The following is a 72089-nucleotide window of genomic DNA, read 5'->3' as shown; positions in this document are numbered from 1 at the left end:
GGAAGCGTTGGAGTCACGGGGTAACTGCGGTGGCGCAGGGACGCGACGGGGCGACGGTGGCGGAGCTCCGGCTGCACAAGAACCGCTCCGGTGAGCGCGGGCCTAGCAAACCAGAGAGGGGGAGGGCACACCGAAGGGTGTCCCGAGCAGCTAACGGCGAGGCGGGACTCACCGAGGCAAAGGACGGGGCGCGGGCGCGACGGTGATCGCAAAACGGGCAGCGGGTGACGGTGAGCGGTGGCGGAGCTCTCTGTTCGCGCGGGCAGAGCGAGAGAGAGGGCGAGGGGGTTTGGCTGAGGGCGCGAGTGAGCGAGGAAAGGTGGGCGAGCAGGGCGCGGTGATCAAAAGGGGCACGGGCGCGGGGTCGTGGTCGGAGAACGCGCGGACGTGGGCCCGTCCACGGTGGGGGTCGTGGGCGAGAGGTTAGGGACGTCTAACAGGTGGGGTCGGCGGGACAGAGAGGGAAGCGAGCGAGCGGGCGAGATAAACGGCGCCGACAGGCCTAGCCCACGGGGCAGAGAGAGAGGGGGAGTGAGGGCTCGCTGGAGTTGGCGCCGACAGGCGGGGCCCGCCTATCAGGCACCGAGGTCATGCGGGCGCGGGCACGTGCGCGCTAGGCTTAGTGGGCCAACTTGGGCAGAATTAGGTTTTCCATTTTCCAGGGAATTTCTAATTGCTTTTCTATTTATTTTTGCTAGGGTTTTTAATTCAAATCCAAATCAAGTTTCAAATTCAAACCAAATCAAACATGTGCAACAATTCAAAGAATATTTGGGGTTCAACATGATGCAACATTTCATGACTCACTTGTTTTGCCAAAAATAAAGTAAATACTCCCTCACTAATTAAGTTAACCCTAACCAAAAGAGAAATAGAGAGAGAAACTAGAGTGAGATGGAGAAGAGTAACACCTGAATTTGGATGATAATGAGAAAAAAAATTATACCCCCAAATTCAGGGTGTTACAGTAGACTGGGAGACGACGACCTAGACCACTCACGAACTTATCACAACATCATTCATGCGCCTCATCATGTGGTCCTTGTTCTTGACCTGGGAGGATGTGAGTACAACAAGGGTGAGCTCACATGCGTTCATCGCTCAACAAGTTGTGGGGAATAATGTGCATGAACTCACCAAAGGTGGGAGCTCATGTGAAGTGTAAGGCCTACCAAAGGAGATGGTTAAAGCTGAGCATTGCTTTTAAAGTTGGCCAAAATTTTATTAGCAGTTACTAAGTATAAGTAGATATCAACTCGATTAAATAAGAGATCAAAATTAATAATAACACCCACAATGCAATGCATATGACAAATTAAGTTTAGTTCCATAAATTACTCATGTGAGGGTCCGAGCTGCTCATGATCGTGAGCACGTCTGATATACCAGTTTTACACTCTACAGAGGTTGCACATCTTTACCCACAAGTCGTGTTACTCATTTACCAAGGGATCGCGACTTCGCATTCATCTCTACCAAGGAGACGAGGTAGGGTACCACTACGAGGCCTTTACAAAGTTCCACTAGCTTCCAAAAACCCGCTACGGTTTTTGAGAAGGGCAATATAGGAATCCCTCGTCCAAAAAGTCATCGCAACATGATCGACCCGAGAAACTCCCTATACGAAGCTCCTCTACCGCCCTTGCCTCTTTCAGGTAAGTTAGTCTTCCACTAGCTTTCCTAATTAGTCAGCCAATGGCGTCTCATACCACCCTTGTGGTAGCACTGTTTTCTCGGGTGGTTCTCCATGTTCCGATTAACATGATGACCTTATCATGAACAGTAATTAAAATAACAACATAATTGGAACATGATCTTAAAAAACATTAATTTCCCAAAACCAGATAAAGCAATAGCAAATCTACCCAATAGTTCATTTGTTTGCAAGGTGTGGGATAACAATGCTAGGGAAACCTATTAGGTCCCATCAAATTAATTCGAGTATGTCATAGTGTCACTATTAACAGGAACATTATTAGGTAAAGAAAAGTGATCAAGGACACAACTTGCCTTAGACTCGAGATTCCTAGGTATCAACTTGGTCTTGGGATTCTCGTGACCTCACCGCTATTCGTAGCAATACATACAAATAGACAAGGATCACATAAAAATAACAGTACATCAAACATGAGAACAAACAGCGTAAAAAATATTCTACGCGATGCTACGAGAGCGTAGGTTCGAGAACCATTAAAATCGGAGCTAAAACAAAGAATTTATGGATAAAACAATATTTTAGATGCAATAAGCTAATAGATGAGATCTAACAGATATTGCATTTAAACTAAGCTGGTATTAAATTAAAATATTTGAGTTGGTATTAATCATTAACAATTATTTATAAGATGCGTAGATTAGAACTATAAATTAGATTAACTAGATTATCTAGCTAATTAACATTAATTAAATAAGTAATTAATCAATTAATTAAAACATGTGGCATAATTAAAACAAAGTTATTACTACGTACGCAAAATTAATATGAACCTAACATAACTTGAACAGATTAAAATAAATTATTTGACTTAGAAGATATCACATTTATAATAAATTAGTTGAGATGTCAAGAAATAAATAACATGACACGATCTGATTGGTTAGATCGAGGTCACGTAAAGAATTACATGATAAATAGACGTAATATATGGGATCTTGGTGTGGCCATATTCTACCTTTTTCGTATGTGATCTGTTGACGCAGGCATCCCTCCTCGCCTACAGTAGCTCTACTTGGGCGCGCAGCGAGAAGTGCCCATGGCAGTGTCCATCATCCTCCGCGGCTTCTCTCTCTCTTCTCTAGGCTCACAGCGTTTGACGTCGATCTCTTGACCGTGGCGGCCCCGCTCTTAGCTACGCTCGTTCTACTACTTCGATGCCCCACGACGCTGGCACAGATGGCTGAACAGAGGGTAGCGGCGAACATATATAGTGCCAAGACCATCAAGGGCGAGGAAAATCTGATCGGACCGCAATGGATTCGGCCGACGGCGGTTATGAAAACGAGTCTGTTGACAAACTCGAGCGATCATCCGGGAAAGAAGATAGCCAATCCGGCCCACTACACAGCGAGCCAGCGTCCAGCGACATAGAAAAAAAAATTGGATGATTACATTAGGTGACCCAAATTGAGGCTAGAAATAGAAAAAAATAAAAAGGAACGTGGGCTACCTTTGGGGTTGGATGGGCTGGTCCGGTAAGCTTCGGTCACTTTTTTTTATTCTTTTACTTATTTATGTTTTCCTTTGTTCAAGTTTGAATCCCAAATTCAGTTTCGAACTTCAAACTCAGGCTGAATGCGCAAACAAAAATCTCAGAATGCGATGCAGGGTTTATTTTTATTTTTGTTTATTTATTATCTTATCTATTTGAATAATTGCTTCAAATATATAATGCGCGCACACACAAAAACAATCTATTTAAGAAAACACTCTTTTGAATGCATAGTCTAATTAAAGGCACACTCAAAATTCAATGTCTTATTACCTACTTATTTTAAGAGAACATAATCTCCATAAAGAATATTTTAGTTTTAAAGCTTTAGAAAATATTTCAAAGTATAATTTATATGAGAATCTTTCTAATTCGCTTACAAGAAAAATATATTTACCAAAGATTTTGAAAGAGTTTTACCAAAATCCCAAATTTGGGGTCCAAAACCCGGGCGCGAACTTCACTAAGTGTGCTGGGATCAAGTCTCACACATATGATAACACATGGTACATAAACGAATGTCACATCTTTAATATATAAAGAAGTTGTGTACAAAATAGTTAAATAATTACATCATACGAAGACAACAATCCAGCAACCATAGTTGACTGGGAGACGACGACCTAGACCACTCACGAACTCATCACAGCATCATTCATGCGTCTCATCCTGTGGTCCCTGTTCTTGACCTAGGAGGATATGAGTACAACAAGGGTGAGCTCACATGCGTTCATGGCTCAACAAGTTGTGGAAAATAATGTGCATGAACTTACCAAAGGTGGGAGCTCATGTGAAGTGTAAGGCTTACCAAAGAAGATGGTTAAAGCTGAGTGTTGCTTTTAAAGTTGGTCAAAATTTTATTAGCAGTTACTAAGTATAAGTAGATACCAACCCAATTAAATAAGAGATCAAAATTAATAATAACACCCACAATGCAATGCATATGACAAATTAAGTTTAGTTCCATAAATTACTCATGTGAGGGTCCGAGCTGCTCATGACCGTGAGCACGGCCGATATACCAGTTTTACACTCTGCAGAGATCACGCATCTTTACCCACAAGCCGTGTTACTCATTTGCCAAGGGATTGCGACTTCCCATTCATCTCTGCTGAGGAGAAGAGGCAGGGTACCAATACGAGGCATTTATAAAGTTCTACTAGCTTTCAAAAACTTGCTACGATTTTTGAGAAGGGAAATATAGGAATCCCTCGTCCGAAAAGTCATCGCAGCGTGATCGACCCGAGAAACTCCCTATACGCAGCTCCTCTACCACCATTGCCCCTTTTAGGTAAGGTAGTCTTCCACTAGCTTTCCTAATTAGTCAGCTAATGGCGTCTCATACCACCCTTGTGGTAGCACTGTTTTCCCGGGTGGTTCTCCATGTTCCAATTAACATGATGATCTTATCATGAACAATAATTAAAATAACATAATTGGAACATGATCATAATAAAACGTTAATTTCTCAAAACAAGGTAGAGCAATAGCAAATCTACCCAAAAGTTCATCTGTTTGCAAGGTGGAGGATAACAATGCTAGGGAAACCTATTAGGTCCCATCAAATTAACATGAGCATGTCACAGTGATTAAAAGGAACATTATTAGGTAAAGAAAAGTGATCAAGGGCACAACTTGCCTTAGACTCGAGATTCCCAGACATCAACTTGGTCTTCGGATTCTTGTGACCTCACCGCTATTCGTAGCAATACATACAAATAGACAAGGATCACATAAAATAACAGTACATCAAACATGAGAACAAACAACGTAAAAAATATTCTACGCGATGGTACGAGAGCGTAGGTTCGAGAACCATTAAAATCGGAGCTAAAACAAAGAATTTATGGATAAAACGATATTTTAGGCGCAATAAATCTAATAAATGGGATCTAATAGATATTGCATTTAAACTAAGCTGGTATTAAATTAAAATATTTGAGTTGGTATTAATCATTAACAATTATTTATAAGATGCGTAGGTTAGAACTATAAATTAGATTAACTAGATTATCTAGTTAATTAACATTAAATAAATAAGTAATTAATTAATTAAAACATGTGGCATAATTAAAACAAAGTTATTACTACGTACGCAAAATTAATATAATCCTAACACAATTTGAACAGATTAAAACAAATTATTTGACCTAAAAAACATCATATTTTTAATAAATTAGTTGGGTTGCCCAGAAATAGGTGACATGATACGATCTGATTGGTTAGATCGAGGTCACGTAAAGAATTACAGGGTAAATGGACATAATATATGGGATCTTGGTGTGGCCATATTCTACCTTCCTCGTATGTGATCTGTTGACGCATGCATCCCTCCTCGCCCACACGTAGCTCTCTACTTGGGCGCGCAGCGAGAAGTGCCCATGGCGGTGTCCATCATCCTCCACGGCTTCTCTATTCTCTCTAGGCTCGCAGCGTTTGACGTCGATCTCTTGACCGTGGCGGCCTCGCTCTTAGCTACGCTCGCTCTGCTACTTCGATGCCCCACAATGCTGGCACAAATGGCTGAACGGAGGGTAGCGGCCAGCATATATTGTCGGCGTTTGGAACCCGACCGCACACCCGGGGTTACCCCTCACGGTGCTTTTGGGTAGGACGGTGTTGTTGACTGTAACTCAATGGTTCGTGCGATATGCACGAGAGACGATGGGTGATTTTCTACAGGTTCGGGCTGCTTTGAGATGCATAATACCCTACTTCCTGGTGTGGATCTCTATGTGGTAGGTTCCAAGGAAAGTCTCCTGTGTGGAGAAAGGCTAATGAGTTGAGTAGATGGTCGATGGAAATGATGGGGTACCCCTAGGTCTTATATACTCGACCATGGGGCACTACATGCGTGTATGATGATGATGTGTATCTAAACAATAGTGAATCGACTGAACTTATCTTCCTATAATCTTACCGACTTATCCCTGGTTTGCTCCGATATTCAAGGTCACTACACGCGAGAAAGTCGGATCGACGCTGTGGATAGTGATTAAGTCCGACGAGCCGCTTGGGCCTGAGTCTGCTTCTTTCTCGTGTCGGCCCATTCCACCAGCAGTTCTCCCATGGCCCACGAAGGGATGGCCTTGCGAGATAATAGGCCCAAATTCTTTCGCGAGGCCTTCTTGCCTTCTAGTAGACCCGGGGGATATTTGTCTCCCACAAGCCCCCAATCTTTGAGTTGATTTTGAAATAATCAGCCCAAAGATTCTAGGTCCAGCTCGCGAGTCTGTGGCTTGATTTCCATTCTGGTAATGGGCACGCCGAAGGTGCACCAATTGAGCGTTGCTTCTAACACTTTGAGTGACTTAGTAAAAACATTCTTCTCAAAGGTCTTCATTTGATGCTTTGGAGATCAGCGTCTTGTCATCATATCGTGCTTTGGAAGTCAGCATTTGGAACTTTGAGTGGGTTTTTGAAAACAAACCACTCAAAAGTCTTCATTTCGTGCCTTAGAAATCAGCATTCTATCATCAACTTATGCTTTACAAATCAGCATTCTGTCATCAGCTTATGCTTTAGAAATCAACATTCTGTCCTCTGGGATTAAAAATCTATTGGGTGCACCGAAGGTGCACCCAATGGGTGTAGCCCCCGAGCTTTGAGTGGATTTTTGAAAATAATCCACTCAAAGATCTTCATCTTATGCTTTAGAAATCAACATTTTGTCATCATCTTGCGTTCTTGCGAATTCAAATAACATTATCTGCCCATACCTTGTTAGGTCTGAAATTTATTTGATCAGTGACAGATTTGACGTTTGGTAGATGGCTCTTGGCTGGTCTTCACCCCGCTCTGCGCTTCAATGCCTCTGCTGACTAGACTTGTGGTTCAGTAGCTATATTTGGATTTCCTTCGATCTCTACCGATCTCTTCCTTCTGTCTCAGTACATTCATTGCGTATACTGTATGGATATGACTTGTTCAGAAAATATATTGAAAATTCCTGGTTACCCCTCCCCAATGGGTGTGACCAAGGGGTGTCTTGGTACGCAGAGAGTTTAGCACACTGTCCTAGAGTAGTAACTTGATGTGACCGCGGGGTGTAATCATATCGCCCGAGCAGTTGACCTTGGTCCAAATGGTGTCGTGTTACGTGAAGCAGCGTCTGTTGCCTGACTCATTTTTAGGCAGCTTGGATTGCTTATTGAATACTTGCGACTGTTCGGCGAGCGTGGTAGGAAGTGGACGGTCACTCCCGGCCTCTATAAATAGCCTGCTTGCACCGTTGTTCTCTTCACTCATCCTTCGATCATCTGTTACTTTCTTCTCCCTTTATCCTCTTCTCTATCCGACCATGGGCAAAGGCAAGAGAGGTCGAGGCTCGCCTCGTCGTGCCGGTGACAAGCAGAAGCGCGATCCAAGTCCTCCCTCAATGGACTTCGTCGATTCTGAGTACTCGGAGAAGGAGGTTTCCTCCGAGTTCGAGGGATCGCTGGCTCTCGCCTCTCCCCCGACATTGTCCGATGACTCGGACGACTCTCAGGGGCTGGCCGCTGAGGTGTGGACGTACATCCGCTCCGTCGAGCGCGCCGGACTCGAGGGGTCAGATGAGTCGGAGGTCTCCTCGGATGAGGAGAACTCCTTTGGCTCGTCCGAGGACCAAAGCAGCAACGACATCGACGATGAGGGCGATGGCGGCGGCGATGACAGCGGCGACGGCGACGACGACGGCGGCAAGGGCGGTAACGGCGACAACGGCGGTGACGGCGATGGTGGCGACGGTGGCGGCAAGGACGGCAGTGGCGGCGGCAAGGCCAGTGGCAAAGCGCCACTGGTTTAAATATTAGTATAGATAATTAGTAGTAGTAGAATAATAATGTAGTAGTAGTTAGTAGTATAGTGTAGTGTAAGTAGTGAAGTAATGTAATGTAATGTAGTAGAAAAAAGGGGGAAGAAGGCCGACTCATAATGAGTCAGCCTTTGAGTTTGTGTAACCCCCTCCAATATTAATGAAAAACTTTAGATGCTTCAAGTGACTTTTGCTTTTGCTGCCTTTTCTGTTTACACGCTTGATAGTTCACCCATATGCCTAATGATGCCGGCGTTTTTAGAGGTAACCGCCGAGTGATAGCTTATACTGCCGGCGTTTTAGAGGTAACTGCCGAGTAATGTCTGACATTGTTGGCGTTTTAGAGGTAACCACCAAGTGATGCCTGAAACTTTGCTTTCCCGAGTAGTGAACTCGCACTTTTAGAAATAGTGCCTGACCCAGGAACCCCCATTTATACTCGCGCCGACGTGCTTTTTTGATTTCTAAGCCCTAACTTTACTTTTTCACCTCGAACCACTCCTCTGCTTCCCTGAGATCTCGATCCTGCTCGTTCCACCGGAAAGATTGCGATGGCGCCGAAGCGGAAGAGGCAGAGCACCGTTGCTGCGATCATCCCGCTTATCGACCCCAACAGCTAGCTGCCATTCGCTGGTAACCATATGTCTATCATTTTGGAATCCGACCTCCTTCATCTCGTTGACGTTGGGGTTTTGCTTCCAAAAGAGCTCTACTCTTGGCAGATTTCCCGCGGCGTCACCGTTCCGACAGAGGATACCCATGAATCTGTCATTTACGTTCCTTTTCTTATTGGTGGTCTTGCTCTTCCTGTCTCCCTCTTTTTTTCCGCGGTCTCCTTGATTTCTACAAATTGAACTTGACGTATCTGAACCCTAATTCCATTCTGCAAATTTCCATTTTCGTACATCTGTGTGAGGCCTTTCTTAGGATTCTCCCCCATTTCGGTCTCTGGAAATACCTTTATCATTGTCAGCCTAGGATGGCTGGGGGACAACACCAGCTTGTTGGCGACGCAAGTCTGGAGCTTCGCCAGGGGAGGAAAGCAGAGTACCTCGACATTCCTCTCAAGGACAACATCAAGGGGTGGCGCCTTGAGTGGTTTATTATGGAGAACCACTGCAAGTCCCTCCCCCTCGGTCAGGGAGCCAGCCAGATATCCGCACACCGAGCTGGATAGAATCTTCGACCCCTTCGGAGATAACAGAGGCTAAAGTACTGCTTGCCGAGATCTGCTTGCTGAAGGATAGAGGTCTGACTCTGAAGCTGTAGTTGCTGACTTCGTTTTCAAGAACATTCAACCATTAAAGGATAGGGCCTGCCCTGCTTATTTGTACAGCGGTGTCAACGATTCTACCCGGGTCACGAACAGAAAAATTTCCACTGAAGATCTGATGAGTCGACTGTACATGATCCTGAGGGGTAGAGTTTCAAATGCTGGTGCTCCTGTGGCCTATTATGCATGGAACCTGCCACCACTTAGGCCATTCTCTGAGTTTGTGTCCAACCCTCCTTCTCGTGACGGTAGCCTGGGTCTTAGAGTGCGACTCTCTTCTGAGGACATTGAGGCTTTGATTGCCCCACTTCGGAGTCTTCCTAAGGGTGAGAGGTAGACTCATTTTGAGATGCCGGCTAGCACTGATGACGTGGAGATAGATGATGTGCTTAGCTTGCTGGCTGGGGAATCATCCGACTTAGCCCACACTGAGCCAATGGCCATCACAGCTGGGCAAGAACTTGGTGAAGAGGTGGAAACTCGGAAACCCAAAGGTGCCCGCCCAAAGCGTCCATGCCGAGTGAGCCGCCCGACTGCACCTGTCGAGGAGAAAAGGAAGAAGAGGCGACTGTCGTGCTTGGACCAGGGTGCAGGCCCTTCTGCACTGGTTCCTGATGATGTACCGGCAGAGGCCATTCCTGAGGTTGATGCCAAGGGTTGTGATCGTGCACAGGTTGTTGTCTACCTGTTTAACGAGGACGAAGAGGAAGAAGAAGAGGAAGTTCCGCAGATCCGCAAGAACAGCCGGCACTATAGAGGTAGCGAGGGGGGTAGTGATATTCCCTCTCCAGCTCTGTCGGCCCTTGTCAGTCTTCAGGGGCTTTCAATATCAGATTTTGATTAAGTACTGGAGGAGGTCATACCCAAAGACATGCTATTAGAGCCTCCTGAAGACAATATCCTGGCCGTCTGTTCAGAGGTCCCACACGGTGGGCTTTCCTTGCTCGATTCCGCTGGGCAAGAGGTAACTCGAGCAGTGTCTTGTGCATCGTCGACTTTGGAGGGCAGCCTTCCATGCCGAGTTGCTGATCTGAGTCATCCGACTCCCATGGAGGTGGCTGAGGGGCCTTCAGCCTTAGAGGTGGCAACAGCAGAAGACCCAGCCCCCGAGGGTGGTGCCGGCAGCTACCCAGCCCCCGAGGGTGTTGCTAGTAGTGATCCAGCTCTTGTGGGTAGTGCAAGCTACAACCCAGCCCCCGAGGGTGTTCAGGTGTGCTCTCTTTCCCATGCCTCCATGGGTGTCCACGTCGGGTCGTCCCCACCTCGGTCCGATGGAGCGATGGCAGTATGTGCTTCCACAGTTTTAACTGGACAAGTCGCCTTAGAGGTCGGTGAGCTAGATGCAAGGAGCCTGCTGTCTGCTGGTGGGGCTGAGGTCACCCCAGATAGTGCTTTCAGATCGTTCCTGCTAACCTTCCCTCGTCAAGCCATGCCTCAGTTCCTCCTGCCCTAGGTCTACCAATGTTCCTCTCCAATCTTTAGGTGAGTCGGTCTCTTGCTCTATGTTGTACATGTTAGCGAATTATCTTTCTTCTGCTTATCTGTCTATGATCATAGGATTTTGTTGATGGAATATCTGCCTAGCTGAAATCCTATGGCGCCACTGTTCCCGATGACCTGATGCAGTGGAATCCATTGCTGCTCCAGAAACAGATCGATGACCTGAAAGCGTCGAATGCTGGTTAGTGATCTTACAGCTTCCCTAGTTATTTTTTTTGATCAACTTGTTCTCAGTCATGCATTCCCTTTCAGCTGTGTTGTCGGATATGGCCCAATGATGCTCTGAACTTGAGGAGAAGTATTCTCAAAGTCAAGCCGACTTGGCTCAGACTTCTGCTTTTTTGGACAGTGCACGTTCTTTGAATTTCTCACTTAATGCCCAGCTTGACTCTGAAAAAATGGTGCATGAGGTAAACTTCCTTGGTTGACCCTTCCATGCTATTGTTGCCTTGGTACTGAATGTTGCTTTCTGTTCGTAGGAGGAGAAACGAGCACTCACGGCCTCTCGTGACAATCTGGACAGGTTGTACCGTGATGCTAGTAACTCCCTGACAATATTGGAGAGGATCCACTGCTTCACCATGTCTGACCTGGATCATCACCTCCACAAGCTGCAAGTATCCCAAGATGAGGTTCTACGACTTGGACAGCTATTATCGACTAAGGATTCCACCATCAAGGACCTGCGTGCTTCCAAGAAGCTTGTCGCGCAGGAGCTAGAGGCCACTCGATTGGCTGTCAAAGCTTTAGAGGACAACTGCGCCGTCTTGAAGGCTCAGCGCGATAAGGCTATGGACAAAGCCGTTCGCGCTGGACGGATCCTGATGAGGAGGCCCGACGTCGTGGTGCCTGACGATATTGTCGCCGATGTCAAGGCTGCGCCCGATGCTTCAAGTCGTCCTTCTTCTTCTGTCGCTCCTATGAAAGACATTGCTAGCAAAGATGTTTCGATGCAGTGATGTCCTGCAAAACACTCGATGTAATATGAATTCTATGTGCATGTGATGGTTGTGTTAGAACTCGAATATTTTGTGGACAGGGCGCCAGAACATGCCCCTGGTGCCAACAAGTAAAACGTTCTTTTTTCTAAAGGGCTAATTGTTTCGTTGTTAGGGTATAGTAGTCACCCTAAACAATCGTGAAAGCAAGTGTGCCATGCTGCTTTTAAGGCATTTTCCGACTGAAGCCGATCGCTTGGCTGGTAGGGCATAGTGGTCACCCTAAGATAAGTAGACGTGAGCATGTCGCACTGTCTTAAGTCATTGTCGACTTAAGCCGATTGCTCCATTAGTGGGGTATAGTGGTCACCCTAAGTCAGGTTAGCGTGAGCATGTCGCATCGACTTAAGTCGTCGCCGACTTAAGCCGGTTGCTCCATTAGTAGGGTATAGTGGTCACCCAAAGTCCAGTAAGCGTGAGCATGTCGCACCGACTTAAGTTGTCGTCGACTTAAGCTGATTGCTCCGTTAGTAGGGTTTAGTGGTCACCCAAAGTCGAGTAAGCATGAGCATGTCACACCGACTTAAGTCGTCGCCGACTTAAGCCGATTGCTCTGTTAGTAGGGTATAGTGGTCACCCTAGGTCAGGTTAGGGTGAGCATGTCGCACCAACTTAAGTCGTCGCCAACTTAAGCCGATTGCTCCGTTAGTAGGGTATAGTGGTCACCCTAAGTCGAATAAGCGTGCTGATTTCAAGTCCAATCCAATCGAAGTCTGCTGAAAGTCAAGAGTCTGAACGCCTTTGAAAACGAAAACTTTATTGATGATGAAGTCCCCAAATTACAGAGTACGATGTTTCTTCGAGAATTTTTGAGGCGTCGCTAGGGATAGAACTTTCTGAGGTGCTCTATGTTCCATGAGTTCCCCACTTCCGTGTCATTCATTTGAGTAAGCCGGTATGATCCTGGCCGAGTGACCTCTGATACGATGAATGGCCCTTCCCATAGTGGTGATAGCTTGTGCTGTCCTTCCCCCGTTAGAATTCAGCGAAGGACCAAGTCTCCCACTGCAAAGGACCGGTGTCGCACGACTTTGTCATGATAGCGCCTCAAGGTCTGCTGGTACCTAGCCAACTGAATTACTGTGTTCAATCGTTCTTCCTCTAGCACATCAATATCTTCTATCCTGGTAGCTTCTGCTTCAACTATGCTTTCAAAAGTCAACCTCGGCGCCCCGAATATTAGGTCAGCGGACAGCACTGCTTCTGACCCATAAACCATGAAGAACGGGGTATTTCCATGTAGAGCTCAACTGGGTTGAGTTCTTAGGCTCCAAACCACGTATGACAGCTCTTTGATCCATTTTCCTGCAAGCTTTTCATTCTTGTCAAATACTTTCTTCCTGAGTGCTTCTAGTATCATCCCGTTGGCTCTTTCTACTTGGCCATTGGCTCTTGGATGTGCTATTGATGCATACTTAATCTGGATGCTCCGCTGCTCGCAGAAGTCGAAGAATTCAGAGCTGGTGAAGTTGGATCCTAACTCGGTTATAATGCTATTTGGTATCCTTAACCTGAATATTATGTCTTGTATAAAATCCACTGCTTTGGCTGAGGTCAAAGAGGCAATGGGCTTGTACTCTATCCATTTTGTGAATTTGTCAATGGCAACCAGCACGTGAGTATAGCCTCCCTGAGCTTTCTTGAAAGGTCCGATCATGTCCAGCCCCCAGCATGCAAATGGCCATGTTACAGGAATGGTCTACAGCTGCTGTGCAGGTAAATGTTGTTGCTTTGATAAGAATTGGCAAGCTTCACATCTCTAGACTAACTCAGCAGCATCACTCTTCGCTGTTGGCCAATAGAAACCAGATCTGAAAGCCTTCCCGACCAGAGTTGTGGATGCTGCAAGTACTCCGCACTGCCCGGCATGGATTTCATCTAACGGATGCTTCCCAATAACCAAGTGAATGCATTTCATGAGGACTCCCGTCGCACCTCTTCTGTACAGTGTGCCCCCTATGAGGGTGTAGTGGGTTGACTGCCTTGCGATGCGTTCCGCTGCTGCCTTGTCATCCTGTTCTTCTTCATTTTTTATGTACCTGATGATAGGCTCTCTCCAGTCATTAGGGTCTGTCTCTGGTTGGCTCAAGGTGTTGCACTCTTCCGTCTGATCTAAGAGTGTTGGTGACTTGTTCTCAAATGCTATGAATTAAGAACAAGGCAACATAAAATGTTAAATGTTAATGCCCTTCGTCCGCTGAAGCATTATTTCCTTAAGGATTTAATGAACTTCGGACGAAGGTTAAAAACGGTACAATTACGAATGTTGAATCTTCGTAATTAAACTCTCAGAAATTATATAAAATAATGCAAGATATGAAGCATTAAAGACAAGTAAATTATATAAACTTGATGTATTCAAATATTAGATACATTTATACCTCTGCCTTGGCAAAGGATAATTTCCGAGTGAAGCGATTGCAATTACAGGAATGCGTGAACAGTAAAGGAATACTGTTCACTATTTATAGGCACAGGACACAGCCTATGAGGAATTACAATCATGCCCCTCATAAAAGTTTACAACATTGACTCAGACCTTTATGGACTAAAAGGTCATTCTATCTTTAAGTCGGTTCGACCGTTCATCTTCGGATACGTTGCAATTCCGAAGCTTTATGAACGGTACCCTTCGGCATTACGTACAGACAGCTTCAGCCGAAGCTGTTTCTTCCTGCAGGACCTTCGGCGACGAAGCATGGTCCCAACAGTAGCCCCTTCGCGGTGCTAGATCGTTTTTCGTAACGAGCTTGATCCGTGAAAAAAGTCTCTTAGGATTCAGGAAGCCGAAGGTCCGAAAAACACCTTCCCTGAGCTCGTTGTCGAGAAACGATACAGTTTCCGAGCGCTTAGCGGTCCCACCCTGCAGGGTTACTATTTGGTCTCTGCGGTCCACCGCGCAGCGGGTGTGAGCAGCTGTTTGCCTAGTGTAAAAATCCTGACGATTCACCTTCTTACCTGCAGTACTATATAAACAGACGGGTAGGTGTGAAGTTACCACAGCATTCATTGCTATTGCACTGTTTTGCTACCAAAATTTTTAACCATAGCCGAAGCTTGACTCTCGCAATCAGACGAAGCTCCAGTTTAAAGCCTACTTCATCAGAAGAAAAGCTTCGGAAGAGGAAGTTATTTAGTTCCCAAGAAATTCAGAATTAAATGGCCAGAGTGCGCTCTACCGCTAGAGTTGAGCGTGAGGGAGGCGAAGCCGAAGGAGCGGAGACTGTTCCTATCTCCGAAGCAATGCGACGATCCGGATTGATGTCCTCGGAAGGAATCCCCTCCGCCGAAACAGAACAGACTGTTGCCGATACAGAACAAGTTGCTACCGAAGCGGAGGAAGGAGATATTGAGGAAGCTGCTTCCGATGATGATTACCATATCGCCGTACCGAGCAAGCCCAGCCATTTGGACTTCGGAAAGTCGACTGTCTCCAAGGCTGATTTCTCCAAAATGGTAAAGTCGGGCTATTTCAGTGAAAATGAGAAGAAGCTGCTTCGCTTCGGGGGGGAAACTACCCCGAAGCCAGAAAAGGATGAAATAGTTATTTTCAAGAGTTTTCTGAAAGCTGGGTTAAGGTTTCCTTTGAATAGAATGATTTCTGATGTGCTGTAAAGGTTTGGGATCTATTTTCATCAGCTGACACCTAACGCCATTGTCAGGCTTAGTGTTTATATCTGGGCTCTCCGAAGCCAGGCAGTGGAGCCGTTTGCCGACAGCTTCTGTCGAGTTCATGAGCTGCATTACCAGACTAAGGCCAGAAAAGATGGATTGCATGAAAATTTTGGTTGCTATAATTTTGCTTATCGGAAGACCATGAAGTTTCCTGTGATCAGCTACCGAAGCAAATGGCCGGCAGGCTGGAAATCAGAATGGTTTTATGTCAAAGTTGACAAAGACAAAGAGAAGCTGGTACAGAGCCCTCTTGAACTGATCTTCGAAGAAACAAGACCCCGATGCAAAATGGCAGTAGAAGGTCCAACTTGGGCTGCACTGGCTGAATTCAAAATTATTGCAGAACATATTGGCACTAGAGATTTAGTGCAGGAATTCCTGGCCTTCAGGGTTTTTCCAACTATGAAAGAGTGGACCATGCCGAAGCTTAAAGGGGAAAAGAAAGAAGGGGAACTTGTCAGACTGCCTTATTATTATAAGTTTAAAAAATATTTTAAAGCACCCTGCCAAGAATGGCTCGATACAATTGAAACAATGAGTAATGAAATTCTTGGAAATTACTCCAAAAAAGAGGACCAGCTGATGACAGCAGCCTTCGACACTCGGCCGAAGCGAAGGCTGAACAGGGTACTTGATGCTATAGGTTTTGAATATGCTGACTATGGTCGAGTGGGCGGGGATGCTAGAGGCCCAAAGCGAAAAAGAATTGCCAGCGCTACTGACGAAGAGGTCGCCAAGGTAGCAAAAAAGAAAAAGAAAGATTCTGACAAACCTAGCCTTGAAGAGTTAAACTCTGAGCCGAAGGTGGCCACTACAAGAAAGAGAAAAAGCGCATCTCCAGGGCCGGAAACGCTGGTTCGAGAAGAAGATACTCCTGTTACTCCTTCTGCTGCTGAAGTAGAAGAGATTATGAAGGTAATGACTGAACCCTTGCCTATCAGGCTAAGTCCGCTGGCACTGGAACTGACGAAGTTTTTTCAGAAGGACAAGGTAGCTTCGGCAGCAGAAAGTCCTGCGAAGCCGAAAAAACGGAGAATTATTCAAGTGACAGATGTGATCCATCAGACGCCGCCACCGGCAACGGTGTCAAAAATTGTCTTTGCCGAGTCTGCCGAAGCCGAAGGCGCCGCAGCCGAAGCTACCGGAGTGGAAACCACTGAAGCTGAAACCGGCGAAGCCGAAGCTACTGGGGCCGAAGCCGGGACCACCGAAGAGTCGAACCTGGAAACCACACTTGAGGTTATTGATAATATACTCATGAAAATGGCTGAAGAAGAAGCTACTGTGGCTGCGGTGAACACAACAACTGAAAAGGGGAAAGAACAAATTGATGAAATTTCGGAAGAAGGAAATTTTAACTTTCAAGATTTGCTTGGACAAGAGTTAACAGACGCCGAGAAAAAGGAATTGAAAAAATATGCTATATCTTGCGGATATAAATCAGGGGATGTGCTATTTGGTGGGGTCAACGAAGGGAAACTAAGATGCCTTCGGAACCGCACCGAGGCCAAAATTGTTAGAACCCTATCCAAAAGCATTGGCTTGCCGAAGCTGGAAGCGGACTTGTGCCGTTATCAGCGACACCACATCGCCGGAAGCTTGCTTTATGCTAACTTCAAGGTAACGAATATTTTTGTTATTTTATTACTATTATTATTATCTTTTAGGTCGTGTTCTAATGAAGATCGTTTCGACAGAGCATATTAATAAGCAAGGTTCTAAAAATGCAACAAGATCTTGAAGAAGAGAAAAACAAAGCTGTCATTCAAGATTTGGCTAAAAAAGTTGAAAATCACGAAGCCAATCTGAAAAAGAAAGACTTCACAATCCAAGACCTTGAAATCATGGTCAAAGAGCACGAAGGTGCATTAGAAAAGAAGGATTTTGTTATTCAGACCATGGAGGGTTCTTTGGCTGAAGTCCAAACGGAGAATGACAAATTAAAGAATGAATTGCTCCGACAATCAGAAAAATTCGAGCAAGAAAAGAAATATCTTGAAGCAAGCCTGAAAACTGAAGTGGATAAATACTCAAATTTGCAGAAATCCTTTAAAGAACTTCAGGAGAAATGCTTAAGCTTTGGCAGCCGATGTGTGCAGCGGCTGAAGGATGTGTTTCACTCTGTCGGAGGTAGCTCTTCGAAATTTACACCTTCAGCTGAAAATATGCCGAGAACATTAGAATATATTGAAGGCGAAGTTGATGCCCTTGACGAAGTTATTGGTGGGCACGCCGACTTATGCGCCCTGGTAGCTTCTCGGGGCACAGCTACTGCTTTTTTGAAGGCTGGCTGCACGCATGGAAACATTGTGAACAGACCAAACTTCAGCTTGTCAGCTTCATATTTGATTGATATCCCAAGCTTAGCCAGAAGCATCGGAAATAGATTCATGACCCAGATCTGGGTAAGTGGCGGGCGAAAAATGGCAGGCGACGAAGCTCGAAGCCATCTTAAGCCGGTAAGAAACTTATGTTTGTTACTTTTACCTACTCCTTTGAAATTTGCACCTTTCTTACTCTGCTGTTTGGTATGCACAGGATGACGAAGCTGAAGAATGACAACGCTGAAGTTTAACGAAGCTGAAGACGAAGCCTTAGCTGAAGCTTAAAGTTGTTTACAATATGCTTTCCTGCAAAAATTCTGGAGAAACTCTTGTAATATAGCTATGAAACAATTCATGTAAATTTGTACATACCTTGTAATATATTCTGTCTCCCTTATCCGTATACAGTCTGCTTTGCTGTGAACGAAACTTCTCTTTTGAGCCGGAGGCGAAAAACACCTTCCCTTCTTTTCGTGCACAACGAAGCATAAAAATTTTCCTTCGATTTTCCCTCATTGCCGAAGCATCTTTGTTTTTTGTGCGGTATAATGATGATTCTATATATGTCTAAATGCATGTTTTATGAATGCAAATGACATGATGGGATGTATTGTGCAAATGAATATCAAAACACATAATCATAGTCCTTCAGCGTTGACTTTTCGCTGTAAGCCTCCCTTAGGAGCTTCTTCGCCTTTTACTTTCAGCGGAATCAGCGCTTATTTTTCGCTGTAAGCCTCCCTTAGGAGCTTCTTCGCCTTTTACTTTCGGCGGAATCAGCGCTTATTTTTCGCTGTAAGCCTCCCTTAGGAGCTTCTTCGCCTTTTACTTTCGGCGGAATCAGCGTTTATTTTTCGCTGTAAGCTCTGCATTCCCTTAGGAACGACTTTTGAGCTTCTCCCTGTTTCCTTTTCTTTTTTTTTGCATTTACATTTACATTTTTGGGGGGATATCACTCTCATAAAATTGAAATAGGAAAAATTATATGTTGTGGCCCCATTAAAAACCTTTCTCCCCCTTTGGAAAGGAAAAGGGTGCCACAAAAAAGAATATAAAAAATTACATCGAACTAAACATAATATCGCCGAAGCTCATCCGCATTCCACGATCTAGGAATGTTGTTGTCGTCCATATCCTTCAATCTGTAGGAACCGGGTCTCGACGAAGATACTACTAAAAAGGGGTCTTCCCACTTCAGCTGTAGTTTGCCTACTGTCTCAGGATTAGCTACTCTTCGAAGCACCAAGTGTCCTGGTTCAATGTTCTTCAGCTTGACCTATGTCACGCCATTTTATTGTTTCAGCTTGATATTTATTGATGTTTTCCACAGCTTGAAGTCTGATCCCTTCAATAGCATCTTTTTCTACAGAGGAATCAGCTTCGTCTTCGCCTTCTGCCGAAGCTACTGTCCTTATTGATCCTGCTTTGGCTTCTTCTGGAGTTATTGCTTCGTCACCGAACAATAGTTTAAAGGGCGTAAAGCCTGTTGACCTTGATATAGTTGTATTATGGCTCCACACCACTTTGATTAACTCATCTGGCCACTTTCCCCTAGGCTGATTGAAGATTGACTTCATTATTCCTGTCATTATGATTCCATTGGCTCTTTCGACAAGTCCATTTGACTCTGGGTGTTGGACTGATGCAAAATGAATCTTCGTGCTGATTTGATCACAAAATTCTCTGAAGGCCTCAGAATCAAACTGTGTCCCATTATCCACAGTAATAGCCTTCGGCACTCCGAAGCGACAAACAATGTTTTGCCAGAAAAACTTTTGAATAGTAAATGAAGTTATTGTGGCTAAAGGCTTTGCCTCAATCCATTTGGAAAAATATTCCACTGCCACTACCACATATCTTAAGTTCCCCTATGCTGGTGGTAATGGACCTAACAAGTCAAGACCCCACCTTTGCAACGGCCAAGTGGGTTGTATTAATTGAGTTAAAGACGAAGGTTGTTTTTGATCTCTTGCACATTTCTGACAACCTTCGCACTTTTGGACTATATCCGCTGCATCCGAAGCTGCCTTTGGCCAATAAAATCCTTGGCGAAAAACTTTCTCAAGCAAGGGCCTAGATCCAATGTGAGATCCACACAGGCCTGCATGTATTTCCTTCATTAATTCTATACCTTCGGATCTGGATAAACACTTGAGCAATGGGGAACAGACCCCACGCTTGTATAACTCCCCTTCTATTATGACATATGGTCGAGCTCTTGCTTCTATTCTCCTGTTATAAGCTTCGTCATCTGAAAGAAAATTACCCTGAAGGAAAGAGACGATCTCAGTTCTCCAATCTTCGCTGTGAACAGGGGATATATTAAGGATTGCTCTTTCAAGAAGCTCGACCGAAGGTGCTTTTATTGTTTCAAAAAATACTTCCGAAGGTATGGGCAGCCCCTGGGCTGCTGACTTAGCCAATAGATCAGCGTATTCGTTTTCTCCACGAGGAATATTTTTGACAGAGAAACCTTCGAAGGAAGCCTCAATCCTTCGGACTGTATCTAGATATTTTTCAAGCTTCGGGTCTCTTGCTTTGTAACTCTTGTCAATATGACCAGAGATAACTTGAGAATCAGTTTTAAGAATGGCCCTTCTGATTCCCATTGCCTTTAATTTTAGAAGACCCAAGAGCAAAGCTTCATACTCAGCGATATTATTTGTGCAACTAAAATCAAGTTTTGTCGCATAACAAGTTTTAACTTTGAAAGGTGAAACCAACACAGCAGCCGCTCCTGCTCCGAAGGTTCCCTAAGACCCATCGCAAAACACTGTCCATGCTTCGACATCTTTATTTGTTTCTTCCTCCTGAGCCCCTGGCGTCCAGTCAGCAATGAAGTCTGCTAACGCCTGGGACTGAATCGAAGATCTATGAACATAATCGATACAAAATTCATTGAGCTCTGCAGCCCATTTTCCAATCCTTCCAGTAGCTTCTCGGTTTCTCATAATATCCTTCAAGGGTTGTGAAGAAGGAACAATTATGTTGTAAGCTTGAAAATAGTGCCGAAGCTTCCTGGAGGCCATCAAAACAGCATATAGTACCTTCTCCAATTCTGTATAATTTTTCTTTGATAAACTAAGAACCTCGGATACAAAATATATTGGGGCCTGCCTCTTAACTTGGCCTTCAAGCTTCTCCTGAACAAGTGCTGCACTTACCGCTGAGTGCGAAGCTGCCACATATAATAACAAAGGAGCCCCTGGCGTAGGTGGAGTTAATGTTGTTAGATCTATCAAATACTGCTTCAGCTCTTCGAAGGCTTTCTGCTGGATTGGTCTCCATTGAAAGACTTCGGCTGACTTCAGCACTTCGAAGAATGGTAAGTTTCTCTCTGCTGATCTGGATATGAATCTATTGAGAGATGCCAGCCTTCCTGTCAATCTTTGAGCCCCCTTTTTTGTACTTGGTGGCTCCATTCGAAGTATAGCTTCGATTTTACTTGGGTTGGCCTCAATTCCCTTTGTTGAAACTAGGCAACCAAGAAATTTCCCCTTCTTTACTCCGAAGACACATTTTTCTGGATTCAGCTTTAGACCAGCCTGTCTAAAATTAGCGAAGGTCTCCTGTAAATCAGCAATGTGGTTATCTTGCTTCGTGCTTTTTACAATGATATCATCAACATAAGTTAGTACATTCCTGCCTATCTGAGAATGGAGAACCTTCGCTGTCATTCTGTTGAAGCTTCCTCCAGCATTTTTAAGCCCCTCGGGCATCCGAAGGTAACAATATGTCCCACTAGGGGTTATGAAGCTGGTTTTCGGTTCATCCTCTTTCTTCATCCAAATTTGATGATAGCCTGAATAGCAATCCAGCAAACTCATAAGCTCCGATGAAGCTGCTGCATTAACTAAAGAGTCTATCCTTGGTAGTGGAAACTCGTCCTTCGGACAGGCCTTATTGAGGTCAGTAAAATCGATACACATTCTCCATTTACCATTGGCCTTCTTCACCATAACAGTGTTAGCCAACCATTCTGGGTATTTTACCTCTCTAATAACTTCGGCACTGAGGAGTCTTTTCACTTCATTCCGAGCACCTTCGGCCTTGTCATCAAACATCTTCCGAAGCCTCTGCTTCCTAGGTCTGAAGGATGGATCAACATTGAGCGAGTGCTCAATAACATCCCTATTAACTCCACAAAGATCATTAGCTGACCAAGCAAAAACATCTTTATTTTTGAACAAAAACCTTATCAAGGTTTTCTCCTGCTCTTCGGACAATTGAGATCCCAATAGCACCTTCTGCTCTGCTATATCCTCACATAAGAGCATGGGTTTCGGCTGATCAGCCGAAGCAGCTTTTTCCCTTCTGAACTTGTATTGCTCACAAGCTTCAGTTCCATCTATATTATGGATTGCTTTTGAGTCTGTCCAATTTCCTTCGGCCCTTCTGGCAGCTTCTTGACTTCCATGAATAGCAATGGGGCCTTGGTCCGAAGGTATCTTCATGCAAAGATAAGCTGGATGCAGAATTGCTTCGAAGGCATTAAGAGTACCACGACCAATGATTGCATTGTAAGGGTATTCCATGTCAACAATATTAAACATAACTTGTTCAGTCCTTGTGTTGTTGATAAATCCGAAGGCCACTGACATTGAGATCTTGTCGAGTGCTACAATCTGCCTTCCTCCGAAGCCGCAAAGGGGATGTGTGGCATCAAGAATTTTATCTTCGGGCTCTTGCATCTGTCTGAAGGCTTTAGCAAATATGATATCAGCTGCACTGCCTGTATCAACCAAAACATTGTGAACCAGAAATCCTTTGATAACACAAGAGATAACCATAGCATCGTTGTGTGGGTAATCTTTGAGTTGAAGGTCCTCTTGGGAGAAGGTAATAGGAATGTGAGACCATCTTGACTTGATGAAGGGTCCTTGCACCCCGACATGCTGTACCCTTCTCTGTGCCTCCTTCTTCTGCTTCTTGTTGGCTGGCTCTGAACATGAACCGCCTGTTATCGGGAGTACCAGCTTCGGAGCCGAAGCAGCTTTAGCTTGAATGTTGAACGAAGCCATCAGCTCAGAAAAGTGGAAGTGAGTTCACTGGAGGTGGGCGCCAATGTTGGGGACTTGTTCTCAAATGCTATGAATTAAGAACAAGGCAACATAAAATGTTAAATGTTAATGCCCTTCGTCCGCTGAAGCATTATTTCCTTAAGGATTTAATGAACTTCGGACGAAGGTTAAAAACGGTACAATTACGAATGTTGAATCTTCGTAATTAAACTCTCAGAAATTATATAAAATAATGCGAGATATGAAGCATTAAAGACAAGTAAATTATATAAACTTGATGTATTCAAATATTAGATACTTTTATACCTCTGCCTTGGCAAAGGATAATTTCCGAGTGAAGCGATTGCAATTACAGGAATGTGTGAACAGTAAAGGAATACTGTTCACTATTTATAGGCACAGGACACAGCCTGTGAGGAATTACAATCATGCCCCTCATAAAAGTTTACAACATTGACTCAGACCTTTATGGACTAAAAGGTCATTCTATCTTTAAGTCGGTTCGACCCTTCATCTTCGGATACGTTGCAATTCCGAAGCTTGATGAACGGTACCCTTCGGCATTACGTACAGATAGCTTCAGCCGAAGCTGTTTCTTCCTGCAGGACCTTCAGCGACGAAGCATGGTCCCAACAAAGAGGATACTCGGTTGTGATATTTCTTGGACGAAGATCCCGGGTGGAGCCTGAGCCCGACTGGATCCCAGCTTCGACAACGCGTTCGCTGCCGTGTTGCGGTCTCTTTCCATGTGATGGAACTCCAACCCTTCGAATTTGTCCTCCAATTTCTGGACGGCTGCATAGTACTTGCCCATGGAATCAGTCGAGCAATCCCAGACTTTGTTTATCTGGCTTATGACCACTAGCGAATCTCCATATACCATCAGCTTCTTCATGCTGAGTGATACGGCGATGTTTAATCCATGGATCAGTGCTTCATATTCTACCGCATTATTTGGTGCTGGAAATAATAGCTGGAGTGCATACTTGAGTTGTTCACCTCCAGGAGCAATGAAGAGAATCCCTGCAACTTCAGCAAGCCATCAAAGTACATTCTCCATACTTCGGTAGTCTCCGGGTTGTCTGGGACCTGATGCTCAGTCCACTCTGATACGAAGTCAACCAGTGCTTGAGTCTTTATTGCCGTGCGAGGTTGGAACTCTATGTCGTGAGCTCCCAGCTCACATGCCCACTTGGCTATCCTTCCGATAGCTTCTTTGTTCTGAAGAATGTCCCCTATTGGAAATCATGTGACTACTATGACTTTGTGGTCGTCAAAGTAGTGATGGAGCTTGCGAGTGGTTAAAAGTACCGCGTATAGCAGTTTCTAGACTTGGGGATACTTCATCTTTGAGGGCCCGAGAACTTTGCTGATGAAGTAGACCAGATGCTTGCACTGAGTATGTATGTCCTTCCTCCACCCGCTTGACTACTAACGTGGTGCTTACCACGTGAGTCGTGCAGGATATGTATAACAACAGATCTTCTGTTGGCTGATTCGGCGTGGCTCGACGTGGTGGCTTGAGTATTGGTGGTGTAGTCAGGAACTTTTTCAGTGCCTCTAGAGCTTCCTGTGCCTCTGTGGTCCACTGAACCTTATCCACCTTTTTGAGCAGTTTGTAGAATGGCATGCCTTTCTCGCCTAGCCTTGATATGAACCTGCTCAGGGGTGCCATACATCCAGTAAGCCTCTATACCTTTTTTTATGATCGTGGCGCTTCCATTCTCATGATGGCCTCAATTTTTCTAGGTTGGCTTCAATCCCTCGGTGGCTGACAATGAATCTTAGTAACTTCCCTACCGGTACTCCGAAGACACACTTTTCTGGATTGAGCTTCCACCGGTATCGCCTCAAGCTGTTGAAGACCAGCTGCAAATCTTTGATGAAGTTTTCTGAGTTTTCTATTTTGATCACCACATCGTCGATGTAGGCTTCCAGCCACTTGCCCTAGTGATTGGCTAAGCATGTTTCAATGGCTCTCTGGTAGGTCGCTCTTGCGTTCTTGAGGCCGAACGACACGGAGGTATAGCAGAAAGCTCCAAACGGGGTGATGAATGCAATTTTCTCCTCATCTTCTTTTGCTAAGCTAATCTGATGATATCCAGAATAACAGTCAAGGAAGGACAACATAGAACAGCCAGCGGTTGAGTCAACCACCTGATCTATTCTAGGGAGCCCAAAGGAATCCTTCGAACAGTGTTTGTTGAGATCAGTATAGTCGACGCACATGCGCCAATCCACTTTATTCATTTTGAGTACAAGAACAGGATTTGCTAGCCACTCAGGATGTAGCACTTCTCTAATGAATCCTACAGCCACTAAGCGAGCTAACTCGGCGTGAATAGCTTCTCTCTTGTCAGGAGCGAAACGATGCAGCTTCTATCGAATCGGCCTTGCTTGAGGATAGACCTTCAATTTGTGCTCGGCCAATTCTCTCGGGACTCTCGACATATCCGCAGGTTGCCATGCGAATACGTCTCGGTTATCTTGCAGGAACTGGACGAGCGTTCTTTCCTATTTGTCATCGAGGCTGTAACTAATGATGGCGGTCTTGCATTCATCAGCGAATCCTAGGTTGATCCTCTTGGTCTCCTTAGTCGGCCGCATAGAGGTCACAGCTTGAGCATCATTTGTGGGTATTGCGAGGTCTTCCTTAGGCTTTGTGTTCGCCTGCGTGGAGGAAGTCGTCGGCGGTCTAGTAGTAAGGGTCGTCTGGATGGCTCCTCGAAAGCATTCTGCGGCGCCTTGGAAGTCAGTGCGCACGGTGAGGATTCCTTGTGGTCCTAGCATCTTTTAATATCATGTACGAGTAGTGCGGAATGGCCATGAATTTTTCCAGTCCCGGCCTGCCGATGAGGGCGTTGTACCCGTAGTCGAAACTCGCCACCTCGAACCTTAGGAACTCAGTTCTGTAGTTTTTCGGAGTTCCAAAGGTGATGGACATGTGCATGAGCGGGTACTCTCCTTTGGTCGGCACAATGCCGAAGAAAGGGGTGTCTGACTCGGTGAGGTCTTTGAGTGCGACCCCAAGCCTAGGAGCGTCCGGGGGAAGGTAACGTTGATGTTGCTTCCCCCATCCAGTAGTACTTTCTTTACTCTGCTCTCTCGGATCACCGGATCAACGAGGAGTGGGTACTTTCTAGGATGGTCAAAGTTGAGCCATTGATCCACTCGGCTGGGGCACTGGTGGTTGCCACCAGGACCTGCTGGTCGTTGAGCTTTTGCTGCCTTCTGTTCTCCTGCGACCCGTGTCATCCAAAGATGACGTTGACCTCCCCGTCGACGCGTGGGAATGCTCCACCCCCTCCCCCTTCCTATTGCTGAGGTTGCCTGGGCTCGCCAGGCCATCCTCGTGGTGGGGGAGGTGGTAGAGGCTGGAACGGTTGGCCATTCCCAACGGAGTGCTTGAAATCCCCGCAGTTCCGCAAGGTGTGGCGCATGTCCTTGTGGTACGGGCACTAGGCATCGAGGATGTTGTCCAGTGTCCGCTCGCCTCCATAAGGTGCCCCTAGGGCATGAGCGACGGGTGGTCCGGCAGCGTGGACCTCCTCACGAGGCCTCTTCTCCCAACGCCTGTCGGGTTGCGGGTTCGCGTCGTGCTGCGGTGCCGATGGTGCAGTTTTTGTTCCTCCGATGAGGTCCTAGGCCCACTCGTTAGCGGTGATGTAGAAGTCCGCCTCTCAACACAGTTGTTCGGATATGGTCAGCGCTTTCTGCAGTATGGCTCGGACGAAGGCCGAATCATTAGATCCCTGATAGAAGTCTTCAATCACTGCTGCCTCAGTGACCTCAGGGATACGATTTCTCATGGTCTAAAACCTCTTGAGGTATGTGAAAGTGCATTCATCCCTTTTGTGAGTTTTGGTGATTTGGATGACAACACATTTAAAAGACTAACAAGTTTGCTAAGTGTTGAACAGGAAATTCAGTATGATGAACATACTTGAATAGTGTATAATGACAGTGAACAAAGGTTCAACACAAGGTTAAATAACCAATGAGACAATGCAAATAGATATTATATGATCTCTATATTGGTTTGAATATATGGACAAGACCCGAGAAATCACTACATACATATGATCAAAATAGAGGATGAAGTGATTAAGAGGATAGGTCAAGCCAAAGTGAATAAGATATGAGGAATCATGAATTGGCTTGACCATATTACTATCAGTCCATATATGCTTCTATGAGAATCAAACTAGAGCTTGATTGATCTTAACGGTTATATCTAGAAGACATTCAAGCAAGGTTCACAATATTGAAGAAATGATTCTCTCAATGGATGCTCAATATGATGTGACTCAAGAATGGCTTGATAGGGTGAAGATAGCAAGAAAAGGGCTTCGAGGAACTAAGCGAAGGTGAAGGCCAAGCGACGGCTTGTGGACCGAGGTACCATGGCTAAGGTGAAGAAGGGAGTACTTGCACTAAGTCGATGAACTAATCAGCTATGAAGAGTTATAACATGTTGATGCATTAGTACAGTGACTTGAAGCCATGATTTGAACTCACATATGGTGATATGGTACAAGTCACATGGTTTGATTTATGTTTGCTTCAAAAGGTGAGACAAAGATGTTTGTGATCCTTATGAAGCAACGCCATGGAGAAATCTCACATGAGACACCAATGACTCAAGGAGTTTACTTAATTATATTTTATTTAACTTGAGTATAGGAATCGTCGTACTATAAAGAGGGATCCAAAAAGAAGGTAGGTGTTTGCCAAAGCTCAAGCCTCTATATTCAAAAGCTATTTTTTGAAAACCAAAATCTCTTTAAAATTCTATGGTTGACCATGGTTAGGTTTGAGAAACCTAGAGTGTTCTTGTTGAAAAACAGCTGAACTTCTTAAACTGCAGCTGAGCTTTTTAGCTGAGCTGAACTTCAGCTGAGCTAAGCTTCTTCAGCTGCAGCTGAGCTTTTCAGCTGAGCTTTTCAGCTGAGCTGAACTTCAGCTGAGTTGAGCTTTCTCAACTCCAGCTGAACTTCAACTTCAACCGGGGTCCAGGGCAAGTTCAACCGGGGTCCAGAGAGGTTCAACCGGGGTCCAGGGCAAGTTCAACCGGGGTCCAGAGAGGTTCAACCGGTGTCCAGGGAAAGTTTAGCCGGGGTATTTTCCCCGGACCTCACTGGTCAAAACCGATTGAACCGGTCCTAGGGGAGGTTCAACCGGTGTCAGGGTCACCTGACCGGTCTGACCTCCTGACTGGCAGACTGACTGCCAGTGTAACCCCCAGGCGGTTGAACCGGCCCTAGGGCGGTTCAACTGGTGTCAGGACCTGTTTTTGCAGTCTGACCTACAGTCTACCAGTCTGACTGGCAGACTGTTTGTCAGCCTGCCCCAGGCGGTTGAACCGGTCTTAGGGGCGGTTCAACCGGTCTTGGTCAACTTGACCAGTCTGTAGGTCAGTCTGCCAGTCAGTCTGACAGTCAGACTGGCAGACAGTGTGCCTGACCTGCTAGGGGCGGTTCAACCGTCCTAGGGGCGGTTCAACCGGTCTCAGACAGAAAAATCTGCCCAACGGCTAGTTTTGAGCTCCACCTATATATACTCACTCCTACCACTCTCCCCATACACAAGAGCACGACCCAAACTCCATTTCTAACTTGAAGAACACCTCCCACTCTCTCTCACACATCTCTTGCCTCTCCCATTTCAAATCTTTGGAGAGAAATCTTTGAGTGAGTTTGAGAGCTGCGGTTTTTGTGCTTCATCTCCAAATCTCTCTTGCTCTTCTTCATTCGAGCTTTGGTACTACATCGAGTTCTTTGTGGATTCATTACTCTTGGAGCTTCTAGCTCCTAGACGACTAGGTGTCTCTTGTGAGTCTCCAAATCTTGTGGAAGACCACAAGAAAGTTTGTATTACCCGCTCGTTTGAGCAAAGATTATTGTGTGGGCTTGACCTTTGTGGTCGGCAAAGGGAGGATTAGGGTTGAAAGAGACCCAGCTCTTTGTGGGCGCCTCAACGAGGAAGTAGGGCACCTTTTGTGGTGTGACCGAACCTCGGGATAAATCTTGTGTCTCTTGTGTTCTTGCTCATTGTGTTTATTCGTGTTATTCGTTCTCTCACCATTCCGTGAAAGATTTGTTTATATCCTTTTGGTGTGTGGATTTTGAGAAGTGCCCTTCTCAGATCTACTACTTTGAACCTTGTGGATCATTTAGAACATCTCATTTCCAAAGTTAACTGGGTGAATTTCGAGATCAATTCAGTTTTACCCAGTTTGCTTCTAGTTTTTTGTTGAAAAAGTTTTAACTTGCCTATTCACCCCCCTCTAGGCAACTTTCAATTGGTATCAGAGTCTAATCCTCGTTCTAACGCTTAACCGCGTGAGGAAAAGATCATGTTGGGGGGACTAAGAAACGAAAGTGCTTCTAAGCTTGAAAAAGTTGAGATTGCCTCGACTTCATCTTTTTGTGCAGATGTTGATCCTAGGGCAATAGATCTTGCCATGAGAATCGCCGAAAGGATGTTCCTCAAAATGAAGGAAGATGAGGCAAAGAACAAAATTGAAGAAGAAAATGATCGATGGAGACCAAACGACGAATCCACCTCTTCACAAGGTTCGTCTTTCAAATCCACTTCTCATATGTGCTTTGTCGGTAATGGGAGTGACAGTGAAAGCGAAAGTGAGGATGAGGAGGAGCAAGAAAGTGATAGTGAAGATGAGGATTATCTTCAACAATTCTTCGCTTAGCTAAGCAAGAAACATCGGATGAGCTTGCTCAAACTCATGAAAAGAGCGGAAGAACAAAAAGAAATGCTTCATAAGCAAGAAGACTTCCTCATCAGAAAAATCGAAGACTTAGAGAAGTTGACCAAAGAGCATGAGAAGCTAAAGTGCTCTCATGATGATTTGGTCCAAAGGTATGAAGACATTTCAATTGAGCAAATTAAAGCTGTTAATCATTCATCATATATTGCTCAATTAGAAAATAAAAATGTTATGTTCAAGAACACGATAGAAAGGCTAAATATTGAAAATCTAGCTTTGCAAGAAAAACATGATATGCTTGTGTGCTCTCATAATAAATTTATGGATTCACATATCATGTTAGAAATGGCTCATGAGGTTGTGTTAACTAATTTGAAATCATACCAACCTCACATATGCACATGTACTCAAGTAGAAACTATATTATCATGTGCTAACAAATGTTGCTCTCAAGAAAGCCAATCTTCCATTGAGCTAGAAATTTTAGGAATTAGTGATATTTCTATCACACAAGAAAATAAAGAGCTCAACGAAGAAGTTGGAAGGCTAAGAAGGAGCTTAACTCTTTTGAAGGGAAAGTGTCATGCTCAACCTTCTCAAGATAACCGTGATAATATGGTGAAAAAGCTTGAGAAGGGGACAACCGTAGCATGCACAAAACCCCTTCAAAAGAATACCAAGCTTTCCAAGAAGGGCATGAGCAAAATTCATGGTAAGAAAATTAATGCTCATACTATTTGCTCTAACAATGTACCTATGTGCTTCAACAAAGAAAGATCAAAGAGAAGCGATAGAAGGTGCTATGGATGCAAGGAGAAGGGTCATGAAATTGATTCATGCCCCCACATGAAGAACCAAGATCTTGCACGATCAAGAAAGATGACCATCAAAAAGGATGAAAACAAAAGGCAAATGCATTGCAAGGATAAGCACCGCATTTGCTACAATTGCCGTGAAAAAGGTCATCTATTCAAGGTTTGTCCAAAGGGTAAAACTCTTAAGCCTAACTTGTCAATACATTCAAATATGCTTAGGAGACCCAAATTTGACTCTTGTGCTAGAAAGGTGATGAGTTCACCACATTCTAGGACCAAGGCTATTTGGGTGCCTAAGTCCTTATTGGCTAACCTTGATGGACCCATCATGAGATGGGTACCAAAATGTACTTAATAAGTTTTGCAGGTACCTAGAGATGATATGAAGCTTTGGGGTGCTTGAGCAGTTTAACTCAATCCTTATCTCAAGCTATCAATCTTACATTGTCTATCCTTTAAGATTGACCCAAAGATAAATTTAGTTGTTATATCACTAACTTCATATTCATCTCTAGCAAAAAGTTGTGTTGTAGGGAATAAGGATTAACCTTTGTGGGAATCAAGCAAAAGGCCTACAACTAAGGGATATCCAAAGGATGGTAAAAAAATTAAATCTTAGGTGCACATTGCTTTTAATTATTATATTCCTTTATGTCTTTTGTAGCCACATAGGAAAAATGAAGCACATGAGAATGAACTTAAAATATTTTACCTTGGTTTGGAAAGGATCAAATTATATGGTAGATTGCATATTTGTTATTCTTATATGTGGCAATCTGAGAGCACCTAGAGGGGGGGTGAATAGGTGATCCTGTAAAAACTTAAACTTATAGCCACAAAACTTGATTAGGCGTTAGCACAGTTTATGCCAAGTGGCTAGAGAGGAGTCAAAACACAATAACCACAAGAATCCAATCACAGAGATGACACAGTGGTTATCCCGTGGTTCGGCCAAGTACAAAACTTGCCTACTCCACGTTGTGGCGTCCCAACGGACGAGAGTTGCACTCAACTCCTCTCAAGTGATCCAATGATCAACTTGAATACCACGGTGTTCTTGCTTTTCTTTTCTCAATCCCGTTTGCGAGGAATCTCCACAACTTGGAGCCTCTCGCCCTTACAAAAGATGTTCACAGAGAATCACAGAGCAAGGGAGGGATTAGCAACTCACACACGACACAAAGATCACAGCGAATACGCACACACAAGACCCAGACTTGAGCTCAAAAGACTAGCACACTAGAACGGAGCTCAAATCACTAGAATGTCGAACAAGTGCGCGAGATTGATGTGTGAGTGATCAAGAGTGCTCAAGGAATGCTTGGTGTTCTTCTCCATGCGCCTAGGGGTCCCTTTTATAGCCCCAAGGCAGCTAGGAGCCGTTGAGAACACATCTGGAAGGCTATCCTTGCCTTCTGTCGTTGGGCGCACCGGACAGTCCGGTGCACACCGGACACTGTCCGGTGCCCGATTTATTTCCATAAACAGCGCATCCGACCGTTGCTGTCTGTTGCAGATCCGGGCGCCGTTGGCGCACCGGACATGTCCGGTGCACACCGGACAGTCCGGTGCCCCATTCCGACCGTTGGCTCGGCCACGTGTCGCGCGCCGATCGCGCGGCCGACCGTTGGCCCGGCCGACCGTTGGCTCACCGGACAGTCCGGTGCACACCGGACAGTCCGGTGAATTTTAGCCGAAGTCGCCGGAGAAAAACCCGAGAGCGGCTGGTTTGCTCCGCGCTGGTCTGGCGCACCGGACACTGTCCGGTGCACACCGGACAGTCCGGTGCCCCAGCCCGAAGCAGCCCTCCACTCCTCTTCTTCTTCCTGTTTCTAACACTTAGACAAGAATATTAGTACACAAAACCAATGTACTAAGGCTTAGAAACATACCTTAACTTGTGATTTGCACTTTGTTCATCCATGGGCATATTTTCACATTTAAGCACTTGTGTTTGCACTCAATCACCAAAATACTTAGAAATGGCCCAAAGGCACATTTCCCTTTCAATCTCCCCCTTTTTGGTGATTTATGCCAACACAACATAAAGCAAGTGGAACAAGTGCAAAACTACTTCAAATAAAAACTAACTTTGAGTTTTATTCAATTTTGGCATATATGGATCATCCTTTGCCACCACTTGGTTTGTTTTTGCAAATCAAACTCAAATCTCTATCTCTAAGTCAAACACACATGTTGAAGCATAAAGAGAGTCATTCCAAAGAAATTTGACCACGGATTTCAAAAAACTCCCCCTTTTTCCCATAATCAACATTTCTCCCCACAAGAAGCCAACTTTTGACAAAAGAGACAATACAAGAGTTTTGACAAACCAAAAGCTCTATTATACTTTTTCAAAATTTCTCAAGTGGTAGCTGATCCATTTATTGCTTTGGCCTTTATTTTCTCCCCCTTTGGCATCAAGCACCAAAACGGGATCAATCTTGGCCCTGGAACCCCATTGCCTCACCAAAATTTTCAATTAAGAGCAAATGGCAATAAGAGTTCATGAGATGAACTTGGAAGTAATTACCCTCTCATCGGAGTGCAGTGGAAGTCTTTCATGGTCCAAGTCCACCTTTTCCCTTTCAATTCTCCTTCGAGACTAGATCAAGCAAACTCAAGCATATGGTTAGTCTCAAAGGGTCAAGTTGTAACACATCTCCCCCTAAACATGTGCATCACTTTGCAATGGACTTGTGAGGTCCAGGGAGTGTTTGTACAACTTGAGCACCACAATAAGCAACAAAATGCAGAATGAACATGATCAAGGGCATAAACACATGTATGCTACAATTCAATCCAAGTTCCGCGAATCTAAGACATTTAGCTCACTACGCAGCCTGCAAAAGGTCTTCTCATCTAGAGGCTTGGTAAAGATATCGGCTAGCTGGTTCTCGGTGCTAACATGAAACACTTCGATATCTCCCTTTTGCTGGTGGTCTCTCAAAAAGTGATGCCGGATGTCTATGTGCTTTGTGCGGCTGTGTTCAACAGGATTTTCCGCCATGCAGATAGCACTCTCATTATCACATAGGAGTGGGACTTTGCTCAGATTGTAGCCAAAGTCCCTGAGGGTTTGCCTCATCCAAAGTAGTTGCGCGCAACACTGTCCTGCGGCAACATACTCGGCCTCAGCGGTGGATAGGGCAACGGAGGTTTGTTTCTTAGAGTTCCATGACACCAGGGACCTTCCTAAGAATTGGCACGTCCCCGATGTGCTCTTCCTATCGACCTTACATCCAGCATAGTCGGAATCTGAGTATCCAACTAAGTCAAAGGTAGACCCCTTTGGATACCAGAGCCCGAAGCAAGGCGTAGCAACCAAATATCTAAGAATTCGCTTCACCGCCACTAAGTGACACTCCTTAGGATCGGATTGAAATCTAGCACACATGCATACGCTAAGCATAATATCCGGTCTACTAGCACATAAATAAAGTAAAGACCCTATCATTGACCGGTATGCTTTTTGATCAACGGACTTACCTCCTTTGTTGAGGTCTGTGTGTCCGTCGGTTCCCATCGGCGTCTTTGCGGGCTTGGCGTCCTTCATCCCAAACCGCTTTAGTAGATCTTGCGTGTACTTCGTTTGGGAGATGAAGGTGCCGTCCTTGAGTTGCTTCACTTGGAACCCAAGGAAGTAGTTCAACTCGCCCATCATTGACATCTCGAATTTCTGCGTCATCACCCTGCTAAACTCTTCACAAGACTTTTGGTTAGTTGAACCAAATATTATGTCGTCGACATAAATTTGGCACACAAACAAATCACCATCACATGTCTTTGTAAAAAGAGTTGGATCGGCTTTCCCAACCTTGAAAGCATTAACAATTAAGAAATCTCTAAGGCATTCATACCATGCTCTTGGGGCTTGCTTAAGTCCATAGAGCGCCTTAGAGAGCTTACACACATGGTCGGGGTACCGTTCATCCTCAAAGCCAGGGGGTTGCTCTACGTACACCTCCTCCTTGATTGGCCCATTGAGGAAAGCGCTCTTCACATCCATTTGGTACAACCTGAAAGAATGGTGAGCGGCATATGCTAGCAAAATACGAATGGACTCTAGCCTAGCCACAGGAGCAAAAGTCTCCTCAAAGTCCAAACCTGCGACTTGGGCATAACCTTTTGCCACAAGTCGAGCCTTGTTCCTCGTCACCACCCCGTGCTCGTCCTGTTTGTTGCGGAACACCCACTTGGTTCCCACAACATTTTGCTTCGGACGAGGCACCAGTGTCCAAACTTCATTGCGCTTGAAGTTGTTTAGCTCCTCTTGCATGGCCAACACCCAGTCCGGATCTAGCAAGGCCTCTTCTACCCTGAAAGGCTCAATAGAAGAGACAAAAGAGTAATGTTCACAAAAATTAACTAATCGAGACCGAGTAGTTACTCCCTTGCTAATGTCACCCAGAATTTGGTCGACGGGATGATCCCTTTGGATCGTCGCTCGAACTTGGGTTGGAGGTGTCGGTTGCGCTTCTTCCTCCATCACGTTATCATCTTGTGCTCCCCCTTGATCACACGCCTCCTTTTGATGAACCTGTTCATCGTCTTGAGTCGGGGGATGCACCATAATTGAGGAAGAAGGTTGATCTTGCTCATCTTGTTCCTGTGGCCGCACTTCTCCAATCGCCATGGTGCGTATGGCGGCCGTTGGAACGTCTTCTTCATCTGCATCATCACAATCAACAACTTGCTCTCTTGGAGAGCCATTAGTCTCATCAAATACAACGTCGCTAGAGACTTCAACCAAACCCGATGATTTGTTGAAGACTCTATACGCCTTTGTATTTGAGTCATAACCTAATAAAAAACCTTCTACAGCTTTGGGAGCAAACTTAGAATTTCTACCCTTCTTCACTAGAATGTAGCATTTACTCCCAAATACACGAAAGTACGATACATTGGGTTTGTTACCGGTTAGTAGCTCATACGACGTCTTCTTGAGGAGGCGATGAAGGTAGACCCTGTTGATGGCGTGGCAAGCCGTGTTCACGGCTTCCGACCAAAAATGCTCGGGGGTCTTGAACTCTCCAAGCATAGTCCTCGCCATGTCGATTAGCGTCCTGTTCTTCCTCTCTACCACACCATTTTGCTGTGGTGTGTAGGGAGCGGAGAACTCGTGCTTGATCCCTTCCTCTTCAAGGAACTCCTCCACTTGAAGGTTCTTGAACTCGGATCCGTTGTCGCTCCTTATCTTCTTCACTTTGAGCTCAAACTCATTTTGAGCTCTCCTGAGGAAGCGTTTGAGGGTCCCTTGGGTTTCGGACTTTTCCTGCAAGAAGAACACCCAAGTGAAGCGGGAAAAGTCATCAACAATAACTAAACCATACTTACTTCCTCCTATGCTCAGATAGGCGACGGGTCCAAAAAGGTCCATATGCAGCATCTCCAAGGGTCTTGATGTCGTCATCACATTTTTGGTGTGATGAGAGCCTCCCACCTGTTTCCCTGCTTGACAAGCTGCACAAGGTCTATCTTTTTCGAATTGAACATTAGTTAGACCTATCACGTGTTCTCCCTTTAGAAGCTTGTGAAGGTTCTTCATCCCCACATGTGCTAAGCGGCGATGCCACAGCCAGCCCATGCTAGTCTTAGCTATTAAGCATGCATCTAGACCGGCCTCTTCTTTTGCAAAATCAACTAAATAAAGTTTGCCGTCTAATACACCCTTAAAAGCTAGTGAACCATCACTTCTTCTAAAGACAGACACATCTATATTTGTAAATAGACAGTTATATCCCATATTGCATAATTGACTCACAGATAGCAGATTATATCCAAGAGACTCAACTAAAAACACATTAGATATGGAGTGCTCATTAGAAATTGCAATTTTTCCTAAACCTTTTACCTTGCCTTGATTCCCATCACCGAATATAATTGAATCTTGGGAATCTTTATTCTTGACGTAGGAGGTGAACATCTTCTTCTCCCCCGTCATATGGTTTGTGCATCCGCTGTCGATAATCCAGCTTGAACCCCCGGATGCATAAACCTGCAAGGCAAATTTAGGCTTGGGACTTAGGTACCCAACTCTTGTTGGGTCCTACAAGGTTAGTCACAATCTCCTTAGGGACCCAAATGCAAGTTTTATCACCTTTGCATTTTGCCCCTAACTTCCTAGCAATTACTTTTCTATCCTTTCTACAAATTGCAAAGGAAGCATTCAAAGCACAATAAATTGTAGAGGGTTCATTCACTACTTTTCTATGAACATTTGCAACTTTTCTTTTAGGAACAACATTTCTCCTAGTAACATTTCTATCATACACATAAGAAGAACTAGGAGCAAACATGGCATGAGAATCATAAACATATGAATCAAAAGCATCATAACTTCTATTTACATTTCTAGTTTGTCTTCTATCATGATACAAAAAGGCATGGTTCCTTTTAGCACTAGTAGCCATAGGGGCCTTCCCTTTCTCCTTGGCGGGAATGGGAGCCTTATGGCTTGTTAAGTTCTTGGCTTCCCTCTTGAAGCCAAGTCCATCCTTAATTGAGGGGTGTCTACCAACCGTGTAGGCATCCATAGCAAATTTTAGTTTTTCAAAATCACTTTTGCTAGTCTTAAGTTGAGCATTAAGACTAGCCACTTCATCATTTAGTTTTGAAATCGAAACTAAGTGTTCACTACAAGCATTAACATCAAAATCCTTACACCTAGTGCAAATTGTAATGTTTTCAACACAAGAGTTACTTGCTACTTCTAGTTTAGCAGTCAAAACATTAATTTCACCTTTTAAAGAAGAAATGGTTTCATTACAAGTAGAAAGTTCACAAGAAAGTATTCCATTTCTTTTAACTTCTAGAGCAAGTGAATTTTGAGCACTAACAAATCTATCATGCTCTTCATATAAAAGGTCTTCTTGTTTCTCTAAGATTCTATCCTTTTCATTTAAGGCATCAATCAGCTCATTAATCTTAGCTATCTTAGTTCTATCCAATCCCTTGAATAAACTAGAGTAATCAATTTCATCCTCACTAGATTCATCATCACTAGAAGAATCATAAGTATTAGCATTACGAGTGATTACCTTCTTTTCCCTTGCCATGAGGCAAGTGTGATGCTCGTTGGGGAAGAGAGCCGATTTGTTGAAGGCAGTGGCGGCGAGTCCCTCATTGTCGGAGTCGGAGGAGGAGCAATCCGAATCCCACTCCTTGCCGAGATGCGCCTCGCCCTTGGCCTTCTTGTAATTCTTCTTCTTTTCCCTCTTGTTTCCCTGTTCCTGGTCACTGTCGTTATCGGGGCAGTTAGCGATAAAATGACCAATCTTACCGCACTTGAAGCATGAGCGCTTCCCCTTTGTCTTGTTCTTGCTTGGCTGCCCCTTGTGACCCTTCAGCACCGTCTTGAACCTTTTGATGATAAGAGCCATCTCTTCATCATTGAGCCCGGCCGCCTCAACTTGCGCCACCTTGCTAGGTAGCGACTCCTTACTCCTTGTTGCCTTTAGAGCAATGGGTTGAGACTCGTGGAGTGGACCGTTCAACGCGTCGTCGACGTATCTTGCCTCCTTGATCATCATCCGCCCGCTCACGAATTTTCCAAGTACTTCTTCGGGCGTCATCATCGTGTACCTGGGATTCTCACGAATATTGTTCACGAGATGAGGATCAAGAACGGTAAATGACCTGAGCATTAGGCGGACGACGTCGTGATCCGTCCAACGCGTGCTTCCGTAGCTCCTTATCTTGTTGATAAGGGTCTTGAGCCGGTTGTAAGTTTGAGTTGGCTCTTCTCCCCTTATCATGGCGAATCGTCCAAGCTCGCCCTCCACCAACTCCATCTTGGTGAGCATGGTGATGTCGTTCCCCTCGTGAGAGATCTTGAGGGTGTCCCATATCTGCTTGGCATTGTCCAAGCCGCTCACCTTATTGTACTCTTCCCTGCACAAGGATGCTAAGAGAACAGTAGTAGCTTGTGCATTTTATGAATTTGTTCATTGATAAACATAGGGCTATCCGAGCTATCAAATTTCATTCCATTCTCTACAATCTCCCATATGCTTGGATGGAGAGAGAATAAATGACTACGCATTTTGTGACTCCAAAATCCGTAGTCCTCCCCATCGAAGTGTGGAGGTTTACCAAGAGGAATGGAAAGCAAATGCGAATTCGAACTATGTGGAATACGAGAATAATCAAATGAAAAGTTCGAATTGACCGTCTTCCTGTAGTCGTTGTTGTCGTCCTTTTGGGAAGAAGAGGACTCATCGCTGTCGTAGTAGACGATCTCCTTGATGCGTCTTGTCTTCTTCTTCTTCCCATCTTTTCGCTTGTGACCCGAGCCCGAGTTGTTGGACTTGTCATCCCTTGGCTCGTTGACGAAAGACTCCTTCTCCTTGTCGTTGATCACAATTCCCTTCCCCTTAGGATCCATCTCTTCGGGCGGTTAGTCCTTTTCTTGAAGAGAATTGCTCTGATACCAATTGAGAGCACCTAGAGGGGGGGGTGAATAGGTGATCCTGTAAAAACTTAAACTTATAGCCACAAAACTTGATTAGGCGTTAGCACAGTTTATGCCAAGTGGCTAGAGAGGAGTCAAAACACAATAACCACAAGAATCCAATCACAGAGATGACACAGTGGTTATCCCGTGGTTCGGCCAAGTACAAAACTTGCCTACTCCACGTTGTGGCGTCCCAACGGACGAGAGTTGCACTCAACTCCTCTCAAGTGATCCAATGATCAACTTGAATACCACGGTGTTCTTGCTTTTCTTTTCTCAATCCCGTTTGCGAGGAATCTCCACAACTTGGAGCCTCTCGCCCTTACAAAAGATGTTCACAGAGAATCACAGAGCAAGGGAGGGATTAGCAACTCACACACGACACAAAGATCACAGCGAATACGCACACACAAGACCCAGACTTGAGCTCAAAAGACTAGCACACTAGAACGGAGCTCAAATCACTAGAATGTCGAACAAGTGCGCGAGATTGATGTGTGAGTGATCAAGAGTGCTCAAGGAATGCTTGGTGTTCTTCTCCATGCGCCTAGGGGTCCCTTTTATAGCCCCAAGGCAGCTAGGAGCCGTTGAGAACACATCTGGAAGGCTATCCTTGCCTTCTGTCGTTGGGCGCACCGGACAGTCCGGTGCACACCGGACACTGTCCGGTGCCCGATTTATTTCCATAAACAGCGCATCCGACCGTTGCTGTCTGTTGCAGATCCGGGCGCCGTTGGCGCACCGGACATGTCCGGTGCCCCATTCCGACCGTTGGCTCGGCCACGTGTCGCGCGCCGATCGCGCGGGCGACCGTTGGCCCGGCCGACCGTTGGCTCACCGGACAGTCCGGTGCACACCGGACAGTCCGGTGAATTTTAGCCGAAGTCGCCGGAGAAAAACCCGAGAGCGGCTGGTTTGCTCCGCGCTGGTCTGGCGCACCGGACACTGTCCGGTGCACACCGGACAGTCCGGTGCCCCAGCCCGAAGCAGCCCTCCACTCCTCTTCTTCTTCCTGTTTCTAACACTTAGACAAGAATATTAGTACACAAAACCAATGTACTAAGGCTTAGAAACATACCTTAACTTGTGATTTGCACTTTGTTCATCCATGGGCATATTTTCACATTTAAGCACTTGTGTTTGCACTCAATCACCAAAATACTTAGAAATGGCCCAAAGGCACATTTCCCTTTCACAATCTACATACTTTAATTGATGATAATTAATTCGTGGCATATTTCAAATGAATTATCATATTATTGCCATGACCTAGACATAAAGAGGATTATCCCACGTTCGTAAATGAATAGAGTGCTAAGTAAGAAATTCAAATTCTTAAAGCACTTATCAAAAGGGGAATTCTCTATATGACTAGAGTTGTGAGACTAATGTTTTTATCTAAGTGTTTATGTAGTCTCACAACATAAGAATGTGTTTCTCAAATGGAACGTGTCATTTAACACTCAAAGAAGATCAATCCAATACAATGTGATGTATTCCTTCTTGTTTAAATTGGTTTTGAGTCTTCTACATTAATCACTCACCATGCTATGAATTTAACATGCCGTGTAAACTTAATTAAATAATCATGCTAGTTTCATCTTATTTCAATTGATGTTATGCATGATGCTTGTAAGGGTAATTTAGTTCATATCATGAGGTTTTCTTATTTTAGTGACCTTCGTGTCATTCATATATAGAGGTTTCTAAATAGGAAATTATTGCTTGTGTTTCAAATGCAATCTCTATTAAGATATTTCATGGAAATTCATAAGTAGAGATTGTGCTCTTTCATTTGGTAAAATCACAAGCATTAAAGGTTAATCTTCACCTAAAAGAAAGATTAGGAATGCTCAAGGCAAATGTATGGAACTAGTTGTTTCATTTGGTATGTGACCAATAATAGTTCCTTTCAAGTGGCATTCTTTCAATTGGTAATAATCTATTTTATGGAAAGAAATGTCAATATGAAGGTTAAATTCCTTTTGGCTTAAATTTGTAAATTGGTGCATATTATTAATTCACTCATCCATGTGCATTAATTTAAAAGGAATTTAATTTATGCCTTTATGCCTCATAAATGATGATTTGTTTGCCATTCATATATAGATATCATCATTCATTAAATACTTCCTTGTACTACTAATGCCTCTTTTCAAAGTGTTTTATCGACTAGTTTTAAAAAGAAAAGAGATAACAAAGAAGGAAGTCTCCACAAATGATGAAAAGAAGAATACTAAGGTGACACCACCACATATAGTAAGATATGTCAAACTGGTATAACAAATGGTACATTCTATATGGTGGTAAGTATTCTTAGGCATAAGTTTAATCATTGCAAATTTTTCATGCCTTGACCAAGATATCTAATGTACTCCTCATGCGACTCTTAATTGAATTGAAAATGCATTTGGCAAGTCATTCAAATACTTGATGCACATATCTAGTAGGAGCACATTATATATCTTGTGTCTTAGAGAATAAGTTTCTCTTTAGTAAGCTATACTAACTCAATCCATAATGGTAAATTTGTATCTCATTCATATGGATTGTAATCTTTGGTTTCTAAATAGCTACTCCTGAGGCAGTTTAAAATTTCCTTATCATTAAATCTAAAAGTGCATAAGAATCCTTTTTGTTGATATTTATGACATACATATGCACTAACATGGATATGATTTTTAAATTGTAAAAGGTACAATTAGTGATCCATACTATCTACATTTTGGAAACCCATATTTTGATATCTTAGAAATCTACTTCAATCGGTATCCATATGCTTCACATTGAATTGCATCACTATGTTGTAAATTTCATGCATAACTTGTCTTCATGATATGAGTGCTTGTGCGACTAACCTTGATAAGCTAGGTGCACCCAAGGTCAAGCTAGGTTCATCATCAAGAAGGCAACACAATGATGTATCAAGAAAAGGAGAAAAGGCTCCAATTCTTAACTCTAGTTTTCTTTTATCTGTGTGATTAAATATTGACTTGAAACCATGTAAGATGGTTGTCAAGTATATGTGGGTGCCTACACAATAAGAAAGGCTACAATAAGGATTGTGTGGGTACTCAAGGCTCTTCCTACTAATCTCAAAGGACTCAATTCAAATTGGGTACCAAGATATGAAGCTTAAACTTGTTTTGCAGGATCACTCCTTCAATGGATCAAGTTGGGTGCTCGATAATGAATGTATAAATCATATTTGGAGATAGTAGCAAGGGTGGTAACAACTGAATCTCAAGTGCATATTATTTTCAAATCTTATCTCTTTTGTGACTTGTGTAGCCACTAAAAAAAGAAGCACTTGAGGATATACATCAGTTGTTGATTATGAAATAAAGGTCTAATTGGAAGATGAATGAATATTATCATATGGTGAACAATCCAAAATTATGTGACGTATTCTCTGTCTAGTTAATTTGGATTTGATTCTTCTTTATTAGACACCCACCATAATATGGATTAAGTCAGCCATTTAGACTTCATTGTACAACCATGCATATTATCCATGTCATTCAAAATATATTGTGCACGAGGGCTCAAGGGAAATTTAGTCCATATTATGAGGTTTCTCTATTTTAGCAACTCGCTTGCCTTCCACATATAAAGGGTTGCTAAATAAGAAACTAGTGCTTGTGCTACTAATGTAATCTCTTGTGTTGAGTTTATACATAGAACATCTATGTTAAGAGATGGTGCTTGTTTTAAATTGGATAAATCATAAGCTTAAAGGATACTATTCAACTAAAGTAAGAAGGAAGTTGAACTATCTTGTAAACCAAATAATGAATAAGTAGTGACATAATCATATAATATCCTTCATTATGAGGTTTGAGGTTCATATAGCATGCTTTACCCTTCAAGATTTCAATTGATATACTTTTAGTTCTTAAACTTTTAATTGGTATAATTTTCATCATCTATTTAAAGCATGTTATGTTAAATCAAGATATAGTGCAAACTTCACCTTTAACCTCATATTGTTGATATGCATAAGTGTACTATGTGTACCCTTGCATGCACAAATTGAGGGAGAGTTTAGCCTATATCTTGTGAGACTAATGATTTCTTTCAAGTTCATGTTGTTTAGTCTCCCCTTGATGAAAAGAGAACATCAAATGAGGATAAGTGGTTCCAAGGAAATGATCAAATATTTACCACATGTCACCACATGGATTAGTTCTATTGGGGAAACGATATGTGTTCTCTAGCATAAGTTCAATTGTTTCAAATATATTATGCCTTGACCAAGATATATGATGAACTCCTCTAAGAATCTTAATTGAATCAAGTGCATGTTACAAGTGATTCGAGTACTTGATGCATACATTTAGGGGGAGCTCATTCTATATCTTGTGTCCTTAAAAGACTAACATTTTCTTTTAGTTAATTTGTGTAGTTCTTTGAAGAGAATGAGTTTCTATTGATTTTTGAAGAGGATAAGTTTCTCTTTGGTATGCTAAATTGACTCAATCCAAGTCATGATGAAGACTGATGGACATCAATGAAAACTATCTTGCTTTGTAAAGAAATGTCAATCCTATCAAAAGCTAAGATGGAAATTCATGATTATAATGGAGACCATGTGGCGTAGAACAAAGGTGTGTCACTCCATGAACTATTGTATTGCACTTGTGTATCTAGGCTCTTACATGCTAGTGTGTGCATGTATATGCAATATCTTAAGTCACATCATAAGGTTGCACTTGTGGTGACGATTAAAGAATCTCTAGATATTTGATTAATACCTTTTGTGGTGATGTCATAAGTTTTTTTTTGTCATCTTAGTGAGGTATGAGTTAAACATGCTAACTTCTCAAGAATCATGGCTTAAAATATTGCATATCATGTCTATTAGTATATCTTTTGATTATGAGTAATTCCTTCAATTGGTACAATTTTATAGTTTATTTGTACCAAGGTTCAAATTGTAGAACTTAAATCCCCTGTCCTCACAATTCCAAGTGCATAAGGTAAAACAAGTATTCATCACTTGTATGCACACGTTTAAGGGGAGAATGGTCTATAATTTGAATCTTTGTGACTAACTTCATTTTCAAGTCTATTATGTGTGTAGTCTCAAATTAGAAAGGAATCTTCAAGCAAAGACAATCACTTCCACTGTAAATTTTGATGGGTATCAAAGATTCTTTGCTCCAATAAATGTATCTTCTGTACATTTCATAAGAGAATGAGTTTCTCTTGTATATGCTACTCCAACGTCATCTAAAATCGGTAAATATGTATCACATCCTTTTGGATTGCAAATGTCTAAAGTAGCATAGCTTATAAATTCTCCTGTCTAGCACTTAATTGATTAAATAGTGCACATGTTCCTTATGTTGCATGATTATGTTCAGTTGATACTCCTTTTATGCTAATGGTACTTTAAATTGCAAATAAGTACTCTCAACTGGTATCAATTGAATACATATATATCTGTGCAATAAAACTTGAGGAGACCTTAATGTAATATGAACTTAGTGGTATGTTTATCTATCAAATTGTATCAATTGGTGTTTTTCAATTGATATTTTCGTACATGATCACTAGTTGTATAATCCATACTTGTGCAATTTTCATGTTGCCTCTTGTTATGATAAGAAAATGCTAGGTGACATCTAGACTCCAGGTATCAAGATTTATCTTTCAATTAGTATGACAATATTAATTTGATATCTTGGACCTATGTCACAATTATGCCAACAAGAGCTTGCAAATGAATTCTAAATCCAACACAAGTCTGGAAACCCCTTGCAAAGGTAAAACACAAAGGTACATCACTTATGACACTTATCCATTACCTTTGTGCCATCTAAGGATCCTTTTCATGATAGTGTGTTCACATCCCGCTTAATCATAATTTCTACCCTTTATATTCTTTATATCCTTTTTGGAGAATTATGACAAAGGGGGAGAAATTTTGCATTAAAGCTTGCCTTTAGTCTTATGTAACTAAGTGTTAGAAGACTTTTAAGAAGGGGAGATATAATTAACAAAAAGGGGGAATCATAAGAAAAACATAAGATGTAGAAATTGATGAGTGCATACTATGTCATGAGCATCACGTTTATTTTATGACACACTACACCCCACGAATAGTATGATATAAGTTGTCTCCATACTTTGACCCAAATATGTGCTTTTGGCATTTGAGTACAAAAGTGTTATTTCCTAAAATGCACATATTTAGGGGGAGGAAACTATATCATAGGATTCAAAATCTTATTTATCAAATCTTATGTAAGCTTTAAATATGTTGTCATCAATCACCAAAAAGGGGGAGAGTGAAAGTGCATTCATCCCTTTTGTGAGTTTTGGTGATTTGGATGACAACACATTTAAAAGACTAACAAGTTTGCTAAGTGTTGAACAGGAAATTCAGTATGATGAACATACTTGAATAGTGTATAATGACAGTGAACAAAGGTTCAACACAAGGTTAAATAACCAATGACACAATGCAAATGGATATTATATGATCTCTATATTGGTTTGAATATATGGACAAGACCCGAGAAATCACTACATACATATGATCAAAATAGAGGATGAAGTGATTAAGAGGATAGGTCAAGCCAAAGTGAATAAGATATGAGGAATCGTGAATTGGCTTGACCATATTACTATCAGTCCATATATGCTTCTATGAGAATCAAACTAGAGCTTGATTGATCTTAACGGTTATATCTAGAAGACATTCAAGCAAGGTTCACAATATTGAAGAAATGTAATACCCAAAAATGTATACAAGGGAATATAGTTGATCTCCCTATTTTATGTGCCATATATTCATCATAACAAGAGCATACCTATATGTAAGAGTGACTAGTTAAAATAAATGGTACTAAAATGGAATATGCATCATGCTGAGATTTTATGTTGTGTGCATTTTGTGACAACAATGTAAAAAATAAATATGTTAATACCAAATTAGAATTTAAATCCTAAAGGAAAATCCTAGAATTGGGAAAAAGAGAAGAAAACACTATACAAACAGTATAAAATAAAAATATAAATGAACAAAAATTCAGTTTATGTTGTCATGTAAATATAGAAAATTAACCTGAGTTTGAACTTCCCACAAAAATAGATTCAAACTTGAAATCTAAATCTGAAAAGGGAGAAAACAAAACAAAAAAAGAGAAGCTTGAGAACTCGACTGGGCCGAATCTGGCTGGCCCAACTCGGTTTCCCTCCCGCGCAGCCCATCTCCTTCCCTTCCCCTTTTCTTTATTCCTGGCGCTTACATGTGGGCCCCATCTGTCATTCCCTTCACCCACCGCTCGATGCTCCTGCCGCACGCGCCTGTCACCTAGCTGGGAACGCTAAACCGTGTGTGTGACAGGTGGACCCCCCCCAGTGCTCGGACTTATCTCCTCCACTCCTCCGACTAAATCGCCGCCCCACTCGCCACCTTCTTCAACCGGATGAAACGAAATCGCCGCCGGATCCTCCGCAAGGTCGTTGTGGCGCTACCTTGCCGAAATTCTTTCCCCTACGGGCCGCATAAACCAGCCGCGAACCCCGCGTTGCCCGACCAAGTTGCTCTGCCGCGGCGGCCTCCCCTGCCGTGAACTCCAACTCGCCTCGACCACCTATGCACCCACCAGCCGGGTTTACCGGGTCCGCGTGGCGCACCGCTCGGGGATCCGGGTGATGTGGGCGGGAGAGAAGCCTCCGCCGTGTCCACAGTTTCCGCCCAAGCTCGCCGTCCATGGAACTCGGGTTCCGATTCCACACTCCGTCGCAAGCCGTTGGGGTCAACGCGGGTTTGTAGGATTCCGTTCTGGTGTTCCGCAGAGCGCTCGGACTCCGCTACGGAGTATAAAGCCGGGGTACCTCGTGCGCCCCTCTTCCATTGGCACCCTGGTGTTTGACCGCGCTGCATGAGCTAAACGCCGCCACCGTCAGGAGCGAGGTAGATCGTCGATTGGTCCTTGGGGAGGGGATGCTCGGAGTGTGGGCGCGAACCCTCCAGGCCTGGAAATCAAGCCGGGTGCGGACAATTGCTCGCCGTGGTGAGAGCTCCGCCGCGAATCCGCCTCTCGCCGTGGATAGTCTCCCTCGGACCGTCTCCTGCGCTGGTATGTCGTTCACCTCCTTTGTCGCACTTGTGGCATTGCGTTGGTCGACCTAATTGGTGAATTAGTGGCCCTAGCGCTAGATTCGGGCGAACGCCGGCCATGAACCACCGCCGCTCCAGGCGGCGCCGCCGTGCGTGCATGCCCTGTTGGGGCGGGGATCGTGGACCATTGGATGACCAGCGACGGCTGCGATTAGATTATATGCGTACCCCTTCGCGAAGTCAATCAGAGCCATCGGATGGGGATCGGTCGGGTGTTAGTGCGTCTCGGTCATTTTTAATCCAATCCGTTGATCGGGCATCCGACGGTTGAATTCGCACGCTAGTGTATAATGGCAGGGATCTAATCCTGTGCACCCATTTTTGAACGAGCGGCCGAGATCGGCTGATACCCCTTCGCGGGTCAGTTTTGTAAAAGAAACCCTGGAAAACCGAGGAATAAACCCGCCGTCCTGTGCGGGGGGAAACTGAGTCTTGGGAAAATTTGTGGATTAGCCCCTGAGCTCTCTAGATATTATGCGCGCAGCCCAAACAGAGATATAATCAGGACTTTATTTAAGAAATGAATTTTTAGGTATAAAAATAATTCCAGAACTTATATAATTCATAGAAAATTTATCTTAGCTTCTTTTTAATCCATTCCGGTGGCGTTAATTTTGTTTTAATATTATTTATCACCTAGTAACTCTGTTTAGACATTAAACATAGATTAAAATTGTTTACTTAATTTATCCCGTGCCAAGTACTCAATAACTCCAGAAATTCATAACTCGATAACCGTAACTTTGTTTTAATTCATTCTAGTTGCATTAGTCTCACAATAATATTTATTATCATCCGATAACTTTGTTTTGTCATGAAATATAGGTTAAAATGTTGCACTTAGTCTATTCTACACTTAACCACGTGGATCTTCGGAAAACCATAACTTCATAACCGTAACCCCGAATTTAGCAGTTCTCGATCCCACGATCTCGTAGCAGCGCGTAGATTATTATTACACGGTTTATTCTTATGTTTGGTGTGATGTTAATTTTGTCCATACCATGTTTGTTTGTATTGCTACGATTAGCAGCGAGGTTACGAGTCACCTGAAGATCATCGTGGTACCTGGAATCTCAAGTCCCAGGCAAGTTGTGTCCTTGATCACTTCTTTTTACCCAGTCATGTTCTAATTAATCATAATGATCTGCATAGGTTAATTTTTATGGGACCCAATAGGTTACCCTAGTTTGACTATCTTTATACCTTGTTCACCACTGGATTTTCGGGTAGTACCTGCTATTGCTTTATGTGGTTTTGGGTATAGAGATACATTTTATTCATGATTATCTTTTATTATCAGTTATTATTTACTGTTCGTGATAAGATCATTATGTTAATTGGAACATGGAGAACCACCCGGGAAAACAGTGCTACCACAAGGGTTTATGGACGCCCTTGGCTGATTAATTAGGAAAGCTAGTGGAGGACTACCTTACCCGAAAGGGGCAAGGGCAGTAGGGGAGTGGTCAGTGTAGGGAGGTCCTTGGTTGATTTTGCTGCGATGGCGGTCAGGCAAGAACCCTGCATTGGAGCTTCCTATAAACTGTAGCGGGTTTTCTGAAGCTAGTGGAATTTTGTAAAGGCCTCGTAGTGTTACCCTGCCTCGCCTCCTCGGTAGAGGTGTATGGGAAGTCGCGATCCCTTGGCAGATGAGTAACATGACTTGTGGGTAAAGATGCGCAACCTCTGCAGAGTGTAAAACTGGTATACTAGCCGTGCTCACGGTCATGAGCAGCTCGGACACTCACATGATTAAATTATGGAACTTAAACTCAATTTGTCATATGCATTGCATCGCAGGTGAGATTGTTACTTTTGTTCTACTACTTAATTGGGTTGGTATTTACTTATACTTAGTAACTGCTAATAAAATTTTGACCAACTTTAAAAGCAATGCTCAGCTCTAACCATCCTCTTGGGTAAGCCTTACACTTCACGTGAGCTCCCAGCTTTGGCGAGTTCATGCACATTATTCCCCACAACTTGTTGAGCGATGAACGTATGTGAGCTCACTCTTGCTGTCTCACACCCCCCCCCACAGGTCAAGAACAGGTACCGCAAGATGAGGCGCAAGGAGGATGCTGCGATGAGTTCGTGAGAGATCTAGGTCGTCGTCTCCCAGTCAACTTTGGGTTGCTGGATCGTTTCCTCATATGATGTAATTATTTAATTATTTTTGTACAGAACTCCTGTTATATAGTAAAGATGTGACATTCGATCCTGTGCCACTATGCATCATATGTGTGAGACTTGGTCCCAGCACACCTGGTGTTTATGTTCGCGCCCGGGTTTTGGACCCCTAAAACCCGGGTGTGACAAGAAATGATTCTCTCAATGGATGCTCAATATGATGTGACTCAAGAATGGCTTGATAGGGTGAAGATAGCAAGGAAAGGGCTTCGAGGAACTAAGCGAAGGTGAAGGCCAAGCGACGGCTTGTGGACCGAGGTACCATGGCTAAGGTGAAGAAGGGATTACTTGCACTAAGTCGATGAACTAATCAGCTATGAAGAGTTATAACATGTTGATGCATCAGTACAGTGACTTGAAGCCATGATTTGAACTCACATATGGTGATATGGTACAAGTCACATGGTTTGATTTATGTTTGCTTCAAAAGGTGAGACGAAGATGTTTGTGATCCTTATGAAGCAACGCCATGGAGAAATCTCACATGAGACACCAATGAATCAAGGAGTTTACTTAATTATATTTTATTTAACTTGAGTATAGGAATCGTCGTACTATAAAGAGGGATCCAAAAAGAAGGTAGGTGTTTGCCAAAGCTCAAGCCTCTATATTCAAAAGCTATTTTTTGAAAACCAAAAATCTCTTTAAAATTCTATGGTTGACCGTGGTTAGGTTTGAGAAACCTAGAGTGTTCTTGTTGAAAAGCAGCTGAACTTCTTAAACTGCAGCTGAGCTTTTCAGCTGAGCTAAACTTCAGCTGAGCTAAGCTTCTTCAGCTGCAGCTGAGCTTTTCAGCTGAGCTGAACTTCAGCTGAGTTGAGCTTTCTCAACTCCAGCTGAACTTCAACTTCAACCGGGGTCCAGGGCAAGTTCAACCGGGGTCCAGAGAGGTTCAACCGGGGTCCAGGGCAAGTTCAACCGGGGTCCAGAGAGGTTCAACCAGTGTCCAGGGAAAGTTCAGCCGGGGTATTTTCCCCGGACCTCACTGGTCAAAACCGGTTGAACCGGTCCTAGGGGAGGTTCAACCGGTGTCAGGGTCACCTGACCGGTCTGACCTCCTGACTGGTAGACTGACTGCCAATGTGACCCCCAGGCGGTTGAACCGGCCCTAGGGCAGTTCAACTGGTGTCAGGACCTGTTTTTGCAGTCTGACCTACAGTCTACCAGTCTGACTGGCAGACTGTCTGTCAGCCTGCCCCAGGCGGTTCAACCGGTCTTGGTCAATTTGACCAGTCTGCAGGTCAGTCTGCCAGTCAGTGTGACAGTCAGACTGGCAGATAGTGTGCCTGACCTGCCAGGGGCGGTTCAACCGCCCTAGGGGGCGGTTCAACCGGTCTCAGACAGAAAAATCTGCCCAACGGCTAGTTTTGAGCTCCACCTATATATACTCACTCCTACCTCTCTCCCCATACACAAGAGCACGACCCAAACTCCATTTCTAACTTGAAGAACACCTCCCACTCTCTCTCACACATCTCTTGCCTCTCCCATTTCAAATCTTTGCAGAGAAATCTTTGAGTGAGTTTGAGAGCTGCGGTTTTCGTGCTTCATCTCCAAATCTCTCTTGCTCTTCTTCATTCGAGCTTTGGTACTACATCGAGTTCTTTGTGGATTCATTACTCTTGGAGCTTCTAGCTCCTAGACGACTAGGTGTCTCTTGTGAGTCTCCAAATCTTGTGGAAGACCACAAGAAAGTTTGTATTACCCGCTCGTTTGAGCAAAGATTATTGTGTGGGCTTGACCTTTGTGGTCGGCAAAGGGAGGATTAGGGTTGAAAGAGACCCAGCTCTTTGTGGGCGCCTCAACGAGGAAGTAGGGCACCTTTTGTGGTGTGACCGAACCTCGGGATAAATCTTGTGTCTCTTGTGTTCTTGCTCATTGTGTTTATTCGTGTTATTCGTTCTCTCACCATTCCGTGAAAGATTTGTTTATATCCTTTTGGTGTGTGGATTTTGAGAAGTGCCCTTCTCATATCTACTACTTTGAACCCTGTGGATCATTTAGAACATCTCATTTCCAAAGTTAACTGGGTGAATTTCGAGATCAATTCAGTTTTACCCAGTTTGCTTCTAGTTTTTTGTTGAAAAAGTTTTAACTTGCCTATTCACCCCCCCCCCCCCTCTAGGCAACTTTCAGTATGACTGAAGTGTTTCATCGCCCCGGCGCCTGATGGCTTTGAGGTCCCATGGCTGCGCTAGCTTGTCAGAGAGGGACTGGAAGTTGGCGATGAACCACCGACTGAAGTCACTCCAATCGTCGATGCAGTGTCGCGACAGATGTCGTAGCCACTGTAACGCATCTTGCCCAAGGACGATGGGCAAATATGCGGTCATCACGTCCTTAGTCGCCCAAGTGGCCCGGGCAGCGGTCGTATAGACGGCCAACCAGCCTCCTGGGTCCTGCTTAGGTTCGTACTTGTCGACGTTGGAGACCTTGAAGTTTGGGGGCCACTGGATGGCCCTAAGACGCGGAGTAAGCGCGGAAACTCCACATGTGTCTTCCTGTCGACGTTCATGGTGTCGGTCCCGGGGAGGGGAGTCGGTGATGTGTCGTCTCGACCGTCCCCGGATCGGGCCACTGGTTGAGGCTGCTGCAGACTTAACTCGGGTGGCGTGACTTCGAGCCGGGATGCCATGGTCCCGATCGTACTCCTCCCAGCGCCTTATCTCGTTTTCGTGTCATCGGTCGCGCGAAGCGTTGCTGGAGCTCCGTTCGTCTCGCCGACTGTTGATGGCATGTCGCAGGTCTCTCGGGGATGAGCGAGGGGTAGAAGATGATTAGCTGCACGAGTAAGCAGACATCGATAGCCTTCAGCATCCGGAGTCCACGGGAGGCCATCAGTTATCTGAGCCAGCACTCCTCCAACTTCGCTCGACGTGTTCATTGCACAAGCAAAGTCAGGGTTTAGGTTTCGAGCAAAGAGAGGGTTCTCTCGGCATAACCTTGCACCCTGTTCAGCTTATTCTCGATCTCGGTCTTGAGCTTGACGGTGGTCACGTCGGCGAGAATTCCTGCTTTCTCTGAATACCCGCTCGTCTGGAGTTTCTCCCACTTTCAAGACTTCATCACGAGATACGGGCTGCACTGGATCCCGCTCCCCAGCTTCGTGATGTCACTGAATATTCCGGCGTCTGTTTCTTCGTCACCGAGCTTCTCGCTGGGGAGGTTCTTCTCCCGGCATGGTTGGCTCGTCATCGGAGATGGGAGATGACTCCAATCTCCCCCTGATGAAGAGGATGTCGGGGTAGAACGGAGTTATTGCGGTGGCAAGTTCCTTTCCGTCCTTCTTTGAGGGCGAAGGTGGCGGAAAGATAGCTCGACGGGCCTCCGTCCCTTTTCCAGGAACGCTTGCTTCTTTCTTTCTTGTAATCCGTATCCACTCCTTTGTGGGCGAAGTGGACAACGGAGTTCTTCGAGCAAGTGAATTCCCGACTCTCGACTTGCAAGAGGTAGTCTTCGTCTGGGGCGCAGGAGGTTGCGCTGTCCGCTGTCTTGTTCCGGCTTTCCTGGAGATTTCCAAGGAAAACGTCTTCTCCGGTGGATCTGCTATGCGGTGCAGAATTCCCTTTTCATTGGCTACGTACAAGATGGTCCCGAAGCAGAATACGGATCCAGGGCGAAGAGCGATCTTGCACCGGGAGGTGACGACCATTGAGCTAGCTTGGATCAACGACACACCCCCTACCTGGCGCGCCAGCTGTCGGCGTTTGGAACCCGATCGCACACCTGAGGTTACCCCTCGCGGTGCTTTTGGGTAGGATGGTGCTGTTGACTATAACTCAATGGTTCGTGCGAGATGCACGAGAGACGACGGGTGATTTTCTACACGTTCGGCCGCTTTGAGATGCGTAACACCCTACTTCCTGGTGTGGATCTTTATGTGGTAGGTTACAAGGAAAGTCTCCTGTGTGAATAAAAGCTAATGAGTTGAGTAGATGGTCTATGGAAATGATGGGGTACCCCCTAGGCCTTATATACTCGACTGTGGGGCACTACATGTGTGTATGATGATGATGTGTACCTAAACAATAGTGAACCGACTGAAATTATCTTTCTATAATCTTACCGACTTATCCCTGGTTTGCTACGATATTCAAGGTCGCTGCAAGCGGGAAAGTCGGATCGACGCTGTGGATAGCGCTGAAGTCTGACGAGCCGCTTGGGCCTGAGTCTTCTTCTTTCTCGCGTTGGCCCATTCCACTAGCAGTTTTCCCCTGGCCCACGAAAGGATGACTTTGCGAGATAATAGATCCAAAGCCTTTCGTGAGACCTTCTTGTCTCCTAGTGAACCTGAAGGATATCTGTCCCCCACATATATAGTGCCAAGACCATCAAGGGCGAGGAAAATCTGCTGGGACCACAATGGATTCGGCCGACGGCGGTTATGAAAACGAGTCTGTTGCAACAAACTCGAGCGATCATCCGGGAAAGAAGATAGCCAATCCGGCCCACTTCCAAGCGAGCCAGCGTCCAACGACATAGGAAAAAAAAGAATTGGATTATTACATTAGGTGACCCAAATTGAGGCTAGAAATAGAAAAAGAATAAAAAGGAACGTGGGCTACCTTTGTGGTTGGATGGGCTGGTCAGGTAAGCTTCGGTCACTTTTTTTATTCTTTTACTTATTTCTGTTTTCCTTTATTCAAGTTTGAATTCCAAATTCAGTTTCGAACTTCAAACTCAGGCTGAATGCGCAAACAAAAATCTCAGAATGCGATGCAGGGTTTATTTTTTATTTTTGTTTATTTATTATCTTATCTATTTGAATAAATGCTTCAAATATATAATGTGCACACACACAAAAACAATCTATTTAAGAAAACACTCTTTTGAACACATATTCTATATCTATACTATACTTAAAGCATCAATTTCAACGGTCGTCCCGCGTCATCTTTTTACAAATAACCCCTCACAGTTATTTTAAATTAATCCGTTGCACGCCCATAGATAGCTAAACGGTGGCCCGACATGGGTCAGACGCCTGCGGGCCACAACCCTGGCTCATGCACGTCATGCCAGCCTGCTGACTGTGTCGGGCCAGCCTGTTAGCCCGTCGGCCCATTTGATTAAAACAACGTAAAATATTAAAAAACGATGCAAGAGGTGGGGTTCGAGCCCATGCCCTGATGGAAGAAGGGCGGAAGATACTGGGTGAAGCTGTCTAACCAGTAGAACATCATGCTCAAATGTTTTTAATATTGAACATACGTTTTTTTGTAAAATAAAAAATATAATCGTGTCGGGCCGGGCCAGCACTATGGCCCGAGGCCACAGCCCAAGCACGTCACGACGTTCTTGGCTCTTGCAAGCATTATGTCGTTTCTGAGACCACATTGGTGCAATAGACTCCATGGTGTTTGAGGTTGCTGAATTGGATGGAGCAACAATGATTTGTCACACTAACAGTAAAATGAAAGGTTATTTGTTGGTTTTAAATGTTAGTAATTGCTACGAAGTAGCATAATTTATATGGAGCGCATCCAGTTTTTATTAATGCCTGACTTTAGCAATCACCCCATATTTTGATCCATCTTTTTTATAAGTTTGAGTTCATGTGACTTATTTTAGAAACTCGAGCTTACAAACTTTCTCTTATTTGGTCTTTGTATGGTGGAATAATGTCATTTTATAATGAGGACATATCTGGTGTACATGAAAGATTGGTGCACATGGTGCACATATTAAATCATCATCACTCATTTTAGATCTAATGTCTCTAGTTGATCATTCAATTTACAAATAACACCTTCCACCAGTACACACCACCACGATGGAGGGTGTCTTTAGCAAAATATATCAAACAACTAGAGACGTTAGATCTAAAATGAGTTATGATGATTTAATATGTGCACCATGTGCACCAATCTTTCATGTGCACCAGATATGTTCTCTTTTATAATCTCTGTTCGTTCCGTCAGTCGTTGTGAACTCTCTTCTAATCGGTCACTTTATTGGTCGTGTTGTACCATGACATATTGTATGGAGTAAACAATAACATTAGTCAGCCAAATCAAAAAATATTATACGGAGAGCGGAGACAATCAATAAAAAATCTTGAATTTTTTTGAATAGTTTACGTGGGTATTGTTGTAAGCCGTCACAACGCACGGGCAACCGACTAGTCTAATTAAAGGCACACTCAAAATTCAATGTCTTATTACCTACTTATTTTAAGAGAACATAATCTCCATAAAAAATATTTTAGTTTTCAAGCTTTAGAAAATATTTCAAAGTATAATTTATATAAGAAGCTTTCTAATTCGCTTACAAGAAAAATATATTTACCAAAATCCCCAAATTAGGTTTTTTTACGGTGTTACACCTCCGCGGCGGGACACTCCTCTCTCTCTTTCCCTTAAATTAGGTTTTTTTTACGGTGTTACGTATCACGACGGCGGGATGCCAAGGGGTATTACGGCGCCATGCTCTTATATGGCCAAGGGATATACTATATAATCCCGAGTAGCGCGCGTATCCGTTGCAACTGATCACAGGCGGCAGTCGCGGAGGTCAGTTGGGTTCGTCATGATCCGGAGCTAGGAGCGAGATCTGCTCGCACGGGCCCACCTGTCCAACGCACTGAGCGCACGCGATAGCAACGCTGGAGCCGGAGTGCGGGCAACACACGTAAGTGCCCCGGGGAAAAGAAAAGGAGAGGGAAAGAGTGGGCCGGTCGGGGGGAAGATTTGGCCCATCAGGCGAAGTCAGAGGGGATGTGGCCCGACGGTGTCTTTTTTTCTTTTCAAATTCTGATTCTTATTTCCTTTCCTAATTGAATATTCAAATTCAATTCAAAATTTGGAGTTCAAATTTAAGTTTAAATGCACATCCAAGATTCCATCATGAAGATGCGAAAGTATTTTTAATTACTTTTTATTCCTTATATTTACTTATTATTACATTCCTTCAAGTAAATTCTCTAAAACATATAATATCAAAATAATTCAAACATTGCTCTTTTTAAGACTATGTCATTTATAAATGTGTGATCAAATTTAAAGTTAATCCAACAATAAATCTTTACTCATTTACTTTAGGAGGAAGAAATGTGAAATTTCTATCATGAATTATATAGTTTATAAAGGGCATAATGCATAGATTGAAAGCCTTTCTTTCATTTATTGCTCTAATTTTTAAGTTTTAAGTTTTGGATCTATGTTTTGAATACCAATCTCTTATTGTTATTAATTATTTCTTTAAGAGAGATACACTTTACAAAGAAATGAAATCACTTTAGAAGTCATTTTATCTCAAATCCTTTGGAGAATTCCCTATATCACCAAAATATGATTTTGGGTGTTACAAGTTCCAGCCAACGGCTCCAACCATGACATGACATATATGATTTTGGGTGTCACCAAAACCGTGTTGTTTGGATAGTTATGTAATATACATCCTTTTCTAAGAGCATCTCTAAGAGACACTCTATTTTCGACTCTCTATACGACACTCTATTTACCTCTTCATAAAGATTACATTCTGTATGTAGCATCTCACTCCAACAGACTCTTTATTTAGTTTGGCTAGTCAGCGGCTAGCCAAATTTGACTAGAGAGGGAGCCAATTTGAAGAGCCAGATAGCTTAGCAATTGTTGGAGAGTTATTTTGCTATTGAGTAGCCAAAATTTGGGTTGCTGAGCCATTTGACTAATCTCTTGGAGATGCTCTAACCATGACAAGACATATAACGTCTATCAGAGATGTATGTTGTTGCTTGTGATTCGTGCGGTCCATACGCCGATACTCGATGAAATACGTTGTCTCCAAAAAGGTTTCTATAATGATATATCGTTTTATTCAGGGTATAATATGATTTTACAAAACGTGCTTGGCAAATCGCCCATTTTTTCACTTGTGATCAGCTTACGTAGTTTGTTCACTCGGTGCTGTCTTTACCAAATAATTTGTCTTTACTCTTTTGTACTAGCCTTTTTTCACTTATGATCAGCTTACGTAGTTTGTTCACTCGTCATTTTCTTTATCTTAGTTCATCGGTGCCTCAATGGGTACCACAGACCTTAAGGTTCCAGCCAACAGCTCCAACGGCGGCGGGCGCACCGAGCTACCGCTAAGAGCAATTAATGCTGTGTTGTGGTCGAACACAGGAGGAACACTGAAACAGTATTTGATAAAGAACAGGCGAAGGAAGCTCGCGTACAAAGTCGTTGTTCAGATAGCAATGGATCTTGCTAGAGGGTAAGCATTAAGCAAGACATATATGAAAAAGGGACTTTTAAATTCTTTTAAAAAAATGGGGTCACTATAATCTATACTTCCGCTACTGTTTTAGATCTGTACAAAAAAAAAGCAATCACTGTTGCTGTGTTTCCGTTCTGTACCAGGACAAGTGTTTTGAGCAACTGTTTGGTCTTTTTCTGTCGGCGTCTGCAGGTTCTTGAAGGCAAGCCGTACAACAGGAAGTGCCATGTGTACAGCTTTGGCATATGCTTGTGGGAAATCTGTGACATGCAGACCTCAGCTTTGCAGACGTATCATCCGCCGTTGTTCATCAGGTTTGTTCTCAGTTCCTGGATTCACTGCTGGTAATCGTCCACATACTGAACTGAACATGCATGTGCCAGAACCTGCGGCCTGACATTCTGTGTGTGCAGAACCTGCGGCCTGTCGCTGCTGCCCAAGCCCGATGGCGAACATCATGCACAAGTGCTGGGACGCGAGCCCGGAGAAGCGCCCTGACATGGACGAGGTGGTGCGGTTCTTGGAGGCCCTCGACGCAAGCAAGGGCGGCGGCATGGTACCAGAAGCCCAGGCGGGCGGGTGCCTGTGCTTCTTCAGAGCCCAACGCTTTCCAGCAGTCCTCTGCTTCTTGCCTACTAGTGGCCACCTATTCCCAGCAGAAATAGCAAGTAACACATCATCCCCCTTTCTATTCTTCTCACTGATTTCGTTAATCTGAGATAGTAGAGGTGTGCAAGGTTCATGAGTTTAAACGTACTAGGAAAGTAGCTACCAAGAAAGGATGGTACACAATGAAGAACATGTGCATACCTTTTGTGTTCAGATTCTTGTGTTTTGTTGTTTGGAATAGAAACTGCCGTAGTCAAGAGACTTGTGATAATTTTTTGAATATACTTCAGCCCAAACTTTATTAAAATCTGACTGGCACATTGACCACTCCTCCTGCTTTTGTTTCAGCCTGGTTAAAATAACTGGTAATGTCACACCAGCATTTTTTTGAAGAACATCCACAACATCAAGTCCATGGTCACCATATAGCCACTCAATGCACCTCATATTCAAACCTATGAAGAGAAGCAAAGAGTTCAATGATATGCATGCTGTTCAACAAAAGGACAGGAGACAACCACCAACGCACGGTCAATTGCACATATGCAGATGCTTACTAGTCAAATGTTCATCGAGGTGGATAGAGCTATCAGGTTTCAGTGAGTTGCCTTCCATACTTTCCACCAACTCCTCAACACGCTTAATTGTAACACTAACAGATTCCAACAGCACGTCCAGCTCAAACCTGAAATCATCCAATTCACAAGTTTTGATAAAAATGCCTTACAAACACGGTGATTGTGAACATATTAAGTGCTGCAATGTAGCAACAATTAGGCAATAGTCAAACAGAGAACAAAAACACCATACATGTCATCTTCACATATAAACAAGATTTCTTCATACTGATTTTTGCGCATATGCTTAAACGCTCCACTTCCTGAGGTCACCAATACACAGAAATCATTCAGCACTGAAGCTTCAATGTCAGTCCTTTTGCTTGCAGAAGGTACTGGATACTGTAAAGGACAAGCAAAAATATGTGATGACATGGAAGACATTATTACTATAAAATACAAAGAGTTAGATCAGCTCACGTTTTTAGGCAAAAGTCGGTAACTTGGAGTGCACCACTGACAATTTGACAGATCAAGCTCTGATATTGGTTTGCATAAGTTATACTTCTCTTTGCTAGGGAATGTACTAGCTTCATGAGCTGCTCCTTCCTTAGAATTGAAGGTCAATACTCTTTCAGATTTTCCCCTTTCATTATATCTCTCTTTCTCAGGATCGCTGTCCCCCTCGTTACAATTGAATGAGGACATGGCAGCAATCCCTGGTGAATCATCACCAGTACCCTCCACCTTTCTTTGAGATTTGGGACCAGATCGTTCTGCATCCAAATCTTCATTTTCATATTCGTCATTCTTCCTATTTCTTTTATAATCCCTTCTATGCTGACCGTGGCAGGCATTACGGACTTTGTCCTTCTCAATACACCCTTTTCGAATATCATGCTCAAGATCAAGGCGATCAACACTGGAGTCCGAATCAGCAGCTGATAGAAGAGCTCTCTCCCTCTGGAGATATAGAGAAGATAAGAACATAGCATCTTGAAGTTTAAAGGGGAGATATAGAGAAGATAAGAACATAGCATCTTGAAGTTTAAAGGTAAATGCAGGAACAAATCACTCTGTTCACAAAAGTAATAAATATTTTATTTGAATAAGTCAAAGTATGTAACATTTGAACAACAATTTGCCAACCTATTTACCAGTTCAGTGTACAAAAAAAAGTGCCATCAGTAGATTCACATGCAAAGGATATTTAAGATTATCTTAGTGTTATCGCAATTGTGGATACTGTCCTAAAATGGATATGGCCTACATTGTTGGAGGAGAGTATAAAATATAGCAATTGAAGAAGCAACTAGAATTGAAAATTCTATAATTTGTTGACTCACCTGAACTGTCTGAGCTCTCATGGCAGAATGCATTATAGCATTCTTGTTATCATTCCTAACTTTAGACTCTTCCTCAGGATCGTTGTCCCCCTCGTTACAATTGAATGAGGACATGGTAACAACCCCTGGTGTATCATCACCAGTACCCTCCACCTTTCTTTGAGATTTGGGACCAGATTGTTCTGCATCCAAATCTTCGTTTTCATATTCGTCATTCATCCTGTTCCTTTTATAATCTCCTCTATGCTGATCGTGGCAGGCATTACGGACTTTGTCCTTTTCAATACACTCTTTTTGAATATCATGCTCAAGATCAAGGCGATCAACACTGGAGTCCGAATCAGCAGCTGATGGAAGAGCTCTCTCACTCTGGAGATATAGAGAAGATAAGAACATAGCATCTTGAAGTTTAAAGGTAAATGCAGGAACAAATCACTCTGTTCAAAAAAGTAACAAATATTTTATTTGAATAAGTCAAAGTATGTAACATTTGAACAACAATTTGCCAACCTATTTACCAGTTCAGTGTACAAAAGTGCCATCAATAGATTCACATACAAAGGAAATTTAAGATTAACTTAGTGTTATCGCAATTGTGGAGACTGTCCTAAAAATGATATGGCCTACATTGTTGGAGGAGAGTATAAATTATAGCAATTGAAGAAGCAACTAGAATTGAAAATTCTATAATTTGTTGATTCACCTGAACTGTCTGGGCTCTCATGGCAGAATGCATTATAGCATTCTTGTCATCATTCCTAACTTTAGACTCTTTCTCAGGATCGTTGTCCCCCTCGTTACAATTGAATGAGGACATGGTAGCAACCCCTGGTGTATCATCACTGGTACCCTCCACCTTTCTTTGAGATTTGGGACCAGATTGTTCTGCATCCAAATCTTCGTTTTCATATTTGTCATTCTTCCTATTCCTATTATAATATCTTCTATGCTGACCGTGGCAGGCATTACGGACTTTGTCCTTCTCAATACACCCTTTTCGAATATCATGCTCAAGATCAAGGCGATCAACACTGGAGTCCGAATCAGCAGCTGATGGAAGAGCTCTCTCCCTCTGGAGATATAGAGAAGATAAGAACATAGCATCTTGAAGTTTAAAGGTAAATGCAGGAACAAATCACTCTGTTCACAAAAGTAACAAATATTTGATTTGAATAAGTCAAAGTATGTAACATTTGAACAACAATTTGCCAACCTATTTACCAGTTCAGTGTACAAAAAAAAAGTGCCATCAATAGATTCACATACAAAGGAAATTTAAGATTATCTTAGTGTTATCACAATTGTGGAGACTGTCCTAAAAATGATATGGCCTACATTGTTGGAGGAGAGTATAAATTATAGCAATTGAAGAAGCAACTAGCATTGAAAATTCTATAATTTGTTGATTCACCTGAACTGTCTGAGCTCTCATGGCAGAATGCATTATAGCATTCTTGTCATCATTCCTAACTTTAGACTCTTTCTCAGGATCGTTGTCCCCCTCATTACAATTGAATGAGGACATGGTAGCAACCCCTGGTGTATCATCACCAGTACCCTCCACCTTTCTTTGAGATTTGGGACCAGATTGTTCTGCATCCAAATCTTCGTTTTCATATTCGTCATTCATCATGTTCCTTTTATAATCTCCTCTATGCTGATCGTGGCAGGCATTACGGACTTTGTCCTTCTCAATACACTCTTTTTGAATATCATGCTCAAGATCAAGGCGATCAACACTGGAGTCTGAATCAGCAGCTGATGGAAGAGCTCTCTCACTCTGGAGATATAGAGAAGATAAAAACATAGCATCTTGAAGTTTAAAGGTAAATGCAGGAACAAATCACTCTGTTCAAAAAAGTAACAAATATTTTATTTGAATAAGTCAAAGTATGTAACATTTGAACAACAATTTCCCAACCTATTTACCAGTTCAGTGTACAAAAGTGCCATCAATAGATTCACATACAAAGGAAATTTAAGATTAACTTAGTGTTAGCGCAATTGTGGAGACTGTCCTAAAAATGATATGGCCTACATTGTTGGAGGAGAGTATAAATTATAGCAATTGAAGAAGCAACTAGAATTGAAAATTCTATAATTTGTTGATTCACCTGAACTGTCTGAGCTCTCATGGCAGAATGCATTATAGCATTCTTGTCATCATTCCTAACTTTAGACTCTTTCTCAGGATCGCTGTCCCCCTCGTTACAATTGAATGAGGACATGGTAGCAACCCCTGGTGTATCATCACCGGTACCCTCCACCTTTCTTTGAGATTTGGGACCAGATTGTTCTGCATCCAAATCTTCGTTTTCATATTTGTCATTCTTCCTATTCCTTTTATAATATCTTCTATGTTGACCGTGGCAGGCATTACGGACTTTGTCCTTCCCAATACACCCCTTTTGAATATCATGCTCAAGATCAAGGCGATCAACACTGGAGTCCGAATCAGCAGCTGATGGAAGAGCTCTCTCCCTCTGGAGATATAGAGAAGATAAGAACATAGCATCTTGAAGTTTAAAGGTAAATGCAGGAACAAATCACTCTGTTCACAAAAGTAACAAATATTTGATTTGAATAAGTCAAAGTATGTAACATTTGAACAACAATTTGCCAACCTATTTACCAGTTCAGTGTACAAAAAAAAGTGCCATCAATAGATTCACATACAAAGGAAATTTAAGATTATCTTAGTGTTATCGCAATTGTGGAGACTGTCCTAAAAAGGATATGGCCTACATTGTTGGAGGAGAGTAAAAATATAGCAATTGAAGAAGCAACTAGAATTGAAAATTCTATAATTTGTTGATTCACCTGAACTGTCTGAGCTCTCATGGCAGAATGCGTTATAGCATTCTTGTCATCATTCCTAACTTTAGAGGTAGTGCCTGCCTCCGGAGGAGGTATGGGCGTATCAGGCAAGAAATGAGTGAACTCCTCGAGTAAATCTGGATGGCCGTGGAACAGCAAGGTGACCTGCAGGTAGGAGACAAAAGGTCATTCAAAGCAAAGCAGAAGAGAATTACGCACTGGCAATGTCATAGCACAAAAAGGACGTGTGGAGAGAAAGCATGATATTGGTACCTCGTCGTAAACATCTTGAATGGGCTTGTTATCCATGCGGTACATACTGAGGATTCCCAGGAATGACTTGTAGACATGTTCCTCCTGCTGGAATCGTATCTGAGAGAGAGAGGGATAGGTAAGGTAATGAGAAGGATGCATGATTGAGGCAATAGGGAGGGAGGGAGAGACAGCAGACCTTAATCCTGTTGACAAGGTTGATGGCCCTGGGATAATCGACGGGCTCCTTGTCCTCGCTGAGGTCCTGAGGCCTGATGGCATGCCCCTTGGGCAGGAAGGCGTTGATGCCGAGGACTAGGTCCGGGTAGCCGTGGAAGAGGGTCTTGACACGGGCGATCAGGCCGGCGCTGTCGAGCCTGTTGCTCTTAAAATCACGCATGACCTGGAGGAACTGTTCGTACGTGTGCCGCTTTTCCTGGAAGTTGTCCTTGACGGCCTTGATGTAGGCGAGGGCGTCTCTGGCGGTGAGGCTCCCGCTCCCACTCCCGTTCCCGTTCCCTTGCGCCGGGGAAGGGGGTGGCGGCGGCGGGGAACGAGCCATGTGGAAGGAATCTGAGGGCAGCCGCCCACCCAAGGAAGGAATCGAAGAATGGAGAATTGGTTCGGATCGGATCGGATCGCCTAATCCTTGATCGCCTTCGTCCACCGGCGCCGGCGGCGCCGGCGTCTCGCAAGTCGCAGCCGACGAAGCGACGCCCAAACGTGGGGAGATAGAAGGATCTATCTAACAAATGAGAGAGCCGATTCCAGACGAAGCGACGCTCACACCTCGAGTCTCTCAAACCTCACCACACCAGACGGAGATGGAGACGATGGATCACGTATTCACGAGCGCCCTAGCGACGGGAGAAGCAATGGAAACCGCGGCGGCAGCAAACACAAAAACCGCGTGGGAAGTGAACTCAGGCTGAGCAGCGTTTATTTATAATAACTAGCGGTGGCGCCGGGCTAGAAGAGTTTCAGTTGCTGGTCCTCATCTTCATCTAGATTTTCCACGGCTAAACGATCCAACGGACAGTGTATTTTGAGTGATGTGGATAGTCTGATTAATTAGTTAGGCTATCTTCAGCAGTTTACTAATCTTTATATATATATATTTAAACTTTATTATATAAATAGTGTAGTCTGTAATACAAAACCATATAACTGAACTATTGGATACGATCTTAGAGACAGATAATTTCAATAAAACTAGTAACCGACGTATATCCTAGGCGTGTTGAAAAAATTAAATGATCCAACGGACGTTGTGTTTCGAGTGACGTGGATAGTTTGATAGGTCAGTTAAAGGCAATTCTTTAATATCGGACGACCAGATTTTCAACAGTTAAAAGATCCGACAGACATTATTATCTTTTGACTGACGTGGATAGTTTGATATGTCAAGCATGCTTTAATATATAAAGATATCGGTATTAGAACTAGATCTAGGCCTTTCTTGCTCATCAAATACTCCATCCGTCCACATGATTTAGTCATTTTGGGTTTGTTCTATGTCAATCATTGTCAATTTCCATTGGTTATACTGGATGTTTTATAAGATTTTACAAAATAAAAAAAAGTTATTAGATTTATCGTGACTTAAACTACCATACTATGTAATTCTTTTAGTTTAAAATAATTTAATCTTATATATATTATTGATCATAGCTAAAATAGTTTGACTTAGGACAAACCTAAAACGACTAAATCATGTGTCCTAACCACTAGATATTAAACCATAAAATAATACCCTTGGTGGGGATCATGGGTGTGGTGTTCACTACCATCTCGTTCATCAGTGAAGTTTTGTGCTAGTATAGCAACGGTCGGGGAAGCGACGTTGGTGACGGTGAAGATCGGTGGTGGTTTCCCATCATTGGCTGCGCACCCTCGTGGATTAGTGTTAAGGTTTTGTCGGTGGAGAGTACGGCTCAGACGAACAACATGCATTTAGTCGCCGGCCTCCTTCCTTATAGTTGAATGTGATGGGAGCCACCAACCATGTAGTGTTGGACGCCCTCGATTAGGGTGCAGATCAAAGGCCCAAGATGACAATTGGGCTATCTTGGTGGAGAACAGTCCAACATCCCCCTAATCTCATCTTTACTTTAAACTTTAACTTTAACATTTTTCACTTGACTAGTTCCATCACAGATAAGTGCATAGAGCATGTTTCATCATCATGGTCAATCATTGATTGATTTAACAACTACAATACATGTCTCTGGTTCGAAACAGTTACTTTAACTTTGGGCCCTTTTATTGTCTAGGAATCATAGGCTTTCCCTTAAACACATGCCGACTACTTGTTCTCTGAACATGTTGGGTGGTAAGCATTTTGTAAGCGGGTCCACAAGCATCTTTTCAGTTTTTATATGCTCAAGACTTATAATTTGATACCGGACCTTATCTTTCACAACATAGTACTTTATGTCAATGTGTTTGGCAACACCACTTGACCTATTATTGTGAGCATTGAAAGGGAAATTGGCCTTAAAGCCATTTCTATATTTGTTTTGGTGCTTAATGACCATCACAATCTTGTGAAGTAACTATTTTGTCAAGTATATGGTCACAGGTTCATAAGGATATACATCAAAAGATAAAATCCAGAAAATCGAAGGCACGGACCGCCTAGGCCTACTGGTAGACTGTTCGCGATACTTAAAAATAGGTTTGGACAGGAACGATGTTGATTTGAGAAGAACTACGGATCGTCCGAAGAAAAATAAAGTACTCTTCGACACCCGTGCGTACCGTCCGACTATCAATAGCGAACCATCCACCTATTCAAAGTCAGATCAACCAAATGTGCCAAGTTTGGTAAAAATGTTTTTAGCGCCAAGCGCAAACTTTTTGGGTCTACTGGCAGACTGTCTGTGATATACTTTATCTAACATCTAATGACACTTTTAATGTGATTCTAGCCGTTTATATAGACATTGCAAATAACGGTTGCGATCTATCCATTGATCTTACAGGCTCGGACCGTCTGGGGTGAGCAAGCGAACCGTCCTCAATTGGGCAAAGCGATAGTAACGGCTAGTGTAACACCCTGAATTTGTGGGTATAAAATTTCTTTTCTAATATCCACCAAATTCAGGTGTTACTCTCTTTCTTCCCTTCTTTTCTACCCAGGCGCCGTTTTCCGCCGTCCGAAACTACCCAGGCGCCAACACCCATCAAAGTGACCCCGCCTGCACCAAGCTGTCCCCACCGTGTCTGTGCTCGTCGTCTCGTCATCGAGGTAAGCGTCTATCCCTCTCTCTCTCATCTTGTCTACCCCTTGTGCACAGTGTCACCTAGAGCCCGTCGCGTGTTGGTGCCACACGTCATAGGCCGCCGCTGCTTGCGTTGTAGCCCATGTCGCGCGTGATGTTTGCATGCGCCCTCGCTGTTGTTCGCGTAACATTCGCACACACTACTTCACGCGTGTCCCGCGGCGTTCACGCACGAGAATAAATTGTTTTCGCTTATAATCACTCATGTTAATTAATTAATTACTTGTTTAATTGTTAATTGTTAGAATATCAAGTTAATCGAAACTAAGCAGTTGTTTTAATTATATTTTATAAATGCATGTTAATATAATTATGCCAACTTAAATGTTGTATTTAATACTCGTTTAGCATAAACACATTATCTATTAGCGATTCTCGCGTATCGTCGCGTTGTTCGCACATCGTTCGCGCGTGTCGCGCGTGCTGTTTCGCGTGTTGTCGCGTGTGCCGTCACGCGTCGTTCGCGCGCTGTTCCACACATGTTGTGCGCGTAGTCGTAGTTCATTTGCAGGTTCGTGCGCGCGCCGCGCGTCCGGTTTATACTTTGTTTGCATGCTGTAGCACGCGTCACGCGTGCTGTTTCTCGTATGTTGTTGGCACGTGTCGTCGTTCCCATAAATCGCTATTTATAATTTTATAATTAAATCATATTTTTAGTTGCTGGTTATTAAATGTTATATTTAATATTTGGTTAATATAAAATGACACAATTTAGTAGTATTTGTATGTTGCGTCATCTATAAAATTTAGTACATGTTTAAACGCAGTAAGTCTTATGTGGCGTGTTCATGAGTATAATCCGACTAGTTTAAAAATATGATTTTCAATCAAATTACAATTTGGGTTAATGCCACATTAGATATTTCTTTGAAGTATCTTCCGCAAATAATTTATATTAATTAAAATTGACCTGGAACATAGTTTACATGTTTATTATGCAAACCTTCCGAAAACCATATTGTTTCAACCATTGTCTCAATTTCGGCGCCTCTTTGCTCGCGCGACCATAGAAGTGAGCTTTATCTCGTATTGCATGCGTTTTTATAATGTTTTCCTTTGTATGGTGTAATGTTCTTATGCATATATATGTTTGTTTGTTCATGCCTGTTTGTATTCGCTGCGCGTCGCGAATAGGTCACGATCTATTCCCGAGCTTCGAGGAATCGACGGTCAAGCTTCGACGACCAAGAGATCAAACTCTTCGAGTTTTACGAGGTAGAAGATCCTGAGCATCTGTTTGGTGAAGGCAAGTGTCCTCTAACCCATTTATGTCATATTCACATGATAATTCACTTCCACACATTACATAATTAAAACCTAAGGATTGACTAGCTTTCTATTCACCTTGTCCTTGATTACCTTTTGGGTTATTATGGTTAGCTTTATGCTAGTGCTCTACTTTAATCAATGAACATGATGAGATACAATTATGATACGATGTTTTTAATCTGGAAATGTTGATGGACTTGTGACACAAAAGGGGGCTCGGGTTGTTTCCTTAGTACCTCTCCGTAAGGACCTGTTTGTTGAGAGACCACTCGGAAAACCAGTGCAGCCATGAGGGTGGTATGGGACGCCCTTAGCCAAGTAATTAGAGAAGTCTTGTGTTGGGTGCTGGTTTTGGTCATTGGGGACGGAGGCATCTGTTATGGCTCCTATATTATCAGGCGTCGTCCCATGGGTTTTCCTAAGGGCAGAGGGTATAGGTTTGGGTACGTTAGATGGTCTCTATGCAGTGGTCATTTCCATCATCCGCATAGTGAGGATCCTAGGGAAAAGCCACGTAGTGACACCCTGCCAGACCACTTAGGAAGTGATCAATGGGGGGTAGCGCTCCTTGGGAAGAAAGGGAATCATGGCTCATGGGTAAAGTGTGCAACCTCTGTAGAGTGTTATGAAATTGATATGTTAGCCGTGCTCACGGTTAAGAGCGGCCTTGGGATCCTCTTTGATTAGAGATACAGATGGTTCGAGATACTATGGTTCTATTTATGGATTTGGGTACGATGATGATAATGATGTTCCTCGATGAGGAAATGATTTCTGAGTTGGTTATTGCTAAAACTTGGCTTCTACTAATAATAAATACCCGACGAATTAAAAGCAACAGCTTTGATCCTAACTCCACATAAAGCTAGTCCACCTCAGCCAAATGGGACATTTGCTGAGTATGTTGATGTGTACTCACCCTTGCTTTCACAAAACACCAGGTTGCCTTTGGTGCAACCTATGCTCAGTTATAGGAGAAGAAGGTGGCGAGGCGGATCTCCAAGAGTTCTAGGACTTCGACGAGTTCGAGGATTAGGCTAGCGACCTCCCCCCAGTCAGCTGCCTGTGGTGGGTTTGTTTATGTTGGCTACGTTTCTATTATGTGCACTTTGATTTATATTATGTAAATGACTCTAGTCAGTAATATCATTACTTACTCTTTATTATTATTTGAAGCATTGTGTTATGACGAGTCATTTATGTTATCGTTGTGTATGTGAATTTATGATCCTAGCACGTACTGTTGGGGGCCTTTGTCTTCCGAAGGTCCTCAAAAGCACGGCTAACCGTCTGTTATCAGCATGTTACTAAGTGTCATAGGAGCTTTGTCGCCAGAAAAGCTTCGGTGCAGATAAATGGAAGCGCGACGAAGCAAGCTTCGTTACGTTGACATAGGAAGGCGACGCAAGGAGAAGGTGTTGTCCAAGCTGCTAAGTGTAAATGACAATATTATCCCTGTGATATTTGTATACTTTGTGTGTAATATATGAGGGCATGAATGTAATATCGTAGGACGTTGTACGACTGCCTATAAATAGGTGAACAGTACCACATACTGTTCATGCTAGATTGGAATTGCTTTCACGATTTTGCCTTCGAACGAGCCGAAGGTACAAATGTAAAGTGCATTATGTATTAGTTTATTAATCTACGATATGGATTCTAATACTGTTTAACATTTGATATGAAGTGAATAAATGATGCGATATAGTATCTGTAATCATGCTTTTTATATTTGTGATCGATGAAGACCTGTTCTTCATGACCTTCGTCCAAAACTCATTATACCCGAAGGGAGATAATGCTTCGAAGGACGAAGGTCTTTAATGTTTAACAATGGTGTTGCCTTGTTCTTGGTTCACAGTAATAAAAAACAAGTGACCAACACGTACATGGTTCGCATTCGGTTTGCCTTTTAAAACTGGGTGTGACATAACTGGTATCAAAGCCTTGCTCACTGTAGGACCGCTAGCCTAGAGTAGCATTGGTCGTTTAAGGACTTATTAATTATTACTCCGCTTCATCCTTGATGTTGCTTCAAAATATTTGTCACATCGGCTAATTCTATGTTAGGATTCTATATATCACCTTGCTAAATGTATTTTATTCTAGCAGTGTCTATGCTCTACGTATTCATTTTATTAGATCTAATCTCACTCTTGTGCTTGTGACATATTTGTAGATGCCCCCTGACCATAACCTTCCTTGTCTTTTGGGATTCTTTTCTTCCATCACTAAATTGCTACCATTTAGCAATCTCTATTCCTTTGGTATTGACATGCTCGTATCCCTGGATTCTTTAATACTCTTGTTTCAAATACTTACCTCTAAAAACTCTGTTGCTTCTTTAAATATTCTAGTCTATATATTCATGACCTTTTTGTCTTTTAAGGTCCCTTCCTATTCCGTTGTTAAGTCATTATTTTTTGACAATTATGATTCCCTTGGTCTTAGTATGCTCGTGCCCTTGGAGTCTTGCATACTCTCATATTTTTATCTTTATACCCCAATGTATTTTTAAAACATTCCAGTTAACATGCCCTTGACCACCATTGTTTCTCGATGATCCATGAGCGAACATTTTATTTCGCACATGCTTGGTGATCTCGTTGTTTCCTTATAACTTCTCTCGGTAATGAATTTCTTACCTCAACCATCATGTTGGAACCTTACCTATCTTACCCTTGATTGTTTTATCCACTTCGCCACTTCACGAGTCTTGCCTTAATTCTATCCTTGGTTATGCTTTTCATTATTATCATCTTTACCTTTGTCACCTCTATATCCTACCTTGATGCTTATATTATACCTGCCCTTTAAAATCTTATCTCTTTCATATCAATTTTAGCGTTGTATTTTACCTATTTTCCCTTGGTCGTATTCTCTTCCTTGTTGCTTGCGAGTTTTTAACTCCATCCTTGTTGTGCTCTAGTTGGATTTTACCTTTACCTTTCTCATCTATCGATCTTACCTTTGTGGTTACATTATGTCTGTTATCTAAAATCTCCAATCCCTCATCTCAGTTCGGGAGTGGTGTTTTAATTATCCCGCCTTTGGTTGTAACCTCATATTTGCCATGTGCCAGTCTGGCCTTAGCTTTATTCTTTATTGTACTTATACCATTGGTTCTCCTGCACCTTTACCTTCTCTCTTACACCCTTATTTGTTGTCGCCTTTAACCCTTGTAATATTTATATCTTTACCTTGACGCTGTAACACCCCGTCCAATCCCTGGACCGATGGTACTTACTCCTAGCAGCTCTCTAGGATCATATATTGTTCCCACAGACCAACACGAGTCTTTTGTGCACACTTTGTCCTCACTCATGTGCACCCGAGAAAACTTTCCGGTCGGTCACCCATCCCAAATTGCTCCAAGCCAAGCACACTTAACCTGGAGGTTCTTTTGAGATAGGCTTTCGAAAAAAGAAGATGCACCTTGTTGGTATGGATACTCTATTAATTATATTAAGCCTTGGGCCAGGACATCACCATCCCAGGGGCTAGGATATCACAATCCACCCCCTTAGAAGACTGACGTCCTCGTCGGTCAACCCTAATCCAGGAACCTCCCCTCTTAGCCACGTCTGTGTGTCTAGTGTCGTCATATGCCATGCCATGTAACCACTCCGGGCCCACATGCGCCATGCGCCATATACTCGAACCCCCTAGCCCACACACGCCCGTGAAACCTCGAGGGTTGGCTCTGATACCACTTGTAACACCCCGTCCAATCCCTAGACCGGCGGTACTTACTCCTGGCAGTTCTCTAGGATCATATATTGTCCCCACAGACCAACACGAGTCTTTTGTGCGCACTTTGTCCTCACTCATGCGCACCTAAGAAAACTTCCCGGTCGGTCACCCATCCCAAATTTCTCCAAGCCAAGCACACTTAACATGGAGGTTCTTTCCAGATAGGCTTCCGAAAAAAGAAGATGCACCTTGTTGGTATGGATACTCTATTAGTTATATTAAGCCTTGGGCCAGGACATCACCATCCCAGGGACCAAGATATCACAGATGCTTACTTAGAACCTAACCTTTAAAGCCTTCTCTTTTCTATCCTAGTTCAAGAATAGTGCTTTACCTATCTCGCCCTAGATTTTTTCCCCCATTGCCACCTTGCAAGTTTTGTCTTAATTACATCCCTTGAGGTGTTTTTAATTGTTACCCCCATTACCTTTGTCATCTATCAATTTTACCTTGATACTTATCTTTTTGCCTGCTCTTTAAGAACCTCCTCTCTTCTACCTCAAATTGAGAGTGGAAATTTACCTATCTGGCACATAGTCGTATCCTCTCCTCTGTCACTTGCAAGTCTTGTCTTAACTCAATCCTTTGTTGCGCTTTTATCTGTTATCTCCCTTACCATTGTAATCTCTAGATCTTGCCTTGATTCTTATCTTAGGTCTGCTTTTTAAATCTCCTCTTTTCTATCTCAATGTGAGAGCAGTGTTTCACTTATCTCACCGTTGGCTACATCTTCTTTATCGCGTGCAAGCCTTGTCCTAACTCCATTTTTCGTTGTGTTTGTACCCTTGGTTCTCCTATGTCGTATCTTTTCTCTTACACCCTTGTCTTTATCGCCTTTGACCCTTGTGATATTTATGTCTTTACCTATTTGGTTACTT

The 72089-nt window shown here is 43.4% G+C and overlaps 1 protein-coding gene and 1 pseudogene across 7 annotated transcripts; one reads left to right on the top strand and one right to left on the bottom strand.

Moving 5' to 3' along the window:
- Positions 1–13452: 13452 nt before the first annotated feature.
- On the top strand, positions 13453–58039 carry LOC109945083 (serine/threonine-protein kinase STY13-like; annotated as a pseudogene).
- On the bottom strand, positions 57232–63864 carry LOC103650483 (paired amphipathic helix protein Sin3-like 4). 7 transcript variants are annotated; one of them, XR_004857182.1, is made up of 12 exons: positions 63102–63864; positions 62924–63022; positions 62654–62815; positions 61948–62316; positions 61245–61613; positions 60537–60905; positions 59834–60202; positions 58968–59450; positions 58741–58810; positions 58488–58615; positions 58132–58385; positions 57232–57967 (listed from the first exon to the last, which is right to left on the bottom strand). XR_004857182.1 is itself a non-coding variant. In XM_020550285.2 (12 exons), exons 1-11 carry the CDS (start codon positions 63462–63464, stop codon positions 58141–58143), a joined length of 3105 nt encoding a protein of 1034 aa, XP_020405874.1. In that variant the 5' UTR covers positions 63465–63864; the 3' UTR covers positions 57232–58035; positions 58132–58140. The 7 variants fall into 7 exon arrangements, 5 of the variants coding, with proteins under 5 accessions (XP_020405874.1, XP_020405877.1, XP_020405876.1 ...); XM_020550285.2 differs by having other exon boundaries at positions 57232–58035; positions 58741–58889; XR_002268060.3 differs by having other exon boundaries at positions 57278–58035.
- Positions 63865–72089: the final 8225 nt, after the last annotated feature.

Source organism: Zea mays, chromosome 3, assembly GCF_902167145.1.
Source record: "Zea mays cultivar B73 chromosome 3, Zm-B73-REFERENCE-NAM-5.0, whole genome shotgun sequence".
Taxonomy (NCBI): Eukaryota; Viridiplantae; Streptophyta; class Magnoliopsida; order Poales; family Poaceae; genus Zea; species Zea mays.
Note: the sequence above shows the minus strand (reverse complement) of the source record. Positions and strands in the feature narration are given on the sequence as shown.

Coding starts and splice junctions, on each gene's coding strand:
- LOC103650483 (XM_020550285.2), bottom strand. CDS start 63,464: ATGGCTCGTTCCCCGCCGCCGCCACCCCCTTCCCCGGCGCAAGGGAAC. Junction 62,816..62,923: donor TTCAAGATGTTTACGACGAG/GTACCAATATCA, acceptor TCCTACCTGCAG/GTCACCTTGCTGTTCCACGG. Junction 58,616..58,740: donor TTTATATGTGAAGATGACAT/GTATGGTGTTTT, acceptor GGATGATTTCAG/GTTTGAGCTGGACGTGCTGT.